The sequence below is a fragment of the Bufo gargarizans genome, chromosome 4 (assembly GCF_014858855.1).
Source record: "Bufo gargarizans isolate SCDJY-AF-19 chromosome 4, ASM1485885v1, whole genome shotgun sequence".
Classification (NCBI taxonomy): Eukaryota; Metazoa; Chordata; class Amphibia; order Anura; family Bufonidae; genus Bufo; species Bufo gargarizans.
The window spans coordinates 201,750,921-201,823,009 of record NC_058083.1 but is presented as its reverse complement, the minus strand read 5'-3'; the positions used below and the strand labels follow the sequence as shown (position 1 = coordinate 201,823,009).

General features: G+C 45.1%; 1 protein-coding gene across 1 annotated transcript; it reads left to right on the top strand.

The window, feature by feature from the left end:
- Positions 1–34,126: 34,126 nt before the first annotated feature.
- On the top strand, positions 34,127–70,716 carry TFRC (transferrin receptor). The gene is made up of 19 exons (XM_044288770.1): positions 34,127–34,219; positions 40,281–40,337; positions 42,478–42,685; positions 44,446–44,641; positions 45,889–46,026; positions 47,740–47,833; positions 49,119–49,241; positions 51,299–51,406; positions 52,217–52,356; positions 53,482–53,630; positions 53,763–53,879; positions 54,536–54,621; positions 54,847–54,910; positions 55,206–55,273; positions 61,865–61,899; positions 65,024–65,102; positions 65,988–66,206; positions 66,670–66,810; positions 68,367–70,716. The coding sequence occupies exons 2-19, from the start codon at positions 40,299–40,301 to the stop codon at positions 68,607–68,609; spliced, it is 2,247 nt and encodes a 748-aa protein (XP_044144705.1). The 5' UTR covers positions 34,127–34,219; positions 40,281–40,298; the 3' UTR covers positions 68,610–70,716.
- The last annotated feature ends 1,373 nt before the right edge of the window (positions 70,717–72,089 follow it).

Genomic DNA, 72,089 nt, shown 5'->3' with positions numbered 1-72,089 from the left:
CCTCCTGACATCCAAACCACGCTTTGGGAAGGGCCGCATAACATGGGGAGTTAATGCAAACCCTTCATCCGCCACGATGACAAATGGAGCCGGCGGACCAGCAGATCCGGGCAGTCTTCTGGCCTCGGGCAGGGCAAGCTGGTTGGCACGAAGCCGCTCACCCATTCTAGAAGCACTAAAGATGCGAGCATCAGCAGTGCTTCCATAGGCCCCAATATCAACCATTATAAACCGGTAGTTACTTTCAGCAACAGCCATCAGTACTACCGAAAAATACTGTTTATAATTGAAGAATCGGGACCCTGAGTGTGGCGGCTTCTTCACACGGATGTGCTTGCCATCCATTGCCCCGATGCAGTTTGGAAACTGCGCAGAAATTTGGAAGCCCTCAGCAATCCGAAACCAATCGTCCGCCTTGGGCTGCGGCATCACCGTCTCTCGGAGTTGCAGCCAGATGACTTGACAAGTGTGACGTACAATCCGAGAAATCGTCGAGGTTCCTAAAAGAAACTCAAAATGCAGGGATGCAAATGAGTTACCAGTGGCAAGGAATCTGTTGGCAAATGGAAAACAAAGTTAAAAATCCGCACAAAAACAAAGTGAACATCAGATGCAGGAATCACGTATAATGTTTTCGACAACAATTTATTTATAAAAACCTAGGTCAGTGGTGTCAAACCTATAGCACGGATGGCAGAGGCAGCACTCTAGGGCCTGTCTGTGGCCACACGCTCCGTCAAAAATATCAAAGGAAAATACCAATATAATAACTTACACTTTTCATACCATTCATCAGCACAGGCCACACTAAGAACGGGACAGACAGCACTGAATGTAGACAGTCTATTATAGTTAGGTGTAAAAATACATGGAAGAAAAACTAATTAGGAATATAGTATTTTGTGTTAGTTGTGGGTTAAATTTGGGGATCACAGTATAAGTAAACGGCTCCCCAACACTACCTTATGGCCTTTGTTGACTAAGCCAAACCCCAGAAAACCCCAAAAAAAGGGCTAAGAGCAAAACACTAACAGCTATTGGGGTGAGGCCAGTATTAACACAAGTGCCAACAACTGTGTTTAGCCCCTTAGAAATGGTGAAATTCAAGAGCCACTTCTGAAGTATGCGAACATTGTGCACAATTAGTATGTTACCTGAAAAACACAGGTGTTTCATTGAACAAACTCACACAAAATAACGTACTGCGCGGTATCTAGGCGACAAACTGGGAGATGCATGCAGAAAGGGCTCCTGACTGAGGGCCCCAACTCTTCAAGGCAATATAATAATACACAGCACTCGCCAGTAGTTTTAAAAAAAAAAGAGTTATTCACTCATACAGGCAGGTTACTGCCTGCTGGAACCTGGCTGACTGACTAAATAATTCAACTTTATACACTAACTACTGTCCAGTGCATTGGATTATTGCAGTGTCTCTTAAACGTTACCTGAACACAAGTTGCAAACTTGCACAAAGGGAAAAACACCATTTTAATTTTGAATGTAATATGACAGGGATTAACTGGATTTGAAACCACAAATAAAATTTTAAAAACAGACAAATAAAGCTTACTTAAGCAAACAGTAGCACATGTCTAACAGCAGCCATTTTCTTGCACATGTTACTCCTGACACAAGCACGGCACATTACTGCTGAAACTTTAAATGGTCAAGTTTGCTTACCTCAACGTGACAATGAGCCTTTCCTCAGGAGAAATGCTGCGCCTCATATTGGTGTCCATAAAGGTAAGGACAGTACGTAGAGACGACAGCAACTGATCAAAGGTACCCACTGACATCCGACAGAAGGAATAGAACTTCTTTAGATGCAGCCGCAGATCTTTGTAGAGGGTATGGAAGTGTCCTTTCCGGTAACGTTGTGAAACAATCGGATGGACCCAAAATCGTCGCCTTCTACATGGTTCCTCGTCCAACAAAGGAGTGCGCTGTCCCCAACGCCGAGAAACCAGCCAATGCAGTACGACCTCTTCCTCTGAATCCGACATGGTGATACAGCAAAGAGAGCAGCCAAAATAACCTCTGTACTCTGGAAAGACTACAGAAAATGGCCACAAAACCAAACTCAGGTGCCCTTGATTTATACCAGTTTCTAGGGTGGAGTTAGTAAAAATTCTTTTTTTTCACCATACCATGATTTCTGACGATCCGCAAAAAAAACGGACACGGAGACACACGGAAGCACAACGGAAGAAAAAACGGACACGGATCACGGAACAACGGAGGCCCGTTTTGCGGACCGAGAAAAAATACTGTCGTGTGCATGAGGCCTTACTCTGTAATTCCTCTAGCGCAGTTCTATGGAAACAGGTAGGTTCAAAGAGTACACCAAATGCTTGAAATAACTTCTTTATTAACTTCAACTTTTCTTCATATATAACACTGCCACCTCCGCAGCAGATAGTCCATGTACAACACATGTGTTGAAAAGATATCACAAAATGGCAGTATGCATACGATGGTGGTTCAACTGTTCAATGTTGTCATTCAACATAAAATGGTGGATATATTTCTCTCTTGAGTATCTGTAATCTCACTTTAAGTTATTTAAGCACTTTATGATCTCTTTGAGAGGTATATCAGAGGTCTAACTAATAGTTCTGCTTGCAGTATGCAGTTAGCAGTGACTATTTGCAGATTGGTTGAGTATGATCTGGTATGGTTGTATGCAATTTGGATTGCAATATGGAATCTGAATGCTTGCAATTTGTATTTGCAAATGGAACTGTAAGTAAACACATATATATCTAGTTCAGTATACAGTTCTAAACACAATACTAACAATATGAACATTATATAACCAGGGCCGGCTCCAGGTTCATGTGGGCCCTTGGGCGATAAATCCCAGTGGGCCCCCATGAGGCATTTTTTTACATTGACATGTCCCCCTGTGGCTCCCACACGGTATAATGACCCCCAGTGGCCTCTATACAGTATAATGACTACTAGTAGCCCTTCACACAGTATAATGACTACTAGTGGCCCTTCACACAGTATAATGACTACTAGTGGCCCTTCACACAGTATAATGACTACTAGTGGCCCTTCACACAGTATAATGACTACTAGTGGCCCTTCAAACAGTATAATGAACCCCCAATTCCCCCCCCCCCACACTGTATAATGACCACCTGTGGCTCTGCATTCAGAATAATAACCCCCAGTCGCCCCCATTCAGAATAATGACCCCCAGTAGCCCCCACACTGGGGGAATACTGTATGGAGGGGGCTCTGGGGGTCATTATACTAAATAGGGGACACTGGGGGTCATTATACTATGTAAAGGGCCCTCACAGTATAATGACCCCACAGTGACCCTCCATTCAGAATAATGACCCCCAATCACCCCCACACTGGGGGTTATATTGTATGGAGGGGGCACGAGGGGTTATTATATTTAATGGGGGCTCTGGTGGTCATTATGCTAAATGGAGGGTCAATGGGGATCATTATACTAAATGGGGGGCACTGGGAGTCATTATACTGTGTAAGGGGCCCTCACAGTGTGATGAATGACCCCCCAGTGGCCCCCTCACATACCTATCATTGCAGGGGAGCTGGTGGTCCTGTCATTCACTAACCGCAGCTCCCTGCGCTCCTTCTCTCCGGCGGCCCACTGCAGCAGTGAGCCAGGCCTGGAGCAGAGAAGGAGATGTGCAGTGATGTAGCTAGAACTGACTAGGCCCCACAGCAAATTTTAGTACGCCCCCCCCCCCCCCAAGTGGGTTCACATCACGTTTTTCCTATCGGTTTGATGTATACAAATGTGCAGCACTCCACGTTTTTGTATCCTGCAGAGTCAAGTAAAAAATGCATACGTTAACGTATATGTTTTTTTACAATGGAACTGTATGGTGAACGGACGCCACTGTACGGCATCAGTCTGAGGATTTTATGGTGACCGGACGCCACTGTACGGCATCAGTCTGAGGCATCTGGTAATGCATACATTTTTGGTATACATTAAATGGATGGCACAAATGGGATGTGAACCCAGCCCTAGTGTCAGAATAAGCACCAGTACACAGCGGAGCAGCGTGGCGGAGAGGGGAGGCCGCCATGTACTGACAGAGCGCTGCCTGGTCCTGATGGTCAGGGGTGAGGGCTGTGTTTCCTAAGGATCATTTTCTAGTGGGAAATACAGGGCACATTATAATACACTAGAATCTATATAATATAATGATATTATCTCTACCTCCGAATAATAATACAATTAGGGGGTCATTTATTATATAGAAATACGTCTATGTTAGGCTACTTTCACACTAGCGTTCAGGGCTCCGCTTGTGAGTTCCGTTTGAAGGCTCTCACAAGCGGCCCCGAACGGATCCGTCCAGCCCTAATGCATTCTGAATGGATGCGGATCCGCTCAGAATGCATCAGTCTGGCAGCGTTTGGCCTTGAAGTTGACAAACGGATCCGTCCCCCATTGACTTTCAATGTAAAGTCTAAACGGATCCGTTTGCATTGTCATGCAAACGGATCCGTTCTGAACGGATCTAAGCGTTTGCATTATAGGTGCGGATCCGTCTGTGCAGATACCAGACGGATCCGCACCTAAACGCAGGTGTGAAAGTAGCCTTAGGCGTATTTCTGACACAGATTGTGGCGCAAAGGTCCTTAGCACCGCAATCTGTATCTTCTCCCGCTCATGCCAGGTCTAAAAAAGGATGGTGTGGGCAGGGAAGGGGATACAGTTATGGCCATGCAGTTATTGGATACCACCGCCATATAGTGATACCACCACCATACAATGATAAAACCACCATACAGTGACTGGATAAAAGGGTATAAGAGGGCACAGTACATGGAATGACTACGGGCACTGCACAGGGTGTGGTAAGAGGGCACAATGCAGGGTATAAGTGGGCACAGTATGGGGTGGGGGGCACAGTCACATGACCCTGTGATGTTAGAAGGTCCTTATGGTGAATGCTGTTCAGATGCCACCATAATGAGAGGCAGAGGAGTGAGACAGGGGCCCTGGATGGACAGGAGGGGTGGACACAGCAAGTAGGGGGAAGGGGCTCTGAGGGGGATTCATACAAGAAGTAGTGGCAGGAGGTCTGTGCAGGGCAGCAACAGGAGATAGGAGGGTGAAACAGGAGCTCTGGATACATGAGGGAGGAAAGGAGACGGCAGGGGCCCCATGAGGATGAGATAGGACAGGATATGGGGGGGGGGCAGATGTGTGGGGGGGGGGGTAGGTATCATGGAGGCAAACTGCTTAATGAAACAGTAATACAACTAAATAGAATGAAGCAGAAGCAGCAGCAGTAGTCGTCGTCCCCCCCCCCCCTTCTGTCCCACAGACAAGAGACAGACAGAGTGCAGACTCACTCACAGCTCCAGCCCTCCGGTCTCTCTCCTCAGGCAGCATGTGTCCTGTGTAGAGGGGGCGTGTCCTGTGTAGAGGGGGCGTGTTCTGAGTCTCTGCAGCTTAGGGGGCGTGTCTGAGTCTCTGTAGCTCAGAGGGCCCCATCAAAGGGGTACTGCGTAAGTGAAATGACAGCAGTGAGAGCTCCCATCTGTATTGATGGAAGTGCTCATAGCAGCTCAGTGGGCCCCCCCAGGAGCATTGGGCCCCGGCACTTGCCCGGGGATGCCGGGTTATGACGCCGGCCCTGTATATAACTGTTCTAAATACCTATTTTGGCCTCTTGTTCCCATAAAACTGGACTCTGACTGGAACTATGTGTCTGTTCAGCTCCTCTCTCTGGTGAGTAATGATTCCAGCAGCTCCTGCTAGTTGAATTCCCAGACAGGATGTGTCACGGATCAGAGTGGGGGTAACTCTAATCCGTGGGATGTCAATATGAAAGATAGCTGCTAGGCCAGGACAGGAATCAGGGAGCAGGTCACCTCCTATCACATCCCTAATTCTGACCATGTCTCCTAGCCGTATGAGCCAACCCTGATGGTAGGAGGGCTCATACTCAGAAACCTAAGATCCCTACTAGCCCTCAGGGTGGCCCTGGACTAGGAACAGAGTAAGACGACCTGTTCCTCCACATCACGGAGGAACCGGAGTCTCACTGGCCAAGCTGCAAGGAAAAGGGAACATGTACAGCATATGGCAATGGCAGGTAAGTAGACAAGTATCACACATACCTGCCACAGACACACAGCCTGGAACCCATGCACGAGTGCTGCTGTCCACAAGAACACAAACGGACACAGCCCACACAACACATCACACAGGAACCCAAGACCATAAGCTGCAATAAAGATAAAGACACCACTAGACATATAATAATACAAGAACAATAATGTCTAACATAACTTATGACCACAAGGGTGGCCCTCAGTGGACAGTTGGAATAATACCAGGAGGATGACTCCAGCAAACCGCATGGCTGAAGTACCCCTCAGCTTCTGGCATCCAGCAGGAGCTAAATAACCCCAAGTAGCCACACCCACACAGAGACACACCCAGTGTTCACACACGAGGAAAGGAATTAACCCTTCCATCACCAGGCAAGGGATGGAAGCTACTTAAAGGGGAAAAGCACAAACAAACATCCAGCAAATTAGGATATATATAAATATAATGGGTTAAGTATTCAAAATTATTGTGGTCCAGCTACAGCATAACCCTAGCAAAAAATGTATAAATCAACTTTATTACTATTTACGACAAACATATTGTCCACAAATGTCCAGGCGTACACCAGACCGTCAAAGTGATTAGGCCAGAGTGTATGTTAAAAATAGCCCTAAGCTGAAAATCCCTCAGGTGCAGTGGACGTGCTTACCCTCCCAGGGTCCAATACTTGATCACTCAGAGTGGCCATTGATTTATACTCAACACCCTGATTAATAAATGAAGTTACCTGTGTCAGGGCGATCCCCCTCGTGTGTGCAGTTAAGGTGCCGCCATGGATTCAGGTCTATGCTACAACATGACCGGCGTGCGTTCCACTGTGGAGCGCACGCCGCAGAACATCCGGTTCGGCCGTCCGGTTGTGACGTGGAACGCAGAGCGATCTTAGACCGAAATAATGCATACCAGGCGGCCAGGTACGGCGTCATCAAGTTGGGCCTTGCGTTCCAGGATGGACCGCATAAGGCCAGACCATTCTTAAGAAGTTATACCCCGTCTAGCCCTACCAGTAACGTGAATGTATTCAAATAAATAATAACTGAGCACACAGCCAGATCAATATTAGGTGGTTATAAACCACAGTTCCCTACCAGTCAAGCGATATTAAGATAAATGATGACCGAGCGACAGGTAGGGATCAGCTCCCAGGATGGATGATGATAACATAAGTTGCTCTGGATTAATATTCTCAGAGGGGTATAAAAGTTCCATAGAGGACATAAAAACCTCTATGGCGAGTAGATGGATAGAGGGCCATTGTGAGGACAAAACATTGTTGCAATAGTAGATATGAAGTCTATAGATAAAAAGATAATTAAATAATTAAACCAGTGAAACAATTCATATTCACTGTTCATGATACCAAAAATTTGGGTGCTTCACGCACCCGGCCCAGTCTATACGGACAAAAACAGTCAATCCGAGCCCATATGTTGCAGGGATAGAGGACAAGGGTAGGGAAAGAGGAGGGGTAGGATAGGAAGGGAAAAGAGGACAAGGAATTTGGATATAGCTGGCAAAGGCCAGAGGCCAATAGGTGAAACAGGTTACAAAAAGCAGGAAAAAGTCAATCTTTCATTTAGACCGAGGGGGGATTGGGACCGGAGTCTATGGATCCATTCGCTTTCCTTTTGTAGGATCCTCCTGTCCCAATCCCCTCCTCGTGGCGATGGATGTATCAATTCAAGTGCCGTGAACCGAAGGCATCCGGGATCGCCCCCGTGATGATCGTTCACATGCGTCGCTATCGGGGTGACCTCCTTGTTAATGACATCGTTGATGTGTTCCAGGATACGCCTTCTAAATTCTCTAATGGTCTTCCCGACATAGTCTAAGGGGCAAGTGCACTGACACAGATACACTAGACCCTTAGATCTACAGTTAATGAAGTCACGTATCTGAAAAGTCTGACCAGACGTGGATCCTGTAATGGTTTTGGCCGTGTTCAGGAATGCACAGGCCTTACAGCCGCCACATTTATAGATGCCGACTGGTCTGCGGTCCAGCCAGGTACCCACTCTAGCAGGTGGTGTAAAGTGACTGGCCACCAACCGGTCTTTGAGACTTCTACCCCGTCGATAAGACACGGATGGGCGTTCAGTCACGACCTCATGAAGGTCGGGGTCCATCCTCAAGATAGGCCAGTATTTATTTAGGATTTTTTTGACATCCGGATTGGCGGTATCGAAGTTTGAGATGATTCTCAACGGTTGGGGGCTGTCTGTCATCCTCATTTTAGGACTAAGTAGATCATTACGCTCACTGGTCCATGCGTGCTTAAAGGCTTCCCTAAGCACCGGTTGTGGATAACCCCTAGCTATAAATCTGTCTTGGAGAACCTTCGCCTCCCGAAAAAATGCTTCATCACTGGAGCAGTTCCTCCGGACTCGGAGATATTGTCCCCTGGGTATGCCCCGTTTAAGGGGGGTAGGGTGGTGACTGCTCCAGTGAAGGAGAGAATTAGTTGCAGTTATTTTCCTATGTATGTTAGTCGATAGTCGGTCCCCCACTATTGTTACCTTGACGTCAAGAAAAGTGATGCTCGACGGATGGTATTCAAAGGTAAAGTGGAGTCCGATTTCATTCAAGTTAAGGTCGGAGACAAAACGTTTAAATTCGCAGGAGTCGCCCTTCCAGACGACGAAAACGTTGTCTATGTAGCGGGTCCATAGCTGGATATTCTTGGACCACCAGACATCTCGGTCTGGGAAAACATGAGTGTCCTCCCACCAGCCCAGGAAGAGGTTTGCGTAAGTAGGGGCACAGGGACTGCCCATCGCCGTCCCCCTGAGCTGGTGGTAGAATTTAGAATTAAAGAGAAAGAAGTTGTGAGTAAGGGTATACTCAAGTATCCTGATGATGAAAGCATTATGTGAGTCAAATTGAATGCCCCTGGCACATAGAAAATACTCAATAGCTCTGAGACCATGTTGATGTGGAATGGAGCTATAGAGTGACTCGACGTCAATGCTACATAGCATGCACTCAGGGTCAAGGGTTAGGGCATCAATTTTGTTGAGGAAGTCCATTGTGTCCCTCGTATATGCTGGGAGGGACACAACAAACTCCCTCAACACCTTGTCCAGATATATCCCACAATTCTGGGTAAGTGAATTTACACATGACACTATGGGCCGACCTTTAAGCGGGTTAGTCCCCTTATGGATCTTCGGGAGCCCGTAGAAGGTCGCTATTAAGGGTTTACTAGGTAGGAGAAATTCAAATTCTGATGCTCCAATCACTTTATTCTCTAAGCCGAGCAATAAGATATGTTTCAGCTCGGTTAAGAACGTCTGGGTCGGATTGGAGGGTAGGATTCTATAGCCCTCCCTGTCCTTCAACAATTCCAGGCACATATGCATATAGGTCTCGTTCTCGAGTACCACCAAATTCCCGCCTTTATCTGAAGGTTTTATTATGATACTGTGATCTTTTTCCAGAGATCGTAATGCCTTCATCTCTGAGATGGAAAGATTAAAGGTTTTTGGGCCTCGTTGGTCGAGTTCTTCAAGGTCACTTATCACCATCTGCAGAAAAATATCTACATGTTCATAGTTGGCGGGTGGTGGCATTTTCTTACTCTTAGGTCTAAGTGTAGTAAAGGGGCCTGAGCCAATGATTCGAGTATGGTCCCTATTTAAGTCAGTGAGGGTTTGAAGATCTTCAAAGTCATCCTCATGAAGACCAAGTCTACTGCATGTGTCTCTATTTGAAACTCTAAAAAATTTGTGCCATTTAAGTCTCCTGCAGAAGAGGTGGAGGTCCTTAGTCCAAGAAAAAAGACTAAAATTAGATGTGGGCACAAATGACAGGCCTCTCTTAAGGACCTCCACCACCATTGGAGTGAGACATCGTTTAGACAAATTGATGATTTGGAGATCTGTCACTGTCCCTTGTCCAGTCGGCCGCGTAGTTGATATGGCATCACATTTTTCTCTAAAAAAGAGGAAGAAGAAGGCTGAGGTTGAGTCTGAATATGGGTTTGGGTGTTGGAGTAACCAGATGGAGGTGGGGAGGAGGAGGTATTCGCGTACCCTGATCCTCGTGTACCCCGTCCCCTCCCCCTGTAGCCACCACCCCTCTGCCATCCCCGACCACCACGTCTCCTCGTGCCCTGGCGGCCTGTATAGGAAGAACTACCGTGGGATTTTGAATATGAATCAGTATCTGAAGAGTCGAACTCAGAAGAGGAAGGTTCGACAGCCCCTACCGGTCCCTGTGTTATGCTGTAAGCCCTATTCTCCTTAAACTCACTGAGGTCCCTGACAAACTGTCTATGCTTTCTTTCTTTAATCAAACCCTGAAAGCGTTCGACAGATGATTGGAGTGATCCCTCTCGTCTAGAAAATTCAGGGTCCTCTTTTAGTTTCAGGGCACTCTCTATTTGCTCATGTAATTTCTTTGAAGACTGCTCGAAGATTGATCTCTCTTCCTCGAGCAGTAAACTCATCAAGTTAAGTGAGCTTTGTGTTAATAGCTCCTCCCACTTGACTAAAAGGGACGGTGAAGATATTCTGTATGCTGGTTTTACTCGAAGACGTAGCCCCCTAGGTATGATTTTATTACCTATATAACTTTCCAGGGATTTGATCTCCCACCACGATTTAATGTTTTCTTTATAACAGTTATATAAATCATTGAAAACCTGTTTACTGATGGCCTGTTGGCCTACACCTGGTTGGGGTTGTACACAGACCAGGTCTGTGATATTACTTACTATCCCTTTTTCTGGTGTCTTTAGATCTATTTAATTGTAGTTTACTGCACCGTGTACCTGTTGGTCATTTGTATCAACAGGGCTGCATACACTGTGCATTGCTCGTTATTGATCCTCCTTGTCCACGCCTACACCAGCCCACCATATACAATCATGGCCTCCAATAACCTTATCTAATAGGGTACATCAGGAGTGTACAGTTAGGTTCGAGGACAGGGGGCCTCCACCATCAGGAGTCGCCCCTGGGCTTAGGGCCTAGCTTTAGGATTTGCAGCTTAGGGCTATTTTTAACATACACTCTGGCGTAATCACTTTGACGGTCTGGTGTACGCCTGGACATTTGTGGACAATATGTTTGTCGTAAATAGTAATAAAGTTGATTTATACATTTTTTGCTAGGGTTATGCTGTAGCTGGACCACGAAAAGCACAAACAAGCACACACTCCACCTGTTACTGCGGGCAACGGCATGCGTGGCAACCATGTCCTGGGGATCAGCCAGAAGGCCGAGACACTGCTACCACATGCACACAACACCACAAGTTGCCACGGGCAACCACAAGTGAAGGAAAGTGTCACTAAGCACACCATAGGCCGTGACAGGATGTGTGTGAGACTGGCTGTGATTGGTAAAAACTCTTGCTGTGTGAGAAGCTGGCTGTGATTGGTCTAGACTTCTGCCCAGCAACAATGGATTAACACTATCCTTTCTGTTGTTTCTGCTATGTCACTGAGCTTACCTTACATTACAAAATTAATCTTAAAGGCATATTATCTTTTTCTGCTTATGTAAACACAAAATATAACAGTTATATGACATCCAAAACTTTTTGCTCCGGTCATAAATCCTGAACTCTTGCCGCAAGGCTGGATCCGGAATTAATGCCCATTGAAAGGCATTAATCCGGATCCAGCCTTAAGCTAAACGTGGTTTTGGCGCCGACGTTTAGCCTTTTCTGAATGGTTACCATGGCTGCAAGTCCTGTTTGCCATGGTAAAGTCTAGTGGGGAGTGGGGGAGCAGTATACTTACCGTCCGTGCGGCTCCCGGGGCGCTTCAGAGTGACGTCAGGGCGCCCCACGCGCATGGATTACGTGATCGCATGGATCACGTCATCCATGCGCATGGAGCGCTCTGACGTCATTCTGGAGTGCCCCGGGAGTCGCACGGACGGTAAGTATACTGCTTCCCGCTCCCCACTACTACTATGGCAACCAGGACTTTAATAGCGTCCTGGCTGCCATAGTAACACTGAAAGCATTATGAAGACGGATCCGTCTTCAAATGCTTTCAGTTCACTTGCGTTTTTCCGGCTCCGGCGTGTAATTCCGGCAAATGGAGTAGACGCCGGATCCGGACAACGCAAGTGTGAAAGAGCCCTTAGCAGGTTTAGCTGTATACACATATAAGGCATATTAGCAAACTAGGACAAGTCTTAGCTGGCCAGCTACAGCACAGTCATATTTGCCATGTTCCCCCAACCTATTCCACACCCTCTACACAAACCTTCCATCCTGCTGCTTCCTCCACTTTTGTGCCCCAGGTTTCCCCATAACTATAGTTAAATCCAAAAAAGTGTTCTCCTTTTGCACCCAACACAGTAATGGTGCTCCCTTAGTGACATCAACACAGCAAAAGCAATCCATTAAGTGTCTACACTGGTATAAAGGAAAACTGGCTTAGTTGCAGATATGAACCAAATGAGCTCTGAAAAATGAAAGGTGGAATCTGATTAGTTGGTATTAAGGATGAGCGAATATCAACTTCGGATGAAACATCCAAAGTCGATTTGCATAAACCTTGTTTGAATACTGTATGGAATAAGTGCTCCGTACAGTATTAGAATGTATTGGCTCAGATGAGCCGAAGTTATTACTTTGCGAAGTCTCGCGAGACTTTGGGTAATAACTTCAAAAATTAATTTCTACTGTTAAAAACCTTTTCCCGAACTCAGGTCCGGTTCCAAGAGACTTCGCAAAGTAATAACTTTGGCTCATCTGAGCTAATACATTCTAATAATTTACGGAGCGCTCGCTCAGTACAGTATTCAAACAAAGTTTTATGTGAATCGACTTCGGATTTTTCATCCTGTAAAGTTCACCTGTAAAGGTTAGAGTGCATTTTAGCATCATCCTGAAATTTCACCCACAAGCATAATTATTTATGATTATTGGTAATTGCAAACAATTTAACGGTGCAAAATAAGTAACAATAATCACGAAACCGTCCATTATATAAGAACAGTTATTAAAATAATAGAAGCCTCATATCCATCAAATGACAGAAATGAACGCCAACTGAAGGATCCTATAATGGAAACGTTACAAAACCTGGCATTTTACTGGATAAGAAAGAGCACCATGAGCTATCTTGTCCCATATTTTTTACAGAATTTGCAATGTAAGGTCTTGACAAGTCTGGTCCTCCACAGGTTCACACATGCTTTGTGAATTTTGGCACTCTGTTGCAGTCACTGTATCCAGCATACATGCAGGTTTTGGCCGGACAAAAAACACTACACGCAACATACACTGCCAATACCTGGTATAGCAAGCAAATATACTAAGCAAATAGTTACGAGCCTCCTATTGGATAATTACTGCATGGGCAATTATCTTTCAGCTGGCAACAAGTTATTTAACCACAACTGGTGCAATCAGTTGCTTCTCATTTCTTAAACAAGCATGTCGAAAGACACATCTCGTGGTCGTGGAAAAGATGTTAGTCTGTTTGAGAAGGGTCAAATCATTGGCATGCATCAAGCAGAGGAAACATCTAAGGAGATTGCAGAAACTACTAAAATTGGGTTAAGAACTGTCCAACGCATTATTAAAAACTGGAAGGATAGTGGGGACACATTGTATTCGAGGAAGCAATGTGGCGGGGGAAAAATCCTGAATGATCGTGATCGACGATCACTTAAACGTTTCGTGAAATCAAATTGAAGAAAAACAACAATAGAAGTCAGGGCTATGTTTAAAGGGAGTCTGTCATCACAGTTTCACCTTTTTAGCCCTTCCCATAGCTTTCTAGCAGCATTACAGTTGATAAAAACGTTACCTTTATAAGCAATCATCGACTTATAAAACTGGCAAAAATCATCTTAGTAGGATATGCAAATGAGGGCTCGCAAGTGCCCAGGGGTGGCGTCAACCTCGTAGGTGCCCAGGCAGCTCTGCCTTATCGTCGCTTCCCCCTGCCCATCTTCTTACTTCTTCTCTTGCCAAGATCCCACGCCTGCGCGCTGTGTCCATCGGCCGGCGTATGCGCACTGCGATGTCAATTCCTGGTACGGCATCACAGTAATTAATACGCATGCGCCGGCTAACTAGTGAAAGTAAGAGCATTTCCACACGCACAATGCAAAGGGAATTCAAGGGATTGGGACTGAACAGCTGTGTAGCGGTAAGAAAACCACTAATCAGTGAGGCAAACCAGAAAAAAAGGCTTCACTTTGCTAGGGAGCATAAAGATTGGACTCTGGAGCAATGGAAGAAGGTCATGTGGTCTGATGAGTCCAGATTTACCCTGTTCCAGAGTGATGGGCGCATCAGGGTAAGAAGAGAGGCAGATGAAGTGATGCAGCCATCATGCCTAGTGCCTACAGTACAAGCCTGTGGGGGCAGTGCTATGATCTGGGGTTGCTGCAGTTGGTCAGGTCTAGGTTCAGCAACAGTATGTGCTCCAAGAATGAGGTCCGCTGACTACCTGAACATACTGAATGACCAGGTTAATTTTTTCTTCCCTGCTGCACAAGGCACAGGGCAGCAGGGAGAGTGTAAAGTCCTATTCACCATAATAGAGCTCTATCAGGGTGAATATGACAAGGGTTCTAGCCCTTAAGGGGGCTAATAGTTATTAAATAAAAAGTAAAAAAAAAAGTTTAAAACCCCCCCAAATATAGAAAACAATATATCGCACATGCTTAAAATTATATCGCAATATAGATTTTAGGCCATATCGCCCACCCCTAACAGCAGTCATGAAGTACCCAGAAGACCTATCTGACTTTTGCACTCGCCTTGCTATCACTCCACCACAGCTGCCTGACTGGGACTCACCAGCTACTCTACCTCCGATCCCAGCAACATGGACCTCTGTGGGTCCCTGCAAACAACGAATCCGACCAGTGACTGCTGAGCAGGGAGTCGGACCCTCTGCCTAGATTATTCTCCAGAAATGTGGTTGTGTCTTTCTTTTCCCCTTTTGCCTCTCCTTTATTTGGGCCTCCACTTCTTCCTTCCTTGAGCAGGTTCAAGTGTCCCTTATGTCTGTGGAGCTGTGGGGTGTGGAATCTTTCATCTCGGACCACGGTTGTCGGGTTTCTGCTATCTATCCCCAAAAGAGTTCATTGTATTTGACTCAGCTACCATTGGTTAGCTGCATTGCTAGTTGTAGCTGCTTTTCCTTGCCTGAACTCCAGACATAGAGGTCGTAGTTATACTATGCCTTTATTGTCACAATTGTTTTTCTTGTACTGTTGGTTACTTACCGAATTTATCTGTCTTTTTGTAGTTCTTTTTCTTTCTGCACTCTCTCCATGCATGTTAAGTGGCTATGTCCCTCGCCATTGTTGTGTTCTGAAAAGCTGTGGGAGGAGCAGTCTGGCACCCAATAGCAGGGATCCTCTTCCCGACTGTCTCCGCTACAGAAGGTATTCCCTCCTTTTACCTTCCCCCATAGCTAAAATTATGTCCTTGAATGTTAAAGGCATTAACTCAAACTTTAACAGATGCATTACATTACTGGAACTTCCAAAGCTGACATTATTCTTTTACAGGAGACGCACCTGACGTCCAACGGTTCTTTTACCTTCGCTAAACATTGGTTCCCTAGGACATATACAGCCTCTGGTAGTTCCAAGTCCGCCAGAGTTGCAATTCTCATCTCAAGGTCCTGCCCTCTTCAGGTCGATAAGGTACACGCCAATCCCTTGGGGCGTTATCTCAGGGTTATCTCTGCACTGTCTACGCTCCTAATTCAGGTCAGCTTACCTTTCTTTCCTCTCTACTCTCCCTTCTGTCCGGGGTGCGGTAATAGTGATGAGTTGCAATTCTCATCTCAAGGTCCTGCCCTCTTCAGGTCGACAAGGTACACTCCAATCCCTTGGGGCGTTATCTCAGGGTTATCTCTGCACTGTCTACGCTCCTAATTCAGGTCAGCTTACCTTTCTTTCCTCTCTACTCTCCCTTCTGTCCGGGGTGCGGTAATAGTGATGATTTTAATGTCCCTTTCTCTGAATGCTTCGATAGGCTCACTACACCCTCAACACCTCCACCCAGCCAGAGTAAACATCTCTCTAGAGGCTTCCGTAAACTTATCCAAACCCACTCTCTTTATGATTTATGAAGGGTGGATAACCCTACTTCTCGCCAGTATACTTTCTAATCCCCACCTCACTCACACGAGGATCGATTATTTTTTTGGCAATGTCATGGCCCTTAGATCCCTGGTAGCGTCCATCAGCCCGATAACATGGTCGGATCATGCACCCATATACTTAGAGCTCCGCCTTCCTTCCACCCCATCACTCAGGACGAGCTACGCACCTCACTGTCCCAGTACTTTGTGGCGAATGCCCCGACCTCGTCTTCCCCGGGTATCCTATGGGAAGCACATAAGGCAGTGTTTCGTGGGGTATGCATTTCTCTTTCTTCTAAACTGAAGAGTGATAGAGAGGTACAAAATAAATACTGAGAATGTTTCTGTTCCCTTCGAACAGCAGAACAGTCTCTTGCCTCCCAACCTTCAACACAGATACTGAGACAAATAACTGATCTGCCAGCTTGTCTCAAGTCTTTGGCCTTTTCGTCAACAGAGAGACTGATCCGCTACACTCGTCAGCGCTTCTTCCTTTATGGCAATAAGCTGCACACCCTGCTGGCCCAAGAACTTAAGGACCGTTTGGCTACTTCCACCCCACATGCTATTAGAGACCGTCAGGGCGTGCTTCAACACCATCCTGCTGCCATTGCGAAATTATTCCATACCTATTAATTAGCTCTATACTCCCCTCTTCTCTCCCTAGTGTAGAGACAGAACGTACTGCACTTTTGGATAAGTTCCTCTTAGAATGTCATTTACTTTCTCTGACTCCTGAAGCCTTATTCCACCTAAACCAAATGGTCACCACAGAAGAAGTCAGGGATACCATTTCTGAACTGCCTAATGGAGAGTCACCTGGGCCGGACGGACTTTCTAATGATTATTTTAAGACGTTGAAGGAGCTACTGATCCCCCATATGGTCTTGCTATTTAATGGGTTTCTACGGGGGAGATATAATCTCTGACACCATGTTAGGCTCTTATATAACTGTTGTCCCCAAACCTGGCAAAGATCCTACTAACTGTTTTCAAGCTATAGACCTATTAGTCTATTAAAATCAGATCTGAAAATATTCACTTAATTGTTAGCGAATCGGCTGAGCCTTTGGCTTCATCACCTGGTTCATAAAGACCAAGTCAGCTTAACACTATCCTTTCTGTTGTTTCTGCTATGTCACTGAGCTTACCTTACATTACAAAATTAATCTTAAAGGCATATTATCTTTTTCTGCTTATGTAAACACAAAATATAACAGTTATATGACATCCAAAACTTTTTGCTCCGGTCATAAATCCTGAACTCTTGCCACAAGGCTGGATCCGGAATTAATGCCCATTGAAAGGCATTAATCCGGATCCAGCCTTAAGCTAAACGTGGTTTTGGCGCCGACGTTTAGCCTTTTCTGAATGGTTACCATGGCTGCAAGTCCTGTTTGCCATGGTAAAGTCTAGTGGGGAGTGGGGGAGCAGTATACTTACCGTCCGTGCGGCTCCCGGGGCGCTTCAGAGTGACGTCAGGGCGCCCCATGCGCATGGATTACGTGATCGCATGGATCACGTCATCCATGCGCATGGAGCGCTCTGACGTCATTCTGGAGTGCCCCGGGAGTCGCACGGACGGTAAGTATACTGCTTCCCGCTCCCCACTACTACTATGGCAACCAGGACTTTAATAGCGTCCTGGCTGCCATAGTAACACTGAAAGCATTATGAAGACGGATCCGTCTTCAAATGCTTTCAGTTCACTTGCGTTTTTCCGGCTCCGGCGTGTAATTCCGGCAAATGGAGTAGACGCCGGATCCGGACAACGCAAGTGTGAAAGAGCCCTTAGCAGGTTTAGCTGTATACACATATAAGGCATATTAGCAAACTAGGACAAGTCTTAGCTGGCCAGCTACAGCACAGTCATATTTGCCATGTTCCCCCAACCTATTCCACACCCTCTACACAAACCTTCCATCCTGCTGCTTCCTCCACTTTTGTGCCCCAGGTTTCCCCATAACTATAGTTAAATCCAAAAAAGTGTTCTCCTTTTGCACCCAACACAGTAATGGTGCTCCCTTAGTGACATCAACACAGCAAAAGCAATCCATTAAGTGTCTACACTGGTATAAAGGAAAACTGGCTTAGTTGCAGATATGAACCAAATGAGCTCTGAAAAATGAAAGGTGGAATCTGATTAGTTGGTATTAAGGATGAGCGAATATCAACTTCGGATGAAACATCCAAAGTCGATTTGCATAAACCTTGTTTGAATACTGTATGGAATAAGTGCTCCGTACAGTATTAGAATGTATTGGCTCAGATGAGCCGAAGTTATTACTTTGCGAAGTCTCGCGAGACTTTGGGTAATAACTTCAAAAATTAATTTCTACTGTTAAAAACCTTTTCCCGAACTCAGGTCCGGTTCCAAGAGACTTCGCAAAGTAATAACTTTGGCTCATCTGAGCTAATACATTCTAATAATTTACGGAACGCTCGCTCAGTACAGTATTCAAACAAAGTTTTATGTGAATCGACTTCGGATTTTTCATCCTGTAAAGTTCACCTGTAAAGGTTAGAGTGCATTTTAGCATCATCCTGAAATTTCACCCACAAGCATAATTATTTATGATTATTGGTAATTGCAAACAATTTAACGGTGCAAAATAAGTAACAATAATCACGAAACCGTCCATTATATAAGAACAGTTATTAAAATAATAGAAGCCTCATATCCATCAAATGACAGAAATGAACGCCAACTGAAGGATCCTATAATGGAAACGTTACAAAACCTGGCATTTTACTGGATAAGAAAGAGCACCATGAGCTATCTTGTCCCATATTTTTTACAGAATTTGCAATGTAAGGTCTTGACAAGTCTGGTCCTCCACAGGTTCACACATGCTTTGTGAATTTTGGCACTCTGTTGCAGTCACTGTATCCAGCATACATGCAGGTTTTGGCCGGACAAAAAACACTACACGCAACATACACTGCCAATACCTGGTATAGCAAGCAAATATACTAAGCAAATAGTTACGAGCCTCCTATTGGATAATTACTGCATGGGCAATTATCTTTCAGCTGGCAACAAGTTATTTAACCACAACTGGTGCAATCAGTTGCTTCTCATTTCTTAAACAAGCATGTCGAAAGACACATCTCGTGGTCGTGGAAAAGATGTTAGTCTGTTTGAGAAGGGTCAAATCATTGGCATGCATCAAGCAGAGGAAACATCTAAGGAGATTGCAGAAACTACTAAAATTGGGTTAAGAACTGTCCAACGCATTATTAAAAACTGGAAGGATAGTGGGGACACATTGTATTCGAGGAAGCAATGTGGCGGGGGAAAAATCCTGAATGATCGTGATCGACGATCACTTAAACGTTTCGTGAAATCAAATTGAAGAAAAACAACAATAGAAGTCAGGGCTATGTTTAAAGGGAGTCTGTCATCACAGTTTCACCTTTTTAGCCCTTCCCATAGCTTTCTAGCAGCATTACAGTTGATAAAAACGTTACCTTTATAAGCAATCATCGACTTATAAAACTGGCAAAAATCATCTTAGTAGGATATGCAAATGAGGGCTCGCAAGTGCCCAGGGGTGGCGTCAACCTCGTAGGTGCCCAGGCAGCTCTGCCTTATCGTCGCTTCCCCCTGCCCATCTTCTTACTTCTTCTCTTGCCAAGATCCCACGCCTGCGCGCTGTGTCCATCGGCCGGCGTATGCGCACTGCGATGTCAATTCCTGGTACGGCATCACAGTAATTAATACGCATGCGCCGGCTAACTAGTGAAAGTAAGAGCATTTCCACACGCACAATGCAAAGGGAATTCAAGGGATTGGGACTGAACAGCTGTGTAGCGGTAAGAAAACCACTAATCAGTGAGGCAAACCAGAAAAAAAGGCTTCACTTTGCTAGGGAGCATAAAGATTGGACTCTGGAGCAATGGAAGAAGGTCATGTGGTCTGATGAGTCCAGATTTACCCTGTTCCAGAGTGATGGGCGCATCAGGGTAAGAAGAGAGGCAGATGAAGTGATGCAGCCATCATGCCTAGTGCCTACAGTACAAGCCTGTGGGGGCAGTGCTATGATCTGGGGTTGCTGCAGTTGGTCAGGTCTAGGTTCAGCAACAGTATGTGCTCCAAGAATGAGGTCCGCTGACTACCTGAACATACTGAATGACCAGGTTAATTTTTTCTTCCCTGCTGCACAAGGCACAGGGCAGCAGGGAGAGTGTAAAGTCCTATTCACCATAATAGAGCTCTATCAGGGTGAATATGACAAGGGTTCTAGCCCTTAAGGGGGCTAATAGTTATTAAATAAAAAGTAAAAAAAAAAAGTTTAAAACCCCCCCAAATATAGAAAACAATATATCGCACATGCTTAAAATTATATCGCAATATAGATTTTAGGCCATATCGCCCACCCCTAACAGCAGTCATGAAGTACCCAGAAGACCTATCTGACTTTTGCACTCGCCTTGCTATCACTCCACCACAGCTGCCTGACTGGGACTCACCAGCTACTCTACCTCCGATCCCAGCAACATGGACCTCTGTGGGTCCCTGCAAACAACGAATCCGACCAGTGACTGCTGAGCAGGGAGTCGGACCCTCTGCCTAGATTATTCTCCAGAAATGTGGTTGTGTCTTTCTTTTCCCCTTTTGCCTCTCCTTTATTTGGGCCTCCACTTCTTCCTTCCTTGAGCAGGTTCAAGTGTCCCTTATGTCTGTGGAGCTGTGGGGTGTGGAATCTTTCATCTCGGACCACGGTTGTCGGGTTTCTGCTATCTATCCCCAAAAGAGTTCATTGTATTTGACTCAGCTACCATTGGTTAGCTGCATTGCTAGTTGTAGCTGCTTTTCCTTGCCTGAACTCCAGACATAGAGGTCGTAGTTATACTATGCCTTTATTGTCACAATTGTTATTCTTGTACTGTTGGTTACTTACCGAATTTATCTGTCTTTTTGTAGTTCTTTTTCTTTCTGCACTCTCTCCATGCATGTTAAGTGGCTATGTCCCTCGCCATTGTTGTGTTCTGAAAAGCTGTGGGAGGAGCAGTCTGGCACCCAATAGCAGGGATCCTCTTCCCGACTGTCTCCGCTACAGAAGGTATTCCCTCCTTTTACCTTCCCCCATAGCTAAAATTATGTCCTTGAATGTTAAAGGCATTAACTCAAACTTTAACAGATGCATTACATTACTGGAACTTCCAAAGCTGACATTATTCTTTTACAGGAGACGCACCTGACGTCCAACGGTTCTTTTACCTTCGCTAAACATTGGTTCCCTAGGACATATACAGCCTCTGGTAGTTCCAAGTCCGCCAGAGTTGCAATTCTCATCTCAAGGTCCTGCCCTCTTCAGGTCGATAAGGTACACGCCAATCCCTTGGGGCGTTATCTCAGGGTTATCTCTGCACTGTCTACGCTCCTAATTCAGGTCAGCTTACCTTTCTTTCCTCTCTACTCTCCCTTCTGTCCGGGGTGCGGTAATAGTGATGAGTTGCAATTCTCATCTCAAGGTCCTGCCCTCTTCAGGTCGACAAGGTACACTCCAATCCCTTGGGGCGTTATCTCAGGGTTATCTCTGCACTGTCTACGCTCCTAATTCAGGTCAGCTTACCTTTCTTTCCTCTCTACTCTCCCTTCTGTCCGGGGTGCGGTAATAGTGATGATTTTAATGTCCCTTTCTCTGAATGCTTCGATAGGCTCACTACACCCTCGACACCTCCACCCAGCCAGAGTAAACATCTCTCTAGAGGCTTCCGTAAACTTATCCAAACCCACTCTCTTTATGATTTATGAAGGGTGGATAACCCTACTTCTCGCCAGTATACTTTCTAATCCCCACCTCACTCACACGAGGATCGATTATTTTTTTGGCAATGTCATGGCCCTTAGATCCCTGGTAGCGTCCATCAGCCCGATAACATGGTCGGATCATGCACCCATATACTTAGAGCTCCGCCTTCCTTCCACCCCATCACTCAGGACGAGCTACGCACCTCACTGTCCCAGTACTTTGTGGCGAATGCCCCGACCTCGTCTTCCCCGGGTATCCTATGGGAAGCACATAAGGCAGTGTTTCGTGGGGTATGCATTTCTCTTTCTTCTAAACTGAAGAGTGATAGAGAGGTACAAAATAAATACTGAGAATGTTTCTGTTCCCTTCGAACAGCGGAACAGTCTCTTGCCTCCCAACCTTCAACACAGATACTGAGACAAATAACTGATCTGCCAGCTTGTCTCAAGTCTTTGGCCTTTTCGTCAACAGAGAGACTGATCCGCTACACTCGTCAGCGCTTCTTCCTTTATGGCAATAAGCTGCACACCCTGCTGGCCCAAGAACTTAAGGACCGTTTGGCTACTTCCACCCCACATGCTATTAGAGACCGTCAGGGCGTGCTTCAACACCATCCTGCTGCCATTGCGAAATTATTCCATACCTATTAATTAGCTCTATACTCCCCTCTTCTCTCCCTAGTGTAGAGACAGAACGTACTGCACTTTTGGATAAGTTCCTCTTAGAATGTCATTTACTTTCTCTGACTCCTGAAGCCTTATTCCACCTAAACCAAATGGTCACCACAGAAGAAGTCAGGGATACCATTTCTGAACTGCCTAATGGAGAGTCACCTGGGCCGGACGGACTTTCTAATGATTATTTTAAGACGTTGAAGGAGCTACTGATCCCCCATATGGTCTTGCTATTTAATGGGTTTCTACGGGGGAGATATAATCTCTGACACCATGTTAGGCTCTTATATAACTGTTGTCCCCAAACCTGGCAAAGATCCTACTAACTGTTTTCAAGCTATAGACCTATTAGTCTATTAAAATCAGATCTGAAAATATTCACTTAATTGTTAGCGAATCGGCTGAGCCTTTGGCTTCATCACCTGGTTCATAAAGACCAAGTCAGCTTTGTCCGGTTTCGCCAGGCTGGGGATAACACTAGGAGAACCATTGACCTAGTGGAGGTGGCTGACGGGAGGAGTGGAGGCCCTCCTGTTAAGTTTGATCACCTGAATTGGGACTTCGTGTTCCGTACATTGCACCACTGTCATGGAACCATGAACCAGACGTACAACAAGAGATAAGTGGAAAATAAGAAGGTTTTATTGAAAAGCAAGCCGTAAGCAAAAGTCCAAACGGATGGCTAAACCGAAGCAGGGTCTTGCGGAGACAGAGGTCAGGAACCAGAAGGGTAGTCAGACGAAGCCAGGATCAGGAACCAACGGGGTAGTCAGACGAAGCCAGTATCAGGAACCAACGGGGTAGTCAGACGAAGCCAGGATCAGGAACCAACGGTGTAGTCAGACGAGGCCAGGATCAGGAACCAGAAGCAGCAGCAGTCTTAGAAGCATGTGAACACAGGAGGACCAAGCAAGGAACTGAAGCCACAGACCTCCTATATATATGAGCTAGGCATCCAGCTCCTCCCAGTGGGAAGGAGAAGCCGCAGGGTGGGAGGCTACAAGAAACCCAGAAACCAAGATGGCCGCCAGCACATGTCAAACGAAGGAGAGTAGTAAGAAGGTAAGACCATGACAGTACCTTCCCCTCAAGGGCCCCTCCTCCGCGGAGTAAGGAACTGTTTCTGAGGGAAGCGTGCGTGGAAGGCTCGGAGCAAAGCAGGAGCATGGACATCTGCGGAGGGAACCCAGGAACGCTCCTCTGGACCATAACCACGCCAATGGACCAAAAACTGCAACCGACCGCGGACCAGGCGTGAGTCCAGGATATTGCTCACCTCATATTCCTCACGATTGCCCACTTGGACCGGACGGGGCCGAGGAACCGAGGAAGTGAAACGATTACACACCAATGGCTTCAACAGGGAGACATGAAACACGTTGGAGATCCGCATGCCAGGAGGAAGCGCAAGGGCATAGGCTACCGGGTTTACCCTGCGAAGCACTCGGAAGGGACCAACAAAACGAGGCGCCAGCTTGGGAGTGGGCACTCGAAGGTTGAGGTTGCGGGTGGACAACCATACACGGTCTCCGACCTGGTAGGAAGGAGCGGGCGCTCGTCTGCGATCAGCCTGGAGTCTCTGGCGCTGCGCAGAGACCTCAAGGGACCTCTGGATCTGTACCCAAGAAGCACGTAGGACGGAAAGGTGATCCTCCACAGCCGGAATATCCTGGGGAGAGAATACCTCCGGTAACACGGCAGGTTGGAACCCATAATTGGCCATGAAGGGAGACGTCCCAGAGGAAGAGTTCACTGCCGTGTTCCTGGCAAACTCAGCCCAAGGCAGGAGGTCAACCCAATTGTCTTGGTGATCGGAGACATAGCAACGAAGGAATTGCTCCAAGGCCTGATTGGATCGTTCTGCGGCCCCATTGGACTGAGGGTGGTAGGCCGAGGAGAAAGAGAGATTAATCCCCAACTGGGAGCAAAAGGCGCGCCAGAACCTGGACACAAACTGACTCCCCCGATCCGACACAATCTCCTTGGGCAAACCGTGCAACCGGAAGACCTCCCTGGCGAAAATCGTGGCCAACTCTTGTGCAGAGGGTAACTTCTTGAGAGGAACACAGTGGCACATTTTGGAAAACCGATCCACAATCATGAGAATGACCGTATGGCCTCGGGATGCAGGGAGGTCCACAATGAAATCCATCCCCAGGTGTGACCATGGGCGCTCCCCGGTGGCTATGGGTTGCAAAAGGCCCAACGGAAGGTGCCGAGGGGACTTACTCTGGGCACAAACGGAGCATGCCGCTACATATGCGGCGATGTCGGAACGTAGAGAAGGCCACCAGAACAGACGTGAAACAGCCCAGGACAGCTGATTCTTTCCAGGATGCCCCGCGGCCTTGGAGTTATGGTAGGTTCGCAACAACCGAATGCGCAACTCCTCAGGCACAAAACACCTGCCGTTGGGTCTCCCAGAGGGAGCACCAGATTGAGCCGCCAAAATCTGCTCACCCAGGGGAGAGGTCAGGCTGGTGCGAATGGCGGCCAGGATCTGATTCGGAGGTATGACCGAAGTCGGAATCGACTCCTCCCCGGACAGCTCGGAGTACTGCCGTGATAAGGCATCCGCTCTGATGTTCTTGGAACCAGGTAGGTAGGAGACCACGTAATTAAAACGTGACAAGAACAGAGCCCATCTGGCCTGACGTGGTGTCAATCTCTTGGCCTCAGAAAGGTAGGTCAGATTCTTGTGGTCTGTCAGGATGAGAACCGGAACCACCGAACCCTCGAGCAAGTGCCTCCATTCTTTAAGGGCCTGCACGATGGCCAATAACTCCCTGTCACCAATCTGATAGTTGCACTCCGCGGAAGACAGTTTCCGGGAGTAAAACCCACAAGGAAGCAGAGGACCCTCTGGTGTTCTACGCTGAGACAGGAGGGCGCCTACTCCCGTCTCAGACGCGTCCACCTCGAGGACAAAGGGCAACCCAGGGTTGGGATGCGACAGAATCGGAGCCGACACAAAGGCGGACTTTAGAGCCTCAAACGCTCGGATGGCCTCGAGCGGCCAGACCTGGAAATTACTGCCCTTCCTGGTCAGATCCGTGAGCGGCTTGGCTAGCATAGAAAAGTCCCTAATGAACTTCCGATAATAATTGGCGAAGCCCAAAAAGCGCTGCAGGGCACGGAGACCACTGGGCTGGGGCCACTGTAAGACAGCCGAAACCTTCTCAGGATCCATGGAGAACCCCTCAGCGGAAATGATGTAACCTAAGAAGGTTACCTGGGATCGGTGAAATTCGCATTTCTCAAGCTTACCGAACAGCCTGTTCTCTCGTAACCGTTGCAACACTCGTCTGACATCCATAATGTGGGCCTCCATGGATTCAGAATATACCAAGATGTCATCCAAATAGACCACCACACACTGCTGCAACAGGTCACGGAAAACATCGTTGATGAATTCCTGGAAGACTGCGGGCGCATTGCACAACCCAAAGGGCATAACCAAGGATTCATAATGACCGGTCCTGGTGTTAAACGCGGTCTTCCACTCATCGCCCGCCTTGATCCTTACCAGGTTATATGCCGCCCTCAGGTCGAGTTTGGTAAAGACCGTGGCCCCTTTGAGGCGATCGAACAGCTCGGAAATCAAGGGTATCGGGTAAGCGTTCTTGATCGTGATGCGATTGAGACCCCTGTAATCGATGCAAGGCCTCAACTCACCGCCCTTCTTTTTCACAAAGAAAAATCCAGCCCCTGCCGGGGACGAGGATTTGCGAATGTGTCCGCGTGAAAGCGCCTCCCTCACGTACTCCTCCATGGCCTCATTCTCCGCTACCGACAGTGGATAGACTTTGCCACGAGGAGGAACGGCACCAGATTGTAACTCTATGGCACAATCGTATGGGCGGTGCGGAGGTAGGGCAACCGCGCGCACCTTATCGAATACATCCCGGTACTCTTCGTATTCAGGAGGCAACAGAGAGTCCGAGGAAGTACACAGCAACTTGACAGGCCCATGGATGCAACTAGCCCCACACTGCGGTGACCACGAGAGGATCTCGGCCGATCTCCAATCGAAAGTCGGATTATGCTTCTGGAGCCAGGGGTACCCCAAGACCACCGAGTAGTGTGGAGACGAAATCACCTGGAAACAGACCGACTCTCTGTGAACGGCACCAATGGCTATCCCCACTGGAAGGGTCTCATGAGTCACGTGTGGCGGCAGAAGGGGTCTGCCGTCTATCGCCTCAAGAGCCAGTGGGGAACCTCGAGGCTGCAGAGGAATGGAATTGGCGGCAGCGAACACACTATCAATAAACAAACCACCAGCACCAGAGTCCACCAACGCCTGGGTCGTCACCGAGCCCCCGACCCAGGAGAGGACAACAGTGATCAGTGGTTTGTCAACACGGGAAACCGGGGACGAGGAGACTCCACCCAAGATCTGCCCCCGACAGGATCTCAGGTGCGAGGGTTTCCCGGACGGTTCGGACATGCCAACCGAAAATGCCCACCGAGACCACAGTACATGCATCGGCCCTCGCGTCTCCGGAGTACCCTCTCCCCCTCGGACAGGCGAGCAAACCCCAGCTGCATGGGTTCACCCCCAGACAAGTCATCCCCAGGAGGCGTGGGAGGAGAGGGAGGCACGGGTGGGACAGCAAACGTAGGCGCCAATCTGTTAGAAGACCTCCGCAGGCTCTCCTTAAAGGAAGGTCTCTCCCTGAGTCTGGTGTCAATCAAAATCAGGAAAGAAATAAGAGACTCGAGCTCCACTGGTAGGTCCTTAGCTGCAACCTCATCCTTCAAGGCATCCGAAAGACCATGAGAGAAAGCAGCGACCAGAGCCTCATTATTCCAGCCCACCTCTGCTGCCAGGGTACGAAACTCAATGGCGTATTCAGCTACGGATCGTGAACCCTGTCTGATGGACATAAGGAGCTTCGCAGCAGAGGCAGCACGAGCCGGCACATCGAATACCTTCCGAAGAGAAGCAACAAAACCGGAAAACTCGGCAACCACCGGATTGTTGTTCTCCCATAAAGGGCTGGCCCAGGCCAAGGCCTTGTCCGAGAGCAGCGAGATCAAGAAGCCCACCTTTGATCTCTCAGTAGGAAAGGCATGTGGCAGCAACTCGAAATAAATGCCCACCTGGTTAAGGAAACCTCGGCACTGAGTTGGCTCTCCCCCAAAGCGCTGTGGAAGGGGGGCAGAACCGGTCATACCCCGAGACACCGCAGGCGCAGCAACAGGTGTCGGGGTAGACTCTGGCGCAACAACCGGAGCGGCAGTAGGAACGGGCCCAGGAGCGACAACCGACCCATCGGCAACGGAAGCGAAATGAGCCGTGCGTTCAAGCAGGGTTTGCAACGCCACAGCGAACCGACCCAACAGGTGATCCTGCTGATCAAGTCTGGCAACCAGCGTAGGTAGCGAGGATGGCCCTGTACCGTCAGAATTCATGGCTTGGTCCTAATGTCATGGAACCATGAACCAGACGTACAACAAGAGATAAGTGGAAAATAAGAAGGTTTTATTGAAAAGCAAGCCGTAAGCAAAAGTCCAAACGGATGGCTAAACCGAAGCAGGGTCTTGCGGAGACAGAGGTCAGGAACCAGAAGGGTAGTCAGACGAAGCCAGGATCAGGAACCAACGGGGTAGTCAGACGAAGCCAGGATCAGGAACCAACGGGGTAGTCAGACGAAGCCAGGATCAGGAACCAACGGGGTAGTCAGACGAGGCCAGGATCAGGAACCAGAAGCAGCAGCAGTCTTAGAAGCATGTGAACACAGGAGGACCAAGCAAGGAACTGAAGCCACAGACCTCCTATATATATGAGCTAGGCATCCAGCTCCTCCCAGTGGGAAGGAGAAGCCGCAGGGTGGGAGGCTACAAGAAACCCAGAAACCAAGATGGCCGCCAGCACATGTCAAACGAAGGAGAGTAGTAAGAAGTAAGAAGTTAAGACCATGACAACCACTTTGGCTTTAAAGGGAACCTGTCACCTGGATTTTGTGTATAGAGCTGAGGACATGGGTTGCTAGATGGCTGCTAGCACCTCCGCAATACCCAGTCCCTATAGCTCTGTGTGCTTTTATTGTGTAAAAAAACCCGATTTGATACATATGCAAATTAACCTGAGATGAGTCCTGTACGTGAGGGACAGGACTCATCTCAGGGTAATTTACATATGTATCAAATATTTTTTTTGTTTTTTTTTTTACACAATGAAAGCACAGAGAGCTATGGGGACTGGATATTGTGGATGTGCTAGCGGCCATCTAGCAACCCATGACCTCAGCTCTATACACAAAATCCCGGTGACAGGTTCCCTTTAAGGGCCCATTTCTGACTGCCTTGAGGGGCCTCTACTCCTCTCCGACAGCAATAGTTCGGTTACCCCATGCCTATTCCCCATCTCTTTCGATCTTCAATGGGACAAGGCAGGAATGCCTTTCCCCCCTCCTTTATGTTCTTAGCATTGAGCCTCTGGCGGCTCTTATAAGTGCAAGCCCGGATATTCAGGGTATAGAGGTCAGGGGTAAATCATTTTCTATCTCCCTTTTCACTGACGATGTATTGCTCACCCTGACAAACCCTTTCCTCTCCCTCCCCAATCTTCACACAGTTCTGGACCTTTACAGTGCGTTATCGGGTTATAAGCTCAATACCTCTAAGTCTGAGGCGCTGCCTATCAATATATCCCTGACAGACTCTGCCTCCTCCAAAGCAAGTTTAAATATACTTGGAGTACCCAATCAATAAAATATCTAGGAATACAAGTTATCCCCCATTACCCCGCTCTATACAAAACTAACTTCCCACAGTTGTTATGGGAAATGAATGTCCTTTTCACAAAATGGAAATCACTTCCAATATCACTCCTAGGTCGCATTGCAACCATAAAGATGTCCATTCTTCCCAAATTCTTATACTTGTTTGAAACCCATCCGGTGAGGGTGCCTGCTACAGCTCTTTGCTCTATAAAGTCCGCTTTCGCTAATTTTGTCTGGAAGTATAAACGGCACAGGTTCTCTAATTGGATTTTAATATCTCCGATTACGAAAGGAGGTTTGGCCCTCCCTGATATTGCTTTATACTATTTAGCAACACGTTTCAAGAGGTTGTCCGGGTTCAGAGCTGAACTCGGACATACCCTTAATTTCACCCAGGCAGCCCCCCTGAGGCTAGCATCGGAGCATCTCATGCTCCGATGCACTACCTTGCCCTGCGCTAGATCGCGCAGTGCACTGGCTCTTTTGTTTTCAATAACACACTGCCGGGCGGAAACTTCTGCCCAGCTGTGTCTTCAGTGATGTCACAGGGCTTCCTGGCAGCCCCATACGTCACCGGATCTCCAAAAAATGCCTTTGCCCTGCGCGATTTAGCATAAACTGCTCCGATGCTCCTGTCAGGGGGGCTGCCGGGGTGAAAATTGAGGTATGTCTGGGTTTAGCTCTGAACCCGGACAACCCCTTTAAGGCATATTACCTCATGGTCCACGCTCTACAGGGAGTGCAGAATTATTAGGCAAGTTGTATTTTTGAGGATTAATTTTATTATTGAACAACAACCATGTTCTCAATGAACCCAAAAAACTCATTAATATCAAAGCTGAATATTTTTGGAAGTAGTTTTTAGTTTTAGCTATTTTAGGGGGATATCTGTGTGTGCAGGTGACTATTACTGTGCATAATTATTAGGCAACTTAACAAAAAACAAATATATACCCATTTCAATTATTTATTTTTACCAGTGAAACCAATATAACATCTCAACATTCACAAATATACATTTCTGACATTCAAAAACAAAACAAAAACAAATCAGTGACCAATATAGCCACCTTTCTTTGCAAGGACACTCAAAAGCCTGCCATCCATGGATTCTGTCAGTGTTTTGATCTGTTCACCATCAACATTGCGTGCAGCAGCAACCACAGCCTCCCAGACACTGTTCAGAGAGGTGTACTGTTTTCCCTCCTTTTAAATCTCACATTTGATGATGGACCACAGGTTCTCAATGGGGTTCAGATCAGGTGAACAAGGAGGCCATGTCATTAGATTTTCTTCTTTTATACCCTTTCTTTCTTGCCAGCCACGCTGTGGAGTACTTGGACGCGTGTGATGGAGCATTGTCCTGCATGAAAATCATGTTTTTCTTGAAGGATGCAGACTTCTTCCTGTACCACTGCTTGAAGGTGTCTTCCAGAAACTGGCAGTAGGACTGGGAGTTGAGCTTGACTCCATCCTCAACCCAAAAAGGCCCCACAAGCTCATCTTTGATGATACCAGCCCAAACCAGTACTCCACCTCCACCTTGCTGGCGTCTGAGTCGGACTGGAGCTCTCTGTCCTTTACTAATCCAGCCACGGGCCCATCCATCTGGCCCATCAAGACTCACTCTCATTTCATCAGTCCATAAAACCTTAGAAAAATCAGTCTTGAGATATTTCTTGGCCCAGTCTTGACGTTTCAGCTTGTGTGTCTTGTTCAGTGGTGGTCGTCTTTCAGCCTTTCTTACCTTGGCCATGTCTCTGAGTATTGCACACCTTGTGCTTTTGGGCACTCCAGTGATGTTGAAATATGGCCAAACTGGTGGCAAGTGGCATCTTGGAAGCTGCACGCTTGACTTTTCTCAGTTCATGGGCAGTTATTTTGCGCCTTGGTTTTTCCACACGCTTCTTGCGACCCTGTTGACTATTTTGAATGAAACGCTTGATTGTTCGATGATCACGCTTCAGAAGCTTTGAATTTTTAAGAGTGCTGCATCCCTCTGCAAGATATCTCACTATTTTTGACTTTTCTGAGCCTGTCAAGTCCTTCTTTTGACCCATTTTGCCAAAGGAAAGGAAGTTGCCTAATAATTATGCACACCTGATATAGGGTGTTGATGTCATTAGACCACACCCCTTCTCATTACAGAGATGCACATCACCTAATATGCTTAATTGGTAGTAGGCTTTCGAGCCTATACAGCTTGGAGAAAGACAACATGCATAAAGAGGATGATGTGGTCAAAATACTAATTTGCCTAATAATTCTGCACTCCCTGTATTCATATAACCGTTGGACCGAGATTGAGAGACTGTGGCTGGCACCCACTCATCCAGGAACTATAATATGGGTCTCTCCTGCCCCTATCCCCTCTTCACAATTACTCAGCCCTATGTCATTTACGAGAGAGATATGGTATAAGACCAGGATGAGATACAATTTAGCGACTCTCAACTCCCCTCTTTCTCTATTCCTTTTTACTCCTCATCTTCCTGGCAGCTTGCAGGCGGGGATGGTTAGACTGTGGACAGCTACAGGGCTCTACCGCCTTGTCGACCGAATTATGACGTTTGGTGAATTACAGGCTAGATTCTCCCTTCCACACAATCTAGAATTTCAGTATCACAGAATTCTTCACTATTGTAAGACTGTGTTGAGATCCACGATTGTTCCTGCCCTCACCCCGTTTAAGCGCATATGTACTTGTAACCCTTCTTCCAAGGGCCTTATCTCTAATATATACCAGATATTATCCTCCTCAACCTTACTGACGGGATTTTAACATCACTACATGCTGAAGTGGGAGGACTGGCTACAAAGGGAGCTCTCCCCAGAGACTTGGCAAACCATATGGAACAGTACATATTCTAGTTCCTCCTCCATAACGTACAGGGAGAACTCAAAATCCTAACGTTCTGGTACTATACACCAGCCGTTCTCTACGCTATAAACCCTGAGGTGCCGGATCTCTGCTGGAGATGTTCCCAAACAAATGCCTCTCTTTTCTTATCTTCTGGTTGTGTTCAGTTATAGAACCTTTTTGGAAGCAGGTGACGAGATTACTACAGACTGTTCTGGATACTCATATCCCCAGGGATCCAGAAACACTCCTCTTAGGGCTCATTCACAGGACCGTACATTTTTTCAGTTTCCATTCCGGGTTTTTTGCGGACCGTATGAGCAACCATTTCAATGGTTCTGCAAAAACAAAAACTGAAGTTACTCCGTGTGCATTCCGTTTCCGTTCCGCATAAAAAAATAGAACATATCCTATTATTGTCTGCATTACGGACAAGGATAGGACTGTTCTATTAGGGGCCAGCTGTTCCGTAAAATACGGAATGCACATGGAAGTCATCCGTATTTTTCCAGATCCGTTTTTTGCAGACCGCAAAATAAATATGGTCGTGTGAATGAGCCCTTAAATGTAGTCCCAACAACACTGAGAAGTCGAGTGCCAGGCTGCTCCTTCACATGCTAACAGCAGCTAAGTGTCTGATTGCCCTCTATTGGAAACGTGCAACACCCCTGACGGGGTCGGACCTATACACTCGGATACAGGATGTCAGATCCCTGGAGTACTCGGTTGCTCTTCAGAGGAATATGACGACCAAATTCTTGAACTGATCAGTTTTATCCTAATGCATTCTGAACGGAGAGCAATCCGTTCAGTATGCATCAGGACGTCTTCAGTTCAGTCACTGTACGGTTTTTGGTACAGCATGCTGCTATATTTTCTCTGTCGAAAATTCCGGAACACTTGCCAGAATGCCGGCATTATTTTACATTAAAATGCATTAATCCCGGCTCCGGCCCTAAGAGTTCTGAATTTGCGGTCTGCACAGACCTTTAAAAAAAAATTAAAGATAAATACCGGATCTGTTTTTTGGGGATGACAACCGGATCCAGTATTACAATACATTTGTGAGACGGATCCGCATCCATCTACAAATGGTATCCGTTTGCATACAGATTGCCGGATCTGCGACTGAACTGCCTGCCGGAATCCAGTGACGCTAGTGTGAAAGTACCCTAAGGCTACTTTCACACTAGCGTTTTTACTGGATCCGGCAGGGTTCAGCAAAAACGCTTCCATTACTGATAATACAACTATCTGCATCTGTTATGAACGGATCCGTTTGTATTATCTTTAGCATTGCCAAGACGGATCCGTCATGAACTCCATTGAAAGGCAACGGATGACAGATGCGTTTTCTATTGTGGCAGAGAAAACGGATCCGTCCCCATTGACTTGCATTGGGGGTCATGCTGGTTCCGTCTTGCTCCGCGTCCCAGGATGGAAAGCGAACTACAGCATGCCGCGGTTTGCTCTCCGGTATGGGAACGGAATGCATTTTGGAGCTTTCCGTTCTGTTACGTTTTGTCCCCATTGACAACGAATGGGGACAAAACTGAAGCGTTGTTTTCCGTTATTGAGACCCTATGACGGATCTCTATACCGGAAAACTACAATGCTAGTGTGAAAGTAGCCTAAGGAGCAAACAAGGACACAGAGGGACACTTGGGAGCTCTCCATTACACCTATTCACACACAGCACTGTATATTACAACTGCACAGCTCAGAGGGGAAGAAAGCTAAGTGAACTCCTGTGTCTCGGGCTGAAGGCCCTCTATGGCAGCCGTATACCCCGCCATACAAGGCCACGTGCGCCGCCGCCAGCGCCTCCAGCTCTCCGCTCCTTCCTCCCACCACCCAACCGCGCCCTGCTCCCGCCCAGAAACTGACAGAAGGAGGGGGCGGAGTCTTGAGGTCAGGGGGCGGTCCGTGCGGACGTGCTGAGGGGCGGTATAACGAAGCGGTGGCGGCTCTGTCAGAGCAGTTGGCTGTGGAGGAGGTAAGTGCAGGACTGGCGCTGGACTGACTGCTTCCGCTCTGCTGTGTGAAAGCATGTGCTCGGCGTGCCGCCTGCCCGGCCGGTCAGTGCACGCCCGCCGCGTCCTCCAGCTCTCACACTGGCCAGACCTCGCTATTGTGCGCTGGCGCCTTGAACCTGAAGGTCACGTGACAGCTGGTCCGAGCCCTTCTGTGATAAGGTGCCCCCTGCTTTGCGCTGCTTGCCTAGAGAATTATTACTCTGCTAGCAGCTGCTGCTACATGATGCCTAGTACTGTCTGCTGCTTGGAGGGTCTTCATGACCCCTGCAGCTCCATAGAGCCCCCGGTGCACATGGCTGTGAGAGAGGAAGTCTTGTGGCGTGGTCTGCTCTATCATTTCCTCCAGAATGACAGCTGGATCTGTTCCATTAAATAGTTAATCAGTGGGTTGCCCTTCAAAAGGCCTCTGTCCCTGGTGACTAAAGGTGGCAACCATGCTTGAATGAACATGTGCCAGCCCATGGTGAGTCACTTGGCTGTACTGCCTGAGGGTCACCTAGTGAGTGAGGCCCTGGACCAGTGCTGATCGATGATATACTAGTTGATCGCTGTTCCTCGTAAGGTCCTTTTGTGTGGCCTGATGCAAAGTGAATGGAGGACAGAATCACCCCCACCCCCCTGTTCAGTTTGCATATTGTCGGCAGCATGTCTCCTGTTTCCACAAGATTTGCGCAGCGCGAGACGTATGATCACCCGATGATGAAATATTTGCACATTTCCACAGGCCAGTTGCCCGATGGGCTGATTGTGTAAGGGTATGTTCACACAGCGAATTTTGACCCTGTCAAACGTCTGCTGTGGTCGTGCACTTTGCTGAGGACCCGTTGGATGGAGTTAAACTGAGTGGACACCTGCTGCGGCGTCCATCTGCACACTGCGCTTAGAAAAAAACGTGTCCCTTCTTGCTTTTGGCTTTACACCGTAGTCTGCGCCAAAATTCCGGCAGCATAAAGCATTGTGTGAACGGGCCCTAAGTTTAAAGATCTCGGGGGTGATCCTGAGACTCCTGGAGCGTCTGTCAGAAGTAGAAGGGGGTCAGCTAGCGGTACAGCACATTTTTCTTTAATCGGCTTAGCCTCTATAGAGTGAGCTGGCACTGCTATGTACTGTACAATGTCAAGGGCCAATGTGACCTTCATGTGATTCCAGGAATTCAGAGGCAAGAACAGGCCTGGCTTGTGTAGTCACTTGTGAAGAGCCGCTCAGGAAATATAGCTTTTTCTAGAATGAAGTGAGCTGCCCTAATTCTGCTTGTGAGCGAGATGGGGTTTTATCGGATTCCCAGGACTCGTTACTCGTGCTGTTATCTTAATAAGAGACGTGCCGCTGTATTACTAGACATTAGTTATTAGGATGTCAGACAACCTTGAATGTTTCTGATCTTTCCAAGGTTTAGATCTGGAACAGATTTATTAAGATGCGTTCATATAGGGCAGGCATCCTCAAACTGCGGCCCTCCAGCTGTTGCAAAACTACAACTCCCAGCATGCCCGAACAGCCTACAGGTATCAGCCTACAGCAGGGCATTGTGGGAGTTGTAGTTTTATAACAGCTGGAGGGCCGCAGTTTGAGGATGCCTGATATAGGGCATATACACTGCCGAACCACAAGCAAAAAATAAACAGCATTTTACATTGGACGCAGAATGGATGAAATTACTCAAATCCCACCCGTGTGCTGCGTTCATCGGGCATTCGTAATTTTAAAGCACGATTAAAGGGGTTTTCCCATCTCAGACAATGGGGGGCATATCACTAGGATATGCCCCCCCCCCCCCCCCCCCCCGTTGTCTGGTTGGTGCAGGTCCCAACTACACTGAGAACGGAGGCTCGAAAGTTGTGGAGGGTCTCCGTCCTCCGCTCATTTCTATTGGGCTGCCGAAAATAGCCAAGCGCTGGCTCAGCTATTTCCGTCTGGCCCATAGAAATGAATGGAAGCGGTGGCCGCACAAGCGCGGTGTGCTCCCATTCACTATTACGGGAAGAGAGCGCCAGACCTGGGGTCCTCTGGCCGCCACCTTCCCAGTTCCGTTCTCGGTGTAGGTGCGGGTCCCACCGGGTATCCTAACTAAATGCCCCCATTGTCTCAGATGGGAATACCCCTTTAAAAATCATTGTTTGCTGGCAGCAGATCGTGCTGTCAAATTATGATCTGCCGCCAGCAAACCACTATACAGCATGGGAGCGAGCAATGGCATAGTGATCGCTTCTCCGTGCTGCGGAGATGATTGCTGCATGTAATAGCAGTGGTCTCCTCCGCTAGCTAGCAGGCGATTGCCGGGAGGGAACGCTTTCCTCCCAACAAGCGCTTGCTCAATCTTCCTGTGTAATACAGCCTTAACTTCCTTGTTAAAGTGGTGTCATACGTGCATTTCTCTAAAACATAATTGATTGAGAACAGAGGTCGAATGAGTCATCCATCCAGTTATTATACTATTGTACCTGTCTATAAGAAATTAAGATAAAGCTGTTGGGGATCTGCTGTTCTAAATTATGCTAAAGGGACTCTGTTAGCAGTTTTGACCATGCTAAACTGCTCACAGCACTAGGTGAAGTAGTGACTGGAAGGAATAATATGTGCATACTAGGGCTGCACGATAAATCGAAATAATAATCGAATCGCGATAATCGGCAAATGCGATATGGCGATTTGGCCGACCCGAAAATGCTGCGATTATATATAAAGGGGCCCTGCGCACATAACTGCTTTTTGCGTGTAAAGTGTTTTACTAGTGTGTGTGGGTGAAACAATCTCTCCCCTAACAGGTCCGGCCTCTGTACTCACTATGAATGCAATGCACTGCAGCGAGCTGGCCGGCGCGTGACTGACGTCACTTAGTAACGCTCCTCCCACTTCAGGAAGCAGGAGTGTTACTAAGTGATGTCAGTCACGCGCCGGCCGGCCAGCTCGCTGCCGCTCGCTGCAGTGGATAGTGAGTACAGAGGCCGGACCTGTTAGGAGAGAGATTGTTTCACCCACACACACACTAGTAAAACACTTTACACGCAAAGGCAGTTATGTGCGCAGTTTAGGACACATGAGGGGGACCAGCATAAGATGCTATGTCTTAAGCTGGCCCCCCTCATGGCCCTATGTGCCCTCCACAGGTCCCCCACATAATGGCGCCCTCCACAGGTCCCCCACATAATGGCGCCCTCCACAGGTCCCCCACATAATGGCGCCCTCCACAGCCGCGTCAGCGGCTCATATGGGAAAATCCAAGCAAATAGACCTCTAGCACAATTCCTTTAAAATATTGCATCGCATATCGTTAACGCAATTTTTAGGGCCCTAATCGCAATCGCACAAAATTCCCATATCGTGCAGCCCTAGTGCATACCTCTTGTAGAGCTTGAATATAAGGTTTCGTTCTGCCAAGTTTTGTTCTTGCAAGTGCCTCGAGGCGGGTCTTAAAGGGGTTGTCTGGGTTCAGAGCTGAACCCGGACATATCCCCATCTTGGCTCCCCTGGTATGCTCTGATGCTCTCCCTTGCCCTGCGCTGTTTTACAGGCTCGGGCAGCGCTGAAGCCTGTCCATTAATGCTATTGGCGTCACCTGGCTCACTGCCTGGCGGAAGCCTCCGCCTAGCAGTCACTATGGAGAGCCTGTTGTCACCAAAGCTCTGCCTTGGCTATCTGGCAGAATAATACTTCGTATTCATGCTACTTCTGATATTAATAGCTCCACAAAAGGTATGCATCCCCAGCCCCTGTCTTGTGCTGTCAGCAGTTTAGTATGAACAAATTTGCTGACACTCCTTTTAACGCTGCCCCCTAACTCTTACTTGCTGAGAAGCAGCAGCACTCCCACTGATGTGAATAAAGCACTTGGGGTGGGATAGACAACTGTATCAAGTGAAGATTATGCCTCCCCTGGATTTTTTCTTTTACTAAACTTCGGGGGTTGAGAGCAAAGGTATAAAATAACTGGGGAAAGAAACACTTTATCATATTCACCTGTACTATTGGTTTTTGTAAAGTAGGATTGTTTCGATACCATAAAAAAGTATTGCAATACTTGATACCATTAAAAAAAAGCTGTGTGCATTCTGCATTTTATGGAACATCCAGCCCATAATCTAACAGTCCGATCCCTTTTTTTTGTGTGTGGGGGGACAAGGTGACAAAAAAATGGCGAATCATGCAGTTTTTAGATTTTTTTTTTTTTTTTTTTTTTTTTTTTACCTGTTACAGATAGCTCACTGCATAGGAGATTTAAAAAAAAAAATGTTTTATATTTTAATCGTTTGGACTTTTCGGACATGGCAATATGTAATATGTTTATACATTTTATATGTAAAATTGGGAAAGGGGGTGATTTATACCACCCCCCCCCCTTCCTTCTTAGGTGCTATTACCTTGAATCTGTTGATCCCTTGTCCTATTCACCCTAATAGAGCTCTTTCAGGCCTCTTTCACACTACCGTTTTTTTTTTCCGTTTTGCGGTCCGTTTTTTTGCGTTCCATATACGGAACCATTCATTTCAATGGTTCCGCAAAAAAAAACTGAATGTGTTCCGTATGCATTCCGTTTCCGTTTTTCCGTTCCGTTGAAAGATAGAACATGTCCTATTATTGCCCGCAAATCACGGTCCGTGGCTCCATTCAAGTCAATGGGTCCGCAAGAAAAACGGAACACATACGCAAATGCATCCGTATGTCTTCCGTTCTGTTTTTTCTGAACCATCTATTGAAAATGTTATGCCCAGCCCAATTTTTTCTATGTAATTACTGTATACTGTATATTCCAATACGGAAAAACGGAACGGAACAACGAAACGGAACCACAACGGAAGCAAAAAAAGGAACAACGGATCAGTGAAAAACGGACCGCAAAACACTGAAATGGACATACTGTAGTGTGAAAGAGGCCTCAGGGTGAATAGGATCTCACACTCTCCCTGCTGCCCTGTGCATAGTACACACAGCAGCAGGGAGATTACCATGGCAGCCAGGGCTTCAGTAGCATCCTGGCTGCCATGGTAACTGATCGGAGCCCCAGGATTACACTGCTGGGGATTCAATCAGAAACTGCCACCAATGAGGAGGAGGGGACCATGTGGCCATTGCCACCAATGATTTTAATACTGGGGGGGGGGGGCGCACTGTGCCACCAATGATTAACGTTTAATACAGGCGGCTGGGTGCGGGCAGCAGAATTACATAGCCGTCGCCCAGCTTCTATGACAGGAAGCTGCGATCAGCGGCAGTTAACCCCAGGGGTCAAGTACCGCTGATCGCAGCTTCCTTTCATAGAGGTTGGGTGACAGCTATGTAATTCTCCACCCAGCCTCCTGTATTTGTATTAAACGTTAAAGGGAACCTGTCAGCAGGATTTTGTGTATAGAGCTGAGGACATGGGTTGCTAGATGGCTGCTAGCTCATCCGCAATACCCAGTCCCCATAGCTCTGTGTGCTTTTATTGTGTCAAAAAAACGATTTAATACATATGCAAATTAACCTGAGATGAGTCCTGTCCCTGACTCATCTCACGTACAGGACTCATCTCAGGTTAATTTGCATATGTATTAAATCGTTTTTTTGACACAATAAAAGCACACAGAGCTATGGGGACTGGGTATTGCGGATGTGCTAGCGGCCATCTAGCAACTCATGTCCTCAGCTCTATACCCAAAATCCAGATGACAGGTTCCCTTTAATGTTCATTGGTGGCGCAGTTTGCCGGCCCCTCTCTCCTCATTGATGGCGGCGGCACAGAGGGAGAGAGTGACTCCTTCTCCCCTGTGCTGCTGAGGAGAACACAGAGCGCGCAGGCAGCAGCACGCTCCATGCTCTGTGATACTAGACTGCGCAGTGGCGCATCCTAGTATCGAAAAATGTAAAATCCCGGTATCAAGGTAGATACCGGACAAAAGTATTGAAAATTCGATACCTGAAACAACCCTAGTAAGCGTATGGCCTATTAAGTCATTTCCAGGATGTTCATTCTCGTTCCTTTAGGCTTTGAACGTATTCTGTTGAATGCTTGATGACCTAAATTTTCAATATCTTTAATTGCAGGGGTTTAATCAAGTCTTGATGAAAATGGACAGAGTAAGGACCACAGTTACCAATATTGTAAGTCTGAGTGTATGTGGGAACACGGTGGTTCGGTGCTCCGTCATGGGTTCCGCTACAGACCTGTGCTGGCACAGCAGACATATAGAAGCTTCCATGTTTTATGTTTTTCCCCTCATCCATTTTATTAGCATGTGAAGGCAGGCGCATAATACATGGCAATGAATGGATATTAATAAGTACAAGATTGCCGTGGCATCCGTATGCAACTAGAAAATCTTCTGCAAATCTGCTGGCAGATTTCTCCCCCTACAAAAATCCACTCTTCAGGTCAGTTTCCTTGTGGAAAAGTTCGTCAGTCCATGGATGAGATGCTGGATTTTCTGACTGCATATCAGAACGGAAAATCTGCAGCATTTCTTTACCCAATAGACGCTCCCATAATCGCAGAAATTAAGCGATTAGCAAGGGCGGCTCGCTAGATGGAACAGAGTGTGAATGCTCTGTACTACAGAGTATCCAGTCTCCGAAAAAAAGCTATAAAAAGGAATAAAAATGTACTGGCAACCCACCATATGTCTAGTACAAGTCTTTTATTAAAAACAGCCAGATCCCTGTTTGAGACCATCATAATAAAACTTTAGAACATATGTCCAAATTAAACGTACCTTGCTAAACCCTAAATAGTGCGGTCTTGGTTCAGTAAATGACTCCATGAGGGTGACTTATCAAGACTGGCATTCATACAAGTGAGTGAGATGTGCCTAATTTATTAAGTGGAAGATGCGTCTTAATATATTGTGTGCATCTCTGGCAGTCTGTGCACCAGTCAGGTTCAGGAACTTGTGTGTACTTCAGCTATAACTTGTGCCAGTTTCTGGCGTAACTTGTAGTAAATCAGGTGGGCTGGGCTGTGCTAAGCCCCGCTGTAAAGTGGCAAGGGAACCTGTCACCAGGATTTTGCGTATAGAGCTGAGGACATGGGTTGCTAGATGGCCACTAGCACATCCGCAGTACCCAGTCCCCATAGCTCTGTGTGCTTTTATTGTGTAAAAAAAAAACCCCGATTTGATACATAAGCAAATTAATATAAGAGTCATATCTTACTTGTGTGACCAGAAGAGTCATATTTTCAAGCTCTGACTCATCTCAGGTTAATTTGCATATGTATCAAATCTGTTTTTATAAACAATAAAAGCACACAGAGCTATGGGGACTGGGTATTGCGGATGTGCTAGTGGCGATCTAGCAACCCATGTCCTCAGCTCGGTGACAGGTTCCCTTTTAAAGTTGCAAGTTATCGTGCACATATAGGCATGCGCCATAATTTTTACACCACACTTGTGATGTAAATACACTAGTAAATGTGCACTATGCCTCAGTTCACACCGGATGCCTCTGTGTCCAGCATATAAAATTGGTGGTCTACCTACTCTTTCCTAGGACAATGACCTCTGCACGGGCCACAGAGCATGCCTAAAGAAAACTTTCATAGAAGTCAATGAGGCTCTTGACCACTGTGTCTATGGCCCATGGAGGCTGCTGTAAAGCATATCTCTAAATGCTGTCAAAGCTCAGGCAAGATGGCCTCCCTGATAATCATGGTCAAGAAATAGTATTCAAAAATCTGAAAATAAACACAGGATATGTTTTGCGGTATGGTTTTAAACTGCATAAAAGAACTATAGGTGAGACCTGTACTAGTATATCAGAGTGGCACATCGAAGGTTTTGATTGGTGGGGTGAGACTGCTGAGATGCACACTGATTGCTAAAAGTAGGGAAAAGAAGCGCTTCTACAGAGGTCTCTTTCCTCCATGCAGGAGATGGACTTAAAACAAGCACATGGGGCAAGATTTATTAAAACTGGTGTAAAGTAGAACTGGCTTAGTTGCCCATAGCAACCAATCAGATTCCACCTTTCATTTTTCAGAGCCCTTTTGAGGAATGAAGGGTGGAATCAAATTGGTTTCTGTAGGTATCTAAGCCAGTTTGCCTTTAGATCAGGATATATCTCCTGCAGTGAGAATATAGCTCTTCTTGTGAGCACTTCTTTCTCCTCATTGTACAAATCGGTGGGTGTCTCGAGCACTTGGATCACCACTGATCACAACCTTTGATATGTCACTATGACAAATGGATTGGAGGACATTCAGACTTCTTTGGTAATGTTGTATGTCTGAAGTAATTTTTTGTTTTAGTTTGGCAGGGTCCCTCTCACTTACACACGCTTCAGTTTGACCCCACAAACAGATGGAGACAGCAGTCAAGTGGAGATGAAGCTGGCAGATGAGGAAGAGTGTGGTGATCAGACTCTGGGAGACCATCTTGTAAAAAATCAATCTGGAAAAAATGGCTGCAAAAGTTTATGCTTTAAAGTCCTGATAGTTGTCCTGCTGTTCATGATAGGTAAGAACCAGTAAAATACTGGGGCTCGTCAGCAAAGTAGTGATGGGATGTGCCATTCATGATGAGCCCTTCTGCTTCCCAAGGTTTTGGGGCAAGTTTGTTTTGACCTGTACGAGCAAGTCCTGAATTATAGGGTCATGGGACTTTGTACATTTTTTGAAGGTACACACTTGGTACAGCCACCCAGTACTTTACTTTCATGGATGTGATTTTTGCATCAGTGCAGTCTTTTATAAAAGCAGAGCCTGAGATGCACAACATCTACTAATAAAAGTGCTACATGTTGAGTGCCACTTATGCCTGTCTTCACACGTTGGCCAAAAATCCAGATGCCTTCATTTTGAATCTGTTTGACACATGGGTAATGTACTTGTATAACAAAAATGGAGCTTTGACTGCTAAAGCTTTCCAGATCTCCTATACCATCGTACAGAGATGCACTGTGCCTTTTTAAAGAGGACCTTTCACCTGGAAAAACATTGTGAACGAAGTATCCTGACATATACAGCGGCGCCCAGGGATCTCACTGTACTTACTATTATCCCTGGGCGCCGCTCCGTTCTCCCGTTATGTCCTCCGGTATGTTCAGGGACTTGGTTATAGTAGGAGGAGACTGCCCTTGTTCTGCTGGGCGTCTCCTCCTCCTAGGCTGTAGCGCTGGCCAATTGCAGCGCAGAGCTGGGCCAGAGTGACTGGCCAGCGCTACAGCCTAGGAGGAGGAGACGCCCAGCAGAACAAGGGCAGTCTCCTCCTACTATAACCAAGTCCCTGAACATACCGGAGGACATAACGGGAGAACGGAGCGGCGCCAAGGGATAATAGTAAGTGCAGTGAGATCCCTGGGCGCCGCTGTATATGTCAGGATACTTCGTTCGCAATGTTTTTCCAGGTGAATCCCTCTTTGAGGGATTGTCCCTTTCTGGCTGCTGTTGACTAATGTGTTTGTAAGATTATTAGGGCACTTACTGATAGTCTTTGTTGAAATTGTGTGCCACCTTGTGCTATCCACACAAGTCTTGTCCCTAAAATGGCTGCTGATGGAGGGTCTCTACCCTGCGCCTGCAATCTGCACTTGAGTTTAGTGCAGGCGCAGTGTTTGAATGGAGGAAATATCAGACACGGGTGATTTGCCTGGTTGCATCACCCTCCATCTTATGGACAGGATCTCTAGGCATACAGCACAGAAGATTTGCCTAACAAGGGGCTGTGGCTTATAAAATATAGCAAACGGCGCAGAATATCAACATATGCTATTAGTAAGGGCCATATGGTCATCTTACCTAGATATTGGTCACAGGTTTCCAGAAAATGGCCAACCCCCCCATTGATTTCAGCAATAAAAGCCTATGTGCAAACGTTGTCAAGCTGTAATTGAAGCTCATGGCCTCATGACGACGTGTGGGGGCATACCCATCAATGTTGGCTTCTGTTTCAATAAATAGTTGGAGATGAGATCACCATTGCATGATTCTACCTTAATGCCCTACTTTCATGATATATCGCTGTGGTGTGAACTTTTCTGCGTTTTACATAAATTTCACCAGAAGGCCAAATATCCCGAACTTTTTGTGAGAAGTGTATTTGCAGTGAGGAAACAGTGTCTGTTCTGCCACATCGTGGTGTTCATGGTAATTTGCACTAAGTTTACAGACACTAAGGTTTTAATACAATTATGTAGGAAGCTTTTTTTTATTGTATACGTATTTGAAAATGCTTTCTTATGGTTTTTAATTACGCAAAAACCATGCTTTGCCTTGTAGGGTTTCTTATAGGGTACTTGACTTACCGGGGTCGTGTTGGCTCTGAGCAGCCTAGTAGTGGAGCGTGCCTGCCATCGAATGATGTGAATGCCGAGGAGGAAGTGTTTGATACGGCTCCAGCGATGATATACTGGAGTGATTTAAGGTCTATGTTTCAAGATAAGATTGCTGTTGCCCCATTTGAGAAAAACGTACAGTAAGTACTTGGTGTAATTCTACCCCCCCTTGAAGAAAAAATAAAAATCATTGGTGCTGACAAAGATGTGAACCCTGCAAGTGTGACATTTTCTTGGTTTGTGCTGTTCCCATAGAAAACATATCTGTATTTTATGCTACTCTTGTATAGAGCTGACATATTCCATAGCGCTTCACAAACATTAGCATCACTCTGTCCTGAATGTGGCTTACAATCTAAGTTCCCTGTCGGTATGTATGTTAATCAGTGTTAGACAGAAATCATTATTCCAAGGCTCCTGGCACGCTGCTGATCAGCCGTCGGGCGAGCGTTGTGGCCTCTTTATATTCTACCAAGTACGGTGCCATACATTGTGTAGTGGCTGTGCTTGAGATTGTCGCATTCGCTTGAATGGGGCTGAGATGCCAAAGAACCAATTAACGTGACAGGTCAACAACAAAACAGCTAATTGGCAGGGATTTACAGTCAGACCCCCCGATCTTATATTCATGACTTCTCCTAAGGATAGGAAGTCATTTAATTTTGATTTCAGATCATTTATTAAATTTCATTTGTATGCAACAATTAAAAATCGCAAAAAACAGCCCCTCAAACACCCTCCAGCCCCTCAAACACGCAGTCTACGGACAATCTATTTCACAAATTTGTCAATGCTGCTCCCCGTCAGTCATATTTCTTCTTTCAGAAGGGGACGTGTTGGATACCTACATTCAGAGCAATACGGTTAGATTCGTGGACACAAAATATAATACTGTATACTGAGTTGAATTAAGATAACAGGAGCATAGGAGGATAAACAATCCCTCGTCAAGTTTGTGCTAGGCTTAGAGTATAAAGCCATTTCCCTCCAAATTTATTTATATTTTATTTTTGAAGCTACCTCTATATACACAAATCTCTTTATCAACACATTGAACATGGAAAGGAATTCTTGTTTCAACGCTATCACACTTACAGGCTTTATAGAGAAGACAGAATATGTTGCTGACATGTATCCTGACAAGCTTGCAAGTCCCAATTTTTACTGAGGTTTTCTACATTATGTATAAGGATGATGTTGGCTTTGCTAAAGAGCAGCTACAACAATCTTGTCTCACGCTGACGTAAATGGTAAAATGTCAGTTGGTTGCTGAGGTGCAGCCATAAGAAAGGGAGAAAAACCCTGTAGATATTTCGCCACCAACAACCCTGTACCGGTGTTGGGTATGTGCTTGCATAATTCAGTGTGCTGTTATTTCTACATCCAGAGAGCTATGCAGCCGTTCTCGTGACGCTGGTGCGGATAGTGAAGAGACTTTGGCTAAAATGATTAATGAGAAACTCAGCGCTGCTTTATCCAAGGTGTGGAATGATGAGCATTACGTCACTTTACAAGAGTCTAACGGGTATGTTACACAAAGCCTTTTTATTTGTTAGAGGTTCTCTTGGCTCTTTACAATATCGGTCTTGTCTTCTGTATTGTGGAAGGAAGACAGTTCGGTAAATACTAAATGCTATTTTCACACTCGCGTTTGGTGCGGATCTGTCATGGATCTGCACAGACGGCTCCGCACCAATAATACAACAGTCTGCATCCGTTCAGAACGTATTATCTTTAACATTGCCAAAACCGATCCGTCTTGAACACCATTGAAAGTCAATGGGTGATATATCGATTTTCCTTGTCAGTGAAAACAGATCCGTTCCCGTTGACTTGGGCTCCATTCACACGTCCGCAATTGGGTCCGCATCGGTTCTGCAATTTTGCAGAACTGGTGCGGACCCATTTATTTTCTATGGGGATGGAATGGATGTGGACAGCACACAGTGTGCTGTCCGCATTTGCGGAGCGCGGCCCCGATCTTCGTGTCGGCAGCTCCGCAAAAGATAAACATGTCCTATTCTTGTCTGCAGCTTGCGGACAATAGGCATTTCTATTTCAATAAAAACTGAACAGCGGAACGCAATCGCAGTCAAAACTGACTGCAATTGCATCCCTACTCGTGCGTGTTTGCCGGGATGCATCCGGACCTAATCCGGACACGCTCGTCTGCAAGGGGCCTTATACACACTTATACACACAATGCTATCAATCGCTGATTGTACCGATAGCTGTTCACAGGAGGTGTGAAAAGGATATAAATGATTTAGGGCTCTTTCACACTTGCGTTCTTTTGTTCCGGCATAGAGTTCCGTCGTCGGGGCGCTATGCCGGAAGAATCCTGATCAGGATTATCCCCATGCATTCTGAATGGAGAGAAATCCGTTCAGGATGCATCAGGATGTCTTCAGTTCAGGACCGGAACGTTTTTTGGCCGGAGAAAATACTGCAGCATGCTGCGCTTTTTGCTCCGGCCAAAAATCCTGAACACTTGCTGCAAGGCCGGATCCGGAATTAATGCCCATTGAAAGGCATTAATCCGGATCCGGCCTTAAGCTAAACGTAGTTTCGGCGCATTGCCTAATCCAATGTTTAGCTTTTTCTGAATGGTTACCATGGCCGCGAGGACGCTAAAGTCCTGGCAGCCATGGTAAAGTGTAGTGGGGAGCAGTATACTTACCGTCCGTGCGGCTCCCTGGGCGCTCCAGAGTGATGTCAGGGCGCCCCACGCGCATGGATGACGTGATCGCATGGACACGTCATCCATGCGCATGGGGCGCTCTGACGTCATTCTGGAGCGCCCCGGGAGCCGCATGGATGGTAAGTGTACTGCTCCCCACTACTACTATGGCAACCAGGACTAATAGCATCCTGGCTGCCATAGTAACACTGAACGCATTTTGAAGACTGATCGTCTTCAAATGCCTTCATTTCACTTGCGTTTTTCCGGATCCGGCGTGTAATTCCGGCAAATGGAGTACACGACGGATCCGGACAACGCAAGTGTGAAAGAGGCCTAAATTACAGGTTTTATGGAATCTTTTCCCACAAAACTGGATATGAATCTGCTCAGCTTCTCCTGCTCAATAACGTGCTGCTTTCAGATTGCATTGCATTTTGTGGCAACAGGTCCTTTTCTGGGGATATCACCAGTTGGCGGTTGTCTTCATGAACCTACTTTGTTTACTGCTTGCTCCCCACTCTAATCATGGACTTATTGTGTCTGGTTCTCTAATAGGGCTAACAAAATCACACTTTTGAAAGATGATTTACCACTAGAGACTTTTACGCCCTCTTCGTATGTTGCTTACAGTCCTGCCGCCTCTGTTAATGTAAGTTGAGTATTTGCATATGTACCTTTTTTGGGGGGTCTTAATATCCTGCATCTGGTATCCTCAGGAATAGGTCATAAATATTCCATTAGTGATGATCCAACACAATCCACCCCACTGATCAGCCATTCCCTGCATCTTCTGGAACTAGCACTTAGAATGGAACAGGAAGCACAACTCTGTTCAAAGTGTTAGTTCCAGAACTAGAGGCTGCAGGGAACCGTTGATTTGGTGTTTTGGGGATTTTTATTTTATTTTTTATTTTTTTGGACCATAACTAATGGAATATTTAGGACATTTTCTGAGGATAAGTCATCATTATCGGAAGCCTAAAAAAACCTCTAAGATGCCTTTTCATTCCCTGGATTGCTGGAGTCCCACATGGCCGACCTCCTACTGATAGGCCATGACTTTGTGTTAAGGATATAATGGTGTTTATATACTCTGTCCAAAAGCATAGTTCAGGGCACTGCAGGCAACTTGCTAATATAGCTCCTTTAGTGGTATGGTTGATGGACAGGACCGCATCACATGTCCCTCCATCAGTGGCCACAGCTGCTGTGCTTTACAGGAAAATGGTCAGGACTCAGGATAACAAAGACATGACTTCAAAAATCTATTGAACAAGGAGGAACATCTAAATCTACTTCTGAAGCCAAGTTACCTTGTTAGCCTGACTGCTGATGGAGGGGCATGTGACCTCCTCCTGTATGACCATGAAACTGGAACACGTGTATGTTTCAGTGGGAGGCCTGGGTAGCATCACATGCAGCTGTCACCAGATGAAAAGGCTGTGCATCACAGCCTATACAACAAAGCAGCTTCCCCCTTAGAGGAGGACGATAAAAATATTCATTACACCTAATCTCAGACACCCAATATTTATCGGACCTCAGCTGAGTCCCATTGTTAATAAGACCTCATCTCAGACCCTAATGCCTTATATCAGTCCTCCATGCCTGGTGGTTGCTCAGCTATTTCCATAAGCCCCATAGAAGTCAAAAGAGCGGTGGCTGCGCTTGCACTGTGCGCTTTCCTTTAGTTTCAATGGGACTTCAAAAAATAGCGAAATGCTGCCATACATGTATGGTGCTAGTCGGGAAGGGGTAAATGATATATTTATGCTAGTGTCGCTTACAAGGTACCAGAAACTGTTTAATGTGTGAAAATGTGGTGACAAACTCACTTTTGTTATGGGCAGGATCTATTCTACATTAGCTTACTGTAATAGCTTGAACTGCAATTTAACACTTTTTTTTTTAAAATTTTTTATTTTTTATTTTAGGGTAGCCTCGTGTACGCCCGTTTTGGTACTGAGAGAGACTTTGAAGATCTCAGTGCAAAAAACATTGATTTAAGTGGAAAACTAATAATTTTACGATCTGGATCTATACCCTTTTCAGAAAAGGTATTTTTGAAACCATATTTGTATTCATCACCCTCAATAACCTCAGCAACATGCGCTCATATACAGTACATATAATTCTAATGTTTATTAAGAGTTAGAAGAAATTGTCTTCCATTTATACACTGGACATCCCCAAGCAAGAAATGTACTTCAGGAACTCCGTGATTAGTAGTGGTATATGTGTGTGTGTAAAGGGTTGTCCTAAGATCCTGTATCTCGAAGTCCTCAATCACCAAGATCCTGTTTATGCATGCGTAAGCGCAGACTCTCCAAGCAAACAGGGCCCCACTATATGCTGTCTGCAGGGAACAGTTTATGCACGCCATACCACAATCCGTGGGTACATCTTATATATAAAAATGAGTTTGTCTGTCTGGACGTTCTTTACACGCTGACCAAACGACTGGACCGATCTTAACCAAATTTGGCACACAGGTACATCAGGTGTCTGGGAAGGTTCTCTGCTCTCTAGCACTTACCGTTCCTGAGATTCCCAAAAAATGACCTGCATTAGCCAATAGAAACCAGCAAGCCTTTCACTTAAATCCAAACTGTCATTTACATGGTCACATGTCCATTAATAGCCAATAGAAGCTCACAGTCCTACTCCAGTTTGCCTTAACTGATCACAGGTTTTAGCAGTTCGCAGGTCCTTACATTTTCAGTCATGACGTATGACGGCGCGACTACACTGCTACATGCATGGGGGGGGGGGGGGGGTCACGGTTAAAAGGGCGGCCGCTGTGGAGGTCACTGTTATGGGGGATACTGTTGATTATCTTTTTACAACACACGGAATCATGAAATGAAATAGATTAAATATACCCGTGCAAATAGTAACAAATATGCTCCAAAGGCCCTCCATTAGGGCTAGGCGATTATGACTAAAATGAAAATCGTGATTAACTGAACATGTAACAACAATTTCGATTATAGAACGATTATTTAGGGATGTGGCTTAGCAATGGAGTGTTATGACACCAATGGTTTGATCATATTTTGACGTCACCCCCCCCCCCCCCCATGGAGGATACTCCTGTGTACTTGATGTACACATACTTAAGTATGAAATCTAGGATAATTTTTGTAATGGAATCATACATATTAAAACGATGTTCTCTTAAGTGGTCCATTATATGCCACCCATTTAGTGCCTCTTACTACCTCTCAGGGTATATACAGGATTATACAGCAATATAGAGGGGTATATTCAGGAGTACACGGCCCTATAGACTAGTATATACAGGGCTCCTTATATCCCTGTGTATTGCTGTATACCCTCGTATTTACCCCTTTTATATTGCTGTATGCTCCCGTACCCCCTCTATATTTGTGTACGCCTGTGTATATTCCCCTGTATTGCTGTATAACCGTGTTCTCCTGTTACAGGGGTGTAATGTGATATAGGAAGCATCTACAGGACTAGACAGTATTATAAAGGGGTGTGTACAGGGCCATATCAGTGGTCATGTGCAGTTCCAATAAGGGGTATACAGTATCTGCAACAGTAAGTCCCTCACATATCCCCCTCCCCCACACATTGCATACCCGGCCCATAGCCTGTAACCTCTCGGGCTCAGACCATAGCACTTGACGGCCATCTAGCTTGACTTCCCCATAGATACATTCTACTGAATGTGTATTCAATGGGAAGAGGAGAAAACTGCTGACAGATGCTTCTGACAGCAATTTATCTCCTCCTGCTCGAAATCTCAGGTATGATTCAACAATGACCCAAACGCCTCACAATCCAGCCACCAAGAACAAAAACATCAATTTTCCCATGGCCTGTCAGTCTCCAGATTTAAACCCAGTTAATGGAGTGGCTGTTTGAATGGAGCAGTGGACATAAATGCATACTGGGACCACAGGTTCCTGTTCTTGTGACCAGTTGCCCCCTGTGGTGTGTATTTAATGGAGGACTGACATGGTCTTCATGTGGTAGTGTTGGGTTAGGGTTAGTATGCTCCAGCTTTGTCTGGCATTATTGATGGCAGCTTGGGGTGCGTGTGTATTTATATTTTTTTTTAACAATTTTCCCTCTTCCCCCTCTCTAGGTCAGAAATGCTGAACGGGTTAAAGCATCCGGGGTCCTAATTTATCCTAATCCTGAAGATGTTTTGTTTCCTGGTCAAAATGGTGACATTGATTCTCTGTTTGGACATGTGAGTGTTTTTATGCTTTTTTAGGGATGAGCGAATTTATTCTAACAAATTGTCTCGTTGACCGTTTTTTAGCTGTGAATGGCTGTCCCCACAGGTAAAGAATCTCCCACCTTCCTGTTGATTGACAAGGCCGACTTCTTGGCTGGCCCTGACAAGCTGGACATTGCGCCGCTCCTCTAAGTCCTGGCATAGAAGCTGAAATTCTGCTTCAGGATTGTGACCCTTAAGGATCTTTCTCACGAGCGGATGCTGTGCGTGGAATCCGCGGCGTGAAAAAAAACAAAAAAAGCCAAATAATGTCCCGGACAGCAGAGACACGGAGCATTATCATGATTGATAATGCTCAGTGCCTCTCTGTGACTTTTTTTTTTTACTACAAAATCACAGTGAGATAAAGTTGTCACCGTGATTTTATAGTAAACAGTTGAGGCACAGAGAATTACCAATCGTGTTAACGCTCCGTATCTCTGCTGTCTGGAGCGGGGTTTGGCATTCTTCCACGCAGCGGATTCCATGCACTGCATCCACTCGTGTGAAAGAGCCCTTAATGTGCTACTACCCTGAAGTGAAATGGAGCAAGCATAATTGCTTTTACTGAAACTGAACTTGAGCTTCTGCTCCACTCCTGCCCTATCGCCTGTGAGGACAGCCTCCCAGATGAAGAATCCGGACTAACAGATTAGAATCAATTCGCTGTTCCCTAGCTTGTTCTTATCGGACAGCCCAGATCAGAATAGTGGGAAAATGGGTGGCGGGGCAGAATATTGCTTTGGGTTTACGTGTTCTCTCTTATGCTTTTTTCTTGTGTAGGCTCATTTTGGTACTGGTGATCCTTTCACTCCTGGCTTCCCATCATTTAACCATACCCAGTTTCCACCATCAAAGTCTTCAGGACTCCCACAGATTCCAGTTCAAACACTTTCTAGTAGAGATGGAAGAAAGCTTTATGAGTATGATCAGTTTTGGTTAATGTAACCAGCAGGGGGTGGGAAGACTAACATGATGGAAGAAGCACATGGCTTAAAAAAAGCTTTACAATGCAATTTTCAGACACGTGTGAACGGTATCTTATAACACGCTGATCCATATGAAAGCAGAACTTGACTTCAGAGTGAATTAATTCAGACGGGACAATATTTTTTTATATTTTTTTATAAAGCCTGTTGTGGTTAAAGGGTTTATCCTGGAATCTATATTGTTGACCTATAGAGAGACACCCGGGACCCCTGCTGGTCCATGAGCGGAGTGACCTCTTCCTAGGCCATGTGACGTCACGGTACATTGATCACTGGCCTAGCTGCAGCTCAGTCCCATTGCAAGAAGGGGGCCAAACTGCAATTTCAAGCACAGCTGCTGTACAATGTATGACACTGTGTTGGAAAGCTGCGATGAGCGCTACAGCTTCCTGTAGCAGCGCTATGGGTGCGTGGACTCGGACCCCGCCAATGTGGTAACGATGACCTATGATATATCCTGAGACCATTCTGCCTCTTTCTGGGGTGTGTTGTTTTTTTTTTGTTTTTTTTTTTTTGTTTTTTAATGGTGGTGCATCCCATAAAGTATTAAAAGGCTAGTTATGTTCTATTAGGCCTGTTTCACACTTGCGTTGTTAATTCCGGTTTTGAGATCCGGCAGATGATCTGAAAAGTGGAAGTAAACAGACTGTGTTTTGATTTTTGCACATCAGTATTCATCCCTTCCGTTAGGATGCAGTTGTGTGAAATCAAATCGGATCTGTCACAAAATGCATTGAAAATCAATGTGTAACGGATTTTTATTTTATCCTAAAAAAAATAACTGATCCGTTACCATTTGACTTTTTATTGTTTTAGTGACCAGGTTTGTTCCTTTTCTATGACCTCACTCCAAAACTGCAGCTTGCAGCAATTTTGTCTCCATTCACAAAACAGAATGCTCCCCGGTTTTGACATCCTCTGCTGGATCTTAATAATCGAAAACAGCAACGCAATCTGGACAGCTATTGGAGGGATGCATGTTGGAAGTTAGTCAAAAACAGGTCTGGCACGTCACTTATACTGTTTACATGATCTGATCGTCTGCTTTTCTTACTCTAGAAAACTTGAATCTACTGGCTGTCCCGAGACTTGGATGAGCGGCTGCAAACTAGGCAACCAGTATAAGGTTAAGCTTGAAGTGAACAATAATTATGTTGAGAAGAAAATTTTCAATGTCTTTGGAGTTATTAAAGGCGTTGATGAACCAGGTAGCTGAACAAAGCTATTTTGTGTTTGTCTGCTATAGCTTTCTGGAGAAACCATTTGGCAAATTCAATTCCATCGTGGTCTTCTTGCTGTAACTTATTTTTATTTTATTTTTTCCCCCCCCTCTCCTTCAGATCGCTATGTTGTGGTAGGGGCCCAGAGAGACTCTATGGGCATAGGAGCATCCAAGGCATTTGTTGGGACATCTTTGCTTGTGGAGCTTGCTCGCATTATATCAGAAGTGGTTAAGGGTAAGCTTTACTGCTTTGGTATTTAGAGCAACTTTTGGGTTGTCAATGTCCTAGACACTGAACTATCCTATATTTTAGCAACATCATGTCATAGTGCACATAAGCGCACACTATGTCCTGACTGTGTGTACGTCAGCTTCTAGTGCGGGCTGGTGGGGGACCATGGAGCGTGAGTAACAGCAAGTGCTTCACTTGCGCTCAGTGAACACATGACGCAAGCGAATCCTCGATGCAAAAAACTTGCATCAAGGATTTTTTGTTTTTTGTTTTGTCGACTTACTCGATTGAATCGAGTAATCGTTTACAGACCAATTTTGTTTCTGCTTGTGTACAAAGAGATTGGTTGAGAAACTTTAGATGCAGAAGTTTTGTGGACTTCCTGTGACTAGCGATGCCAAGATACTATCTAACTCTAATGTCAGGTTATAAATGGGACAATGCTGCCATATCCAGCACAACCTCCACTAAATGGTTAGTGCTTCACATCGAGGCCAGAGCACTGCGGACTCGCTGTTTCTCCCACTCATCTGCCATTGGTAGCCTTTTCCTATGTTTAGCTTGTGAAAAAAAATCACAGAAAACCCCTTTTTAAGGTTGTTTTGGGTATGTGGTATACGCTGAGACAACTAACTTTTTTTAAAATGTTTTTGTTACAGATGGGTATAAACCCAGGCGCAGCATTGTGTTTGCAAGTTGGGGTGCAGGGGACTTTGGAGCTGTTGGTGCAACCGAGTGGTTAGAGGTATTTTTCATTCCTTGTGTGTTTCAGACAATGAAGTTATTTTTCCACCCCGTATCCAAAAATATGACCTTGTTCAGATTTTCCTTGTGAAGGTCAGGTTTGGCACATAGCGTAGTATTATTGCCTTTACCTATAAAGATAATGTTGCGCGGTCTCAGCAACATGTATACTTTGAGAAGCCTTTACATTATGCATGTCTTTCTGATATTTTCTCATGTTTTCTAGGGTTACCTTACTACTCTACATCTTAAAGCAGTATCCTATATCAGTTTGGATGCAATTATCCAAGGTATGCTACTGGACCTTTGTGTATAATTAATTTAAAGGGGCATTCTACTTTTTTGAGATTGGTAGCCTATTCTCTGGAAAGGTCATCTGTATCATATCTGTGGCGGTCAGACAACTGCATCCTCACCGATCAGCTGACCAATTACAGTAAGCAGTGGACTGAAGCAGAATCGGAAAGCTCAGTCTGTGTAGTGGCCCTGTCAGAGTACTGCAGTTCACTTTCCATTCAAGTGATTGCTGGATGGTCCATTTTGACAAAAAACATTGCATTAGTTTTAAAAATTTTGTTTTTACAGGATCTGATTCGCTGGAAGTGTCTGCTAGCCCTCTGATGTACAGCATGATCCAAAAAATACTGAAAGGGGTAATAATCTGCTTCACTTACACCTTTTATGTAGCTTGTACATACAGATCTCTTTAAAGGCTATGTACACCTCTTGGTGGCTTTTTTTTTTTTTTTTTTTTTTTTTCTTCTGCATTGTACTAATTTTGAGCTAAAAATCACTTTTTTTCCAATTGGTCTTTTATTTAAAACATTGAGCCATTTTCCCTGCACAGCTTTGAGTTTCTCTACTAGCAGGATCTGTATTTTCTCTCTGCTCCGTCAGGCAGGAAGCTGATGGGCTCCTTATGTCTGCTCTCAGACCTTATAAACACACATTACACCACGCAACAAATAACTTTTCGTCTGATACTGGGCAAAAACAATTTGTCCTATACTAAATAGTGTGCGGATTACAAATCCGAAATCCAGAATTGTAACGCGTCACAAAATTTTGCTATGCATAAGTAAGCAGTTGGAAAGCATTGAATTATGAACAGAACAGTTTTACTCCAACAATTACCTGATCTACATCTAATTTTGCGTAGTAGACAGTTTATGAAAATGTAATGGAATTACAAAATCTAAAGTCTTGTTTTTCATTTTAGAAGTCTTCCTTGAGCAAGGCCAAGTACTGTTAAAAGTGCTTCAGGCATCTGCTTTTGAGAACGGTCATATTTTCCTGTTTCAAAAAGCAGCAGTAGTCCCCCATCATGTTGGGATTCCAGCGGCCTTGATATCTGTTCTCCCTTGTAGAAATATCTTTATGGAACCGCTCTCTATGTTCATCACTTGTGTCCTAAATTGGGTGGGGAAAAAGTCAGGTGGGAACGTAAGAAATGCGCTTTCAGTGACCTTCGGCAGCCAAGTTGTTCCTATGCTGTGTAAGCATGTTGTCTACTAATTCAGCAGAGTTTGCAACTCGTCTGTTCCCAAGGAAGTTCTGCACTACTAGCACAAATGCATCCCAAGCTGCAAGTTCCAGAGGGTTGAGTTTTGTTCTGAATGTGTCATCATGCATTAGTTTGTTGATTTCGGGCCCAATAAAAATTCTTGCTTTTATTTTAGCATCAGTGTGCTAACTTCTCCTTCAAATACTGGAAACCATTTCCATCTCAAGTGCAATTACAAAATTTTTCATTAAACCAAGTTTCATGTGAAGTGGTGAAAGATACTTGAAGTGGATCAACCAGTGATTTGTCTTGTACTGACCAACTGTGTGCTCGACTGAGAGGCCACTGTCTCAAGACAGCTTTCAAACTTGTTTTGCTAGTCTATGAATAGCCTCCATTCATCAGGAACATGTGTACCATCTAACTCCATAAGACCATTTACATCAGTACAGAATCAGACATCGCTTTCCATTGCATAATATGCAGCTAACTTGGTGTGTCGATGACGAAAGTGTGAAGTTGTGGTGCCTCGTTGTAGCAAATTCCATTGCTGAAGTCTAGAAGCTAGCAGTTCTGACTCTTCTTTAGATAATGACAGATCTTTTACCAGATCATCTAAATCTGGCTCAGCAAGTGCAGCTGACCCTCCAGTTGTTCTGGATAAGGAAATACACATTGTGACAATCAACATCTTCATCAGGGTCAGACCCGTCTATTTCAATTGCCGTTCCTGCTGTGTGAGGGGCAGGCACTGGATTCTCTACATTGTGTGGTACTGGTTTAAGAACACTGTCAGGATACACAATTTGTAACTTATTTCTCTTTGAATATCCGGCGATTTTACTCATGCAAAAGTCTGTCTGGTGATTTTTCTGCTTGCGACAAACCATAGGCACTGCAAAAGCCATTCCCTTCCTTTTACCATTCAACCACTGCGTTAGCCCAGAGTAACACACAGTGCAACAAACATGAGGTGCCCAGCCATTATCTTTATCTTCAATTTTACAGTCAAAGTAATACTTGTAAGCAAGACGCACTTGTTTTGTCAGATTCTTGCGCTGATCATTAGTGTATTTGCCACATATGTTTAGACCAAAGGTAGGTTACATGAAAGAAAGGTCCGGGTCTACATTACCGTAATGGGACCTATCCCTGCTGGTGTAAGTCTCCTGGATAGGGGCCGTTGCCCAAGTCTGTCCTGTTTCCTGCCTCCTACCAACCCTCACTAGGGAGCTGCTGTGGCCATGTTCAGACTGCTCTCAGGCCATGGTGGTGCGGTGGCCGGCGTCCCGCTTCTAGGATGCCGGGGTGACATTTTCCGGCTGCGCTGGGCGGGGAGCACCTGCTTCATGGATTAGGCTTTCTTTGGGCCTAGTGTTCAAAGGAGCTGAGGCGCCTTACAAGTCGGCAGCAGGAGGGAACAGCCAGCCTTGGTGTGCACACCAAGGATCTGGAGTTTCCACAAACATGTCGGAACCAGGTGACTCGGGACACTCTGATCCCTTGGAACCCTCGAGGCCCACAAGCCCGGTATTGGACTTGAGGAGTGGGGAAGCTTGTCTCTACGATTGAGATTTATTCTCTACTAATAATATTGGGTGGTGTTTGCTTTTTGCAACCTAAAAAAATATAAAAAAAAGTGTGGAGGATGTAGAGTAGCTTTGTCAAGCTTGTATAGATAACTTCAGTATGGAAGAATCTCATAGCTTATCCAAATCCATTAAAGGGCTTCTGTCACCCACCAACCCCCAATTTTCAGTTTTTGACTTATATTTGTTAATGTAAGCAGATTCCATATATGCCCCTCATACCTCGGGCTGTGCAGTAATTACAGTAAAAATGTACTTTTATTATATGTAAATTTCTTCACTACCAGCAAGTTGCGCTGGACTTGCTGGTAGCCGCCGCATCCTCTGTTTGAAAAAACGCCCACTCCTCCACTTGATTGACAGGGCCAGCGAGCGCTCTCCTCCTCTCGCTGGCCCTGCCCGCAGCCTCAAATCCCGCGCCTGCGCCGATTTAAGCCAGCCCTACACCCGGAAGAGAGGTACGGCGCAGGATTTGAGTCTCATATTTAACGACAAAACCCCTAGAGAGGATTTACTATCTCCCTTCCCAACCTTCCTCAAGGCAGCAGATTTCCTTGCAGATGCTTCTACTGATGTGGTCTGATTTTCTGCCATAGCAACTGCTATGTCAAATGCAGCAAGGCGTGCTATTTGACTTTAAATCATGGAAAGGGGATCAAGCTTTAATATCTAGACGTTGCTCTCTCCCATGTGAAGGTTCTAGGTTGTTTGGTTCCTCTCTTGATGACATCTTAGGGTCCATTCACACGTCCGTTGTTTCTTTCCTGATCTGTTCTGTTTTTTGCGGAACAGATCTGGACCAGATCTGGGCCCATTCATTTTCAATGGGTCCTGAAAAAAAACGGACAGCACAATGTCTGTTTTTTTTTTTTCAGGACCCATTGAAAATGAATGGGTCCAGATCTGGTCCAGATCTGTTCAGCAAAAAACGGAACAGATCAGGAAAGAAACAAGGGACGTGTGAATGGACCCTTAGAGAGAGCCTCAGTTAAAAAAGGTGTTTCCAGTTCCCCAGAAAACTATTTTATTTATTTTTTGTAAACCCCAGACCAGTTTAAAAATCAAAGGGGTAGGCAGGGTGATAGACGGAGAAAAATTTCCTAAAAGATCTGGGTGTTTTTTGTTTTTTTAACTCAGGACAATAGACCAAAAGACAAACCCACCTGACTTCTGGTGTCCTTGCGGAGGAAGGCTGTCTCGGTATTTCTCAGAGCAATCGGATCCTAAGTGTAATAGAAAACTGATTCCGGTTGGAATTCCTTTCCCGTCCAATTATACTTTTTTTTTTTTTTTTCTCACTCGGTTCGTCCCAAAAATCCAGAAAAAAGGCTCCAAAGCCTTTTTTCCGGACTTTTGGGACGAACTGTCTGAGTGAAAAAAATAATTTTTCTCTTTAGATACGAGGGTAGTTTGTCCAGTTCCCAAGACAGAGGGCAGGGCGTTCTATTCCCCTTTATTTTTGGTGAAGAAACCAAATGGAAATGTTCACTTTGTTTTAAATCTGAAGAAACTAAATCCCTTGTCTACGAGAAATTTCAAATGGAGACGATAAAATCTACTGTGAATCTCCTCTTCCAGAATTGCTGGATGGCAAGCCTGGAACTGGAAGATGCATATTACCATGTTCCAATCCATTCTTCCTCCCAAAAGTTTTTAAAAACAGCAGTCTGGGTTCAGGGGAAGTTGCTGCATCTCCAATACAGAGCGCATCCCTTCAGGCTATCTCGGGCTCCAAGTGTCTTCACCAAAGTGGTAGCAGAATTAGCGGCTGTTTTAAGACTATCAGGAATAACTCTGGCACTCTATCTGGACGATTTGTTAATATTCTCAGTCAAAAGAAGGGCTAGAAAAATTCCCAAGTTCGTGTTTTTCTGGGAATTCAGTTGGACTCCTGTCTGCAAAAGAGTTTTCTTCCACCTCAAAGGAGAGAGTCTATTATGGAACAAATATGGTACGTCTTCCTTTCTTACCAGTGGACTTTCAGGGAAGCTATGGGGGTGCTCGGGCAGATGACATCTGCGATTCCTAACAGTACCTTTATACACAGATCCGCTACAGCGATCTTCAAGCGGACATCCGAAGAACGTCGGACGGCTCCCCTTGTTGCCACTTTTCCTCAAGGCAAGACACTCCCTGTTGTGGTGGATGGTACTAGAAAATCTCTCAGCATGATTTCCATGGACATTTCCAGACCAGAAGATAATTACCACAGATGCCAGCTCTTGGGGTTGGGGGGCCCACTCCCAAAACAGATACTGGCAAGGGAGATGGGATTTGAATACAAGGAAAGCATCCTCCAACTTCAAGGAGTTAAAAGCAGTAGAGATGACACCTAGGATGGCTCTTCTGGAAATACAAAAAAAACCAGGAAGATTGTGTTCTATTCAGACAATTCAACAGTGGTGGCCTACATAAACCAGCAAGGAGGAACGAGTCTCTTCCCTTTTGCATCTATGCCAGGAGATCTTTTATATAGCAGAAAAGCCCATCAGCAGTGGATGGGTTAGCACAGCACTGGAGCCAAGAGTTGGGGTACGCCTTCCCTCCATTTTGCCTTATCCCACAAGTATTGAAGAAAATAGAGGGAGGAAGCCTCTGTTATTCTGATAGCTCCAAAGTGCCCCAAGAGGTCCTGGTACTCGAGAGGATTTTCTTTACTAGGGTCTGCTACTTCATCCCAGCCCAGAAGTTCTTCATCTCTAGGCATGGATTTTGAAAGGGAAGTCTGATCAAGAAGGGGAGTGTCTGACAAAGTGAATACATATACATACACCATACTTTTTTCTACCTTCCTAGGTCAGAGCCCAGACTCCTTTTTTAAAGCTCTAGAAATACCAGGGATCCTAGATTTTCTTTACAAGCAGGACTAGATGGGAATCTTAAAGCTTCCACATTAAAGGTTCAGGTAGCTGCTCTGTTATTTCTTTGATCGTAGGTTAACAGATCATCCATGGATTAAGATTCTTGTCTGCAGCCTCCAGATTGCATCTTTCCTTAAGACCATTGTCTCCTCCCTGGGATTTCAATACGGTTCTTTCGGCCCTATCTCAGAAGCCGTTTGAACCATTAAGTGAAATCTCTATTTAAATAATTTCCTTTTAAAAATGGCCTTCCTTCTAGCAATAACCTCTGCTAGATGGGTATCTGAGATGCAAGCTTTCTCTGCCTTCCCTCCCTATACCACGATTTTAGAGAATGTGATTAGTCAAATTCCTTCCTTCCAGCCCAAGGTGGTCTCAGATTATCACAGAAGTCAGGATGTCATACTGCCCTAGTTTTGTCCAAACCCAACCAATACGTTAGAGGAAAAGTTCCATTGCCTAGATGTCAACAGATGGAGGATAGATGAGAATCTCTCAAGGGCCACAAAGTTTCCACTAGTGTTATTGCTAGATGGGTTATAAATGCTATTTTGCTTGCCTATTCTTTGGGGCTCATTCTACCAGGGCCATTGAAACCTTGGGTGGAGAGGGAATATGCTTCTGTAGCCCAGATTTGTAGAGCTGCTACTTGGAGCTCTCCCCATACCTTTTTTAGACATTAGACTGCATCTTGACTCAGATGCACGGTCTTTGGGAGAAAAGTGCTACAAGCTGTAGTCACACCCCCCCCTTAAAATGTTCTTGTCGTATAGTTTATGCTCGCGTGGGTGCCATCATGGGTGAGGGGAAAACAATAATTGCTCTTAACAGTAATCGTTTTCTTGAAACCCATGACTGCACCAAGAATTTCCCTCCCTAAAAATATTATATGTATCCATCTTTTATAGTAGTTGGCTGAGTTAATTTCCCAGGGGGAATTAGAGGAGTTTCAGGCTCCTTTTCCACTTTGTGGGTTTTCTGGTTTCAACCTTTTGTTGTTCTTGATGGTTAGCACACCTCTGGAGGTCTGTTTTATTATCACTGAGGTGTGGTGGGGGTGTAAACCATTTTATCTCTTCAGGTTTCCTGTCCTAGTCGCATGGGTGCTGTCTTGGGTTTTAAGAAAAACAATTACCGGTAAGAGCAATTATTGTTTTTAAAAAAAGACCAATTGAGAAAAAAAGTTTAGCCCTGAAACGTGTAAAATCCAATCTTACATAGCCTTTTAAATTGCTGCACTTTGATTTATTTTTAAACTTTTTTTTTTCTCTCCTTTTTGTCTGCACACAGATCCCAGATCCTGTCACTAATAAGCCAAAATTTAGGTAAGATTGGGCATAAAAAAAATATTTCCATTTGTAGAGTTTTCAGTGTTTGTACACTATCGGGTTACTGCAACCTCAGTTTCCCTGTAAGACATGGTTGGTGTATTGCAGTCTAAAGAACTCTATCAAGTGGATGACACTTTACAAGTCTCCTGTAAGCTGTGCAATTTTTCTGTGTTATTTTTATTTTTTTATATAAAAATATGGCTTCTCCTTAGGACAGCATCTCTCCTAATAACCCTGTGCATGTGTCATGTATAGTAAAGGGAATCCAACATACCTGATATCTGCCACAGAGTTGGGAGGCCCCTTATACACATGAGGTGATCGAGTGATCTTGCTGGAATGAGTATTTGGCTGATATGTATCATATCTCTATCATCTCCATCATCTGTCTCGATCATCCTCCCTACAGTGCCACTGCTGAGTAGTAGTATGGTCTGTTGCCTACGTCCAGATGTTTAAAAACTGCAAATAGAAATGATCAAAGGTACTTGCGGTTCCACATTAGACTGTAGAATACTATGCCGCTCGTCAGGCTTGTATTACACATAAGGGGACAACACTACCATGACTACCAGTGATTCTAGATTAAATCTTCAGCTTTACTCAACAAGTGAACGGTCCTGGCCAGGGGATCTGCAGAACCGCAACATGCTGCAGTGGGGTGGCAAAAGGGAGAAGACGGGCCACACCAAACAGGCCCGCAACTGTTCCACGGAGCAACCTCTTGCGGAAAGCTTCCTTGCCAAGGAACTGAGGGTGATAGCCAGACCACCCTCAGTTCGTCTTCTCGGTGCAAATTGGACGATGAGGAGGCGCAGAAGATGGTTGCCTCCGCTACAGAGGGTAGTACCCATGGACGTTAATTCCATCTGTTCTGTGTGGGTGGGCAGAAGAGGATGAGATTGAGAGTGATCCTCCTGATGACGGCAAAGTCTTGCCTGTTGGTACTCTGGCACACATGGCTGACTTGATGTTAGGCTGCCTTTCCCGCGACCTGTGCGTTATACGCATTTTAGACACCACAGATTACTGGTTGTTCATCCTTCTTGACCCTGCTACAAAGAGACTTCTCATCTCTCATTCCTCTGGTGGAGAGGACGAGCAAAGCTGTGCAATAACAGAAGATCCTTGTTGAAAAATTGCTCCAAATATTTCCAGCTGACAACGCTGGTGGCAGTGTCTGTAGTTCCTTGACCAACCGAGGAGGGGAGACAAGGGGAACACACAGCAGTTCCAACAGAGGTAGGGCAACATGCTCCAAAGCCTGGGATAGTTTCATGACACCCTGCCAGCACCCTCACCCTGATGTGCGGCCTAGTGTCACAAGAAGGGAACTTTTTGGAAGATGGCTAAGGAGTACATGGCAGACAGTGTCAGCGTCCTCAATGACTTCCAACTACTTGATGTCGAAGCTGGACACGTGGCATGAACTGGCGCTCTATGCCTTGGAGGTGCTGGCCTGTCCTGCCGCCAGTGTTTTGTCTGAGCGGGTATTTGGTACTGCTGGTGGCATTATAACAGAAGAGCGTATCCACCTGTCAACTGAAAATGCTGACAGGTTGACTCTTAGGCCTGGATTGACCATGACTTCTCGACTCCACCAGAAGAAAGCAGCTGAACATAAAGGCACTTTAAATGTGTTTATAATGTACTGAATACACTGTATTCCCATGCACCCCTTCTACCACTAACAAGGGTATATGGTTGAATCCTTTTTTTTTTTTCTTTTTTTTTTCCTTATCCTCCTCTTCCATCATCATGCTTATTCGTCACATATAATGCCCTCGCATATATGCCCTTTGCATGTAATGTATTACAGGGTCAACTCACCTTCAGGCCCTCGCATATAATCTTTTAGACAGTCAGCTCACCAGCAGGCCCGCACCTAATTATACCCAATAGGTAATTTGTGCGCATGCTGCCTTGCTTGGATGTGGTAGCCGTAGCTGTTTCTCAGGCTCCATCTCCAGAATCGAACTATGATTCCACAGTTGCCTATAGCCTACATGGTTTGGGCTGAAAATAACATTGAAAGTTGATAGGCCAGACATCCGACTGGATCATCGCCGTCACGGGGCCGTGCGATCTAGAGTCAGCAGAGCGGCAGCAGGCCCTCACTCATAATGTTTTAGATGGTCATATCAGGAGGCCCTTGCTCCAAATGTTTGATGGCCTGCTGGTGACCCTCAATCATAATTTTTCAAGGCTGCGTATGAGGCCCTTCTTTATGTGTAACACAGGGTGTATTGGAGTGCCGATTCTTTGTAATTTTTGGCAGCCCTTTCACTTAGTGCATAGGCTTTGAGTGTAGGAGTCCCACTACCTGAACAATTGTACCACAATGTGAATGGGGCAATCCTTTGTTATATACAGGTTGTATTGGAGTGCCTCTTCCTTTTATTTTTTTGGCAGCACTTGAACTTTATATACAAGGAAAGAATGTTTCTTATCAATTTTTCCTCTATATTCGATTTTCTTTAGTTTTGTGCGTATTATTGTCAGTCTGTAAAAGTGGCGTACTACTCGGACAACATTGTTCCCAGCAGCGACCTGGGAGTCCAAAATGCATCCAGACATCCTCCCCATGCTGTTCCCGAACCATTTCGGTGGAGTTTCCATCAATTTCTGACCTTTTTCCTATGAACTAGGCACCCTCCCTTCCTCAGAGCAGGAGGTACCTGGTTTAATGCTCGTGTTCTCCCATTGACTTCTATTATAGTCGGGTGCTCGGTTGAGCACCTGGGCACTATGGTGCTCGATCAACACTACTGGTTATGTTTTTGTATAGATTGTTTCGTTATTGAGTTGTTTATAGTAGTCTCGGCTTTTCTCATGCTTATATTTGACTAGGACATCTGAGGGTGTCCTAAATTGAACGGGGTGTAATATGCTTGGAGACAAGTGGGAAAACTAAAATAATTTTTTTAATTTATCATGTTAACTTTAAAAATTTAACATGATTAGGTTTTTTTTTTTTTTTTTTTTTTTAATTAACATGAGAACTTTGAACGATGGGGCATTTTCTGACATACCTTTTTAATTATCAATTATCCTGCAGAGATTTTGACTTTAGCAAATTTGTTTTTAATCATGTGCATTTTTTTTATTTTATTTTTAGTTATGGATTCTCCATGGATGATGCTGCATACCCCTTCCTTACATATTCCGGTATCCCATCTGCATCTTTTCGTTTTAAGGTAATACTGTTGTGCCTGTGCAACTGGGAAATTACATTTCTGGAGCATTTTGATAAATTGAGAGCGTATAGTATGTATTTTATGATATATCCTGCCTGCTATTATTAACTCATTCTATATAGTGATATTTCTCTTCTCTCCCCCCCCCCCCCCCCCCCACTGATCAGGTGTTGATTACCTATTCCAAGAGCATCAATATAAACTGCTTAGACACCCGATCTATTAAAATATAAATGTATTTATTCAATACACTGAAGAAGAGGAGAGAGACAGGAGGCCGCGCCTCGTGTGTGTGGCTGTATTTTTGATCTCATCACACTATATACAAGAAGCGCTTACCATATGTTGTGTGGAGCCACAACAACTGTATACTGCTTATGCCTGTATTCTCCCGTCCAGCGTGCGGGGTCCTGTACTGCTGCTAAGGTTCCTTTTTCTCTGCCCCAGGTGTGGCAAGAGAAATAAGTATTGGAGATAAAAAAGGAATAGTTTTTCTGAACCTTTTTTATGGCGCTGAAAACAGGAGCCAAATTCTCATGTAGTATTAAAAAAAAAAAAAAAAAAAAAAAGGAAAGTAGCTATTCTTTTGACAAAAGAATAAATAGCTACTTTCCTTTTTTTAAAAAAAAAATACTACATGAGAATTTGGCTCCTTCTGAACCTTTTTTACGGCGCTGAAAGACTATTCCTTTTTTATATTCAATACACTGGACGCTGTAACAGGAAGAAAATCTAAATTGTTTTGTTTTTTAATTTTTTTTTAGAATTTGTCACTTCACCCTCCCTAGAAAATTTTTAATAAAATTGTCATACGCACTCCAAAATGATATTGCCTGGTGCCGAAATGGTTAGACCTTGCATTGATTGTTTTTGTATTTTATTTAGGATAAAAAACCATATGCATATCTTGGAACTGAGAAGGACACTTATGAAAATTTTAGGAACTTGGGGAATGTCAACAGTATGTACGGAACTGCTGCAGCTTTAACTGGCCAGATAATTCTGCGTCTGACGCATGACCACATTCTGCCGCTGGACTTGACTCAATACAAAAATGAACTGCTTAAGAAAACCATGGAGCTTAATGATCAAAAGACTTTAACTGTAAGAAAACTTTGCACAATTTTTATTTATTTTTTTATATCTAAATATTTTATAATTGTAATATTCTTGATTAGGGGTAAAAAAAAAAAAAAAATGCTCTTTCTGATATAGACATCCCTGAAAATGGGAATGAGTAAGGATAGGTGGTAGGTAAACTGGAATTACAGGCAGAACTCTGGTAAAGACGTGTATTTAATGAAGTTGTCGGCTGCAGCTCTTCTTGCTGGGCACTAGTTAGGCAGATGTGGCCGCTGCAGTTTAGCGATGACTATTTGCTGGTTAATAATGGCTCTGCGGTTAGATACTGAGCAGGACCTTGTCAGCAGCTCCCACATATTGGATTTATTTCTCACATTGCTGAACCTTCACTTTTTAAACATCTTCCCGGCATGTAGGGAAATGTACATGTCTGTCCAGAGAGCTTGAACTCAACCTGTTTTGTCTCCCTATGCTCGATCATTAGAGTATGCAGATGAACGCAAACTGGATGAGTTCTGCTATGGGTGACTTCGGCAGGGCAGCCACCACGCTCAAGGAAAGTTTTGCAAACACTGATGCAGAAAACAAGCCTTTTCTCCGTTCTCTAAATGATAGACTCATGAAGGTAAAGTTTATACGGTAGTGCATTTGCTAGGTCATTTATAAATTCTCACCTTTTTATGGCTCTTCGAACGGAATGCAGTTCCTAGTTCTGTATGCAAGGTTTTTTTTTTTGTTTTTTTTTTCAGACTACCAATTCTTAGTATTCCGTTTGTAAGGAATGTTCTGCCTTTGAGGAAAACCTAATTGGGGGGGGGGGGGGCATTTATTAAAGGTGTTATCCCATGACAAAAGTAAAAAAAATTATTTATATCAAGCTGAAAGCTCAAGGGGGGGCGCGCGTGTCCATGCGCTTTAGTGATGAGTTATTGAAATTCGTTCACACTTCATTTGGTGGTAAAAGCAGAATTGTCGTATGGATTCCGTTACCACGGACCATAACGTAATTCTATGACTGAATGAATGCTTTTCCGTCCCCTTTCCGTTCTGCAGGAGAGGACTCCGTTGCAGACTTTTACTATGACGAAATGAATAACAGTGCCTCTAAAGGCATTCCGTCATAGAATTGTGTTGTGGTCCGTGGCAACGGAATCCATAACGCAATTTTGCTTTTACCACCAAACGAAGCGTGAACAAATTTCATAATATGAAATTCGCTCATCTCTACTCTCCTTATCACTAGTGTTGATCACAAATATTCGAATTGCGAATTTCTATCGCGAATATCGTCACTTCGAGACTTTGTGAATATTTTAGAATATAGTGATATATATTCGTAATTTTGAATTTTTTTTTTTTTAATCGGTACACATGCTCTCTCTCTGCTTCTAGCTTGTGGGCCAATGAGAAGGCTGCAATATCTTTGACTTTAGGAGTAGTGTTGATTGCGAATTTTCGTAATGCAAATTTTTATTGCAAGTTTTTCAATTGCCGATTTCCACAATCAAGAAAATGACTGGAGATATCGAATTTGTAAATATTCGTAAAATATCACAAATCGAATATTGCCCCTGCCGCTCATCACTACTTATAACAACTTGAGAGGCAGTTGAAAGATGAAACTGGGCATGTGCAGCCATCTCAGTTAGCTGGACAAAGAAATAAAAATAAAAAAACAGCAGGTGGCGCTGTACATATACATTTCATTGAATAACTCAGTGGCTATACTAAATTTTTATTTATGCATGCAATTACAAAAGTATTCAGATCCAGGAGCTGTTTGAATACTGTAGAATATTTTTGAGACCACCCCTTTGAGCTAATTAAGCTTTTAGAGTGGCATTAAAAAAAGTCGCAGATTATAGTGCATGCCATATGTGCACCATAATTTGCAACTTTTCCAAAGTGCTGGGAAAAAATTGAGGCGCTTTTGGCAGAAAATGGAGGAAGTTATAGCTGAAATCTACACCAGCCTGTAGCTAGTGTAGTCTTCAGTACCTGCCGCTGGGATGCATGGAATTTAAGAGGCATCTGCCTTAATAAATTTAGGTGCATCTCACACCAGGGTGATCAAGGCTGCCGTATGAATATGTCAGTCTTAATAAATGTATCTAAATGTGTGTTTTAATTCTTTTTCTGTTTCTTCTTCTTTTTTTTATTTTTTAATTTTTTATTTTTTAGGTTGAGCACTCTTTGCTGTCTCCTTACGTTTCTCCTAAAGAATCACCATTTCGTCATATTCTCTATGGCTCTGGCAATCACACTTTCGATGCAGTGAAGAAGCACTTAGATTTACTGAAAGATAACAAGGAATCGTTTAATCAAGATGTGTTTAAAAACGAGCTGGCTCTCCTTACTTGGACTTTACAGAGCGCCGCAAATGCCATGGAAGGCGAGATCTGGGAAATAGATAATGAGTTTTAAGATGATACCGTACATGTTAAACGTGAAGCACTTATTTCCATTAGATTCCCAGTAGATATCATCTACAATATTTATTTTCCCTCCCATTTCTCTAAGTCAACCTCCCTGATGAATTAGTTATGTATACACATATATATCTTTTTTTTTTCTCTCTCCATTCTGTGCCATACCAGCTACTGGGACGAGTGTGCTAGGTCTTTATTCTAATCTACTGTCCCCAAGGGTGGTATGTGGAATGCTCCTTTATCCACCTCCCTCTTTCAGGTCATGGACTTTCCATGCGGTGGTAAAGTCTCAGAATAGCTACAGACACTAGATAAAACCAGGAATATTTTCCAGTACTGAGGCCGGCCTTTACCCTAAAATCGAGCCACCTGTTTTTTGTTACCATTTCTTATTGGCTGCCTCCTTCAGGTTACAAAGTCAACTGCTACTCTACCTGCAGTGCAGGAGCAGTAATTACATTGATGGATGGGTTCAAGCTAGCTGGATTGGGAACGTCTATTTAGCACTGAATACTTATTTATTTATCAGTGACAGCGATCACTATAAATGGTGTTAATTTTGTTATTCTGGTAATTATCGGAAGCAGTGCCTTCCATAATTGACGGTTATACTGTCGGATTTTTTTTTTTTCTTACGATAAAAGCAGCATCTGCTTAACCAGTCTGACATGATACTGGAATTTCTACTCTTACTGTACAGTGCGACAGAAGGCTGATACTGAAGACCTTGCAATTGTTGTAACTTGGTAGGAACAATCTTTCTATTGATAAGAGAGCGTCTTTGTATTAGTGGTTGGCTTCGTTCATCTAGAGACGGGCAATAGATTACAATTGCCCAAATGCCATTTTTTTCCCTATGGACGGACAGCGTCTTGGTGCAAGGACTAAAATGTACTGTGTTCAGGCACACCGCTAATGAAGGCAGGCAACTACCAATTTCGGTGATTGCAAGGGCTTTTCTGTCCCATTGTATGATTAGTAGGAACCTCTCAGCAGGTGATAACCTGCAGCCTTAATGTTACCTTGCTTTTGTGCATGCTCCTATGGAAAATGAAGATTAGGCCGTATGCACACGGCAGTGTTCCGCGTTCGAGAGCGGTCCGTGGTATGCCAGGCTGGATTCCTGTTCGGAGTCAGGAGTCACCTGGTTTGTGCTGCAACGGTGGTCATCGGCCTATGCGATATTCATGCCCACTTTTCCATGATTGATGTCCCGCTCTGCATAACTGGTGTTGACCACACACACTGAGTGGGCATCAATGGATGAGGGGTGGGCTTGATTACAGCCAAGACTGATGACAACTGTGACTATTCACAACCGCAGTGCCGACCAGATGAATATTGGAAAGCAACGTACAGCATGGGGCATGTCCAAAAAAAGGTATTCACAATTTATCGCAAGCGCTGAAACATCATGGTGGCAGTTTAATAAACTGCTGAGAGGTTCCCTTTATTACCAAAGCACTCCCACTAAAACGTATTCTCTGGCCTGTTAGGTACATGATGTAAATTGTAGTGGAGGGAGCAGATAATTCACAAATACAGCCACTGGTACAGAGATTACCTTCACTACATGTACCTTTCTAACAGTCCAGACAATTGAAGAAGAAAAAAAAAGTGGGAGTGCCGCTTTGATGGTAAGTGTGCCCACATGCACTCTAAAGCCATTCAATGGGTTTTGATTTATTGAGGCGTCCCACTTAAGGCTTGCTGTCCTGCTGTTTTAAGGTAGGCGATTTATATTTGGCCATGATAATTAATATGTACTCTCTGAGCGGCAAGCTATTTTTGTGGTTGGCGTCTTAAAGTAGACTTTCCAGTAACTTATATCATGAATTTGAGTGCACATTATCGGGAGCAGTGTCTTCCATAATGGATTACGTATAAAATTGGTAGTTTTTGCCTACCACAGTGTTATATCGGGGGCAGTGATCCCTCATATGTTACACTACAGGTGTACTGAATTATCGGGGACAGTGTTTCCCATAATTAGTTTTAGGTTAACGATTTGCTTGCAATGCTTAGCTCTGTTTTAATTATATTGTGTAGCTTGTCTGCATTGTGTGGTCTTCAGGCTCCATTTAAAGGACGCATTTGATTTCTGCTTTGAGTGTAAGTTTTGTCTTTACATTTATATAATATTTATACTGGTTTGGGGAAAAAGTTCTCCACAATGTGTAATGTTCACTGTAGTAGTTGAGGTCAGTACAATGTGATACCCAAAAGCACTTATTTAGGCTAAGTATCTTTTTTTTTAGGATAAGCACTTAAATGAAAATTTATCTTGATCCCTCTTAACAGTGAACAGTCTTCTTGGCTATAAAACAATGTTTTTTTTATGTAAGGTCATGGAAAAAGTTCCCCAAAATGATGCTTTTCTACTACGTTTTCTGCAGTGCATGTTTCATCTATGTTGGCAGTTCAGCTTGTGCTTTTGTTCATTTAGCCGCCCTGTTAATGACTACTATGCCATAGCCTTGAAGATTCTCTAATCTTAATAGATGGTAGAGATAACCAGAGGAATTCTAAGATTAAGGGTCCATTTACACGTCCGCAATTCTGTTCACCATTTTGCGGACCCATTCATTTCTATTGGGCTGCACAACCCAGATCCTGAATTGCGGATCCGCACTTCCGGGTCCGATTCCGTTGCCGGGGGGAAAAAAACTTTTTCCTATTGTCCGCAATTTCGGACAAGATTAGGCATTTTCTATTAAGTGCAGGCTGTGTGCGGTCCGCAAAATGCAGAACGCACACTGCCGGTGTCCGTGTTTTGTGGATCCGCAAAACACACATGGATGTGTGAATGGACCCTAACAATGTCTTTCATTAGACCTGGTTGGGGGGGATTTAATGCCTCCAATTTTTAAATGTCACCATAGTTTTCTGAAGGCAGTCGTCATGGCTTACCACACTACACATGATACCTGGTATCAACATGTTTGCACCCCTCTCTCAGGATTCCTGTGGGGTTTCTCACCTTCATGGTACTATGGGTCTGTAATGTGCAGCTAGCTGTCATTTTTATTATAACCCTTTGGTTAACTTGATTCAGTGTGCTGCTTTGTGATTGAATAAAAGGTTTTCCTTAAATATCTGTCTTGTGTGATTTCCCACCCCCAACACCTACCCCAGACCCTCTGTTAACCACAGTGAGAGTAGATGCACTTAAATTTATGGGAAAAGCAGAAGTCTTCTACAAGCTGCCATCATTGCCCATTTTGACTCTTGCTTGATTACTTTGTCACCTTTGACATTGTCAATTATATGCCTTCTGGAGATGTATACATGAATTAAATGGATTGTCTGGCTTCTAAGAACTCCCCAAATAACCCTCAAACATGAAATAAACATGTACTCACCATTTAGTCTTCTGCCGTTTTCAGTACTGCAGTTAAGGACCTCACTGGTTTGTTTACCAGCTGCAGCGGTAACATAGAAGTATGTGGTACAAGGCAACTGGCGTAGCTTCTTG

Coding starts and splice junctions, on each gene's coding strand:
- TFRC (XM_044288770.1), top strand. CDS start 40,299: ATGAAAATGGACAGAGTAAGGACCACAGTTACCAATATT. Junction 40,338..42,477: donor GGACCACAGTTACCAATATT/GTAAGTCTGAGT, acceptor TTTTTGTTTTAG/TTTGGCAGGGTCCCTCTCAC. Junction 44,642..45,888: donor CCATTTGAGAAAAACGTACA/GTAAGTACTTGG, acceptor TTCTACATCCAG/AGAGCTATGCAGCCGTTCTC.